Source organism: Nerophis ophidion, linkage group LG29 (genome assembly GCF_033978795.1).
Source record: "Nerophis ophidion isolate RoL-2023_Sa linkage group LG29, RoL_Noph_v1.0, whole genome shotgun sequence".
Lineage (NCBI taxonomy): Eukaryota > Metazoa > Chordata > Actinopteri > Syngnathiformes > Syngnathidae > Nerophis > Nerophis ophidion.
Genome location: NC_084639.1, coordinates 8,325,026 through 8,395,025, shown reverse-complemented (window position 1 = coordinate 8,395,025; position 70,000 = coordinate 8,325,026). Strand labels below are relative to the sequence as shown.

At 40.5% G+C, this 70,000-nt stretch overlaps 3 protein-coding genes, 1 long non-coding RNA gene and 4 other non-coding genes across 10 annotated transcripts in view; 3 read left to right on the top strand and 5 right to left on the bottom strand.

Annotated features, from left to right (window-relative positions):
- btk (Bruton agammaglobulinemia tyrosine kinase) overlaps positions 1–29,037 on the bottom strand; it is a 57,950-nt gene extending 28,913 nt beyond the window's left edge. The window contains exons 1-6 of one of the 2 annotated variants that reach the window (XM_061892129.1): positions 28,920–29,037; positions 22,764–22,812; positions 20,072–20,235; positions 12,806–12,910; positions 8,640–8,721; positions 8,399–8,524 (exon numbers count right to left, since the gene is read on the bottom strand). In XM_061892129.1, the coding sequence (XP_061748113.1) occupies positions 8,399–8,524; positions 8,640–8,721; positions 12,806–12,910; positions 20,072–20,221 (463 nt within the window). In that variant the 5' untranslated portion in view covers positions 20,222–20,235; positions 22,764–22,812; positions 28,920–29,037. The remainder of the gene's footprint in view (positions 1–8,398; positions 8,525–8,639; positions 8,722–12,805; positions 12,911–20,071; positions 20,236–22,763; positions 22,813–28,919) is intronic. The other variant, XM_061892130.1, reaches the window with a different exon arrangement.
- Positions 29,038–37,288: 8,251 nt separating this feature from the next.
- Positions 37,289–43,966, top strand: rpl36a (ribosomal protein L36A). The gene is made up of 5 exons (XM_061891986.1): positions 37,289–37,353; positions 37,829–37,934; positions 41,905–41,972; positions 42,047–42,169; positions 43,797–43,966. Exons 1-5 carry the CDS (start codon positions 37,351–37,353, stop codon positions 43,815–43,817), a joined length of 321 nt encoding a protein of 106 aa, XP_061747970.1. The 5' UTR covers positions 37,289–37,350; the 3' UTR covers positions 43,818–43,966.
- Positions 43,967–44,545: 579 nt separating this feature from the next.
- Positions 44,546–52,310, bottom strand: gla (galactosidase, alpha). Its single transcript, XM_061891985.1, has 6 exons — positions 52,062–52,310; positions 49,345–49,519; positions 47,978–48,152; positions 47,810–47,901; positions 47,593–47,754; positions 44,546–47,524 (listed from the first exon to the last, which is right to left on the bottom strand). The coding sequence occupies exons 1-6, from the start codon at positions 52,247–52,249 to the stop codon at positions 47,021–47,023; spliced, it is 1,296 nt and encodes a 431-aa protein (XP_061747969.1). The 5' UTR covers positions 52,250–52,310; the 3' UTR covers positions 44,546–47,020.
- Positions 49,597–49,669, bottom strand: trnav-cac (transfer RNA valine (anticodon CAC)). The gene has a single exon. It is a non-coding gene; the product is annotated as a tRNA-Val (tRNA).
- trnav-cac (transfer RNA valine (anticodon CAC)) lies at positions 51,152–51,224 on the bottom strand. Its single transcript has one exon. It is a non-coding gene; the product is annotated as a tRNA-Val (tRNA).
- On the bottom strand, positions 51,685–51,757 carry trnav-cac (transfer RNA valine (anticodon CAC)). The gene has a single exon. It is a non-coding gene; the product is annotated as a tRNA-Val (tRNA).
- On the top strand, positions 51,949–52,021 carry trnav-cac (transfer RNA valine (anticodon CAC)). The gene has a single exon. It is a non-coding gene; the product is annotated as a tRNA-Val (tRNA).
- LOC133546137 (uncharacterized) lies at positions 52,267–61,287 on the top strand. 2 transcript variants are annotated; one of them, XR_009804996.1, is made up of 5 exons: positions 52,267–52,565; positions 52,945–53,024; positions 56,222–56,493; positions 59,883–59,935; positions 60,039–61,287. It is a non-coding gene; the product is annotated as an uncharacterized LOC133546137 (long non-coding RNA). The 2 variants fall into 2 exon arrangements; XR_009804997.1 differs by lacking the exon at positions 59,883–59,935 and having other exon boundaries at positions 52,272–52,565.
- Positions 61,288–70,000: the final 8,713 nt, after the last annotated feature.

Below are 70,000 nucleotides of genomic sequence, written 5' to 3'. Positions count from 1 at the left end.
TTCCATGTGGAGCCCATTTTGTTTTTCTAGCTCCCATGCTAGCTCTTTTAGTTTTGTTTCCGGACGCACGCCTGTTTTTGTGATTACTGTCTTTAGTTAAGCCTGCCTTCTCCGTTCATTCGGCCTTGCTTCCTTATTTGTCTTTGCACAACAAGTGACGACTTTGGTTCCCGGTTCTGCTTATGCTAGCTTCCATATTGAGCCCATTTTGTTTTTCTAGCTCCCATGCTAGCTCTTTTAGTTTTGTTTCCGGACGCACACCTGTTTTTGTGATTACTGTCTTTAGTTGAGCCTGCCTTCTCCGTTCATTCGGCCTTGCTTCCTAATTTGTCTTTGCACTACAAGTGACGACTTTGGTTCCCGGTTCTGCTTATGCTAGCTTCCATGTGGAGCCCATTTTGTTTTTCTAGCTCCCATGCTAGCTCTTTTAGTTTTGTTTTCGGACGCACACCTGTTTTTGTGATTACTGTCTTTATTTAAGCCTGCCTTCTCCGTTCATTTGGCCTTGCTTCCTAATTTGTCTTTGCACAACAAGTGACGACTTTAGTTGCCGGTTTTGCTTATGCTAGCTTCCATGTTGAGCCCATTTTGTTTTTCTAGCTCCCATGCTAGCTCTTTTAGTTGTGTTTCCGGACGCACACCTGTTTTTGTGATTACTGTCTTTAGTTAAGCCTGCCTTCTCCGTTCATTCGGCCTTGCTTCCTAATTTGTCTTTGCACAACAAGTGACGACTTTGGTTCCCGGTTTTGCTTATGCTAACTTCCATGTTGAGCCCATTTTGTTTTTTCGAGCTCCCATGCTAGCTCTTTTAGTTTTGTTTCCGGACGCACACCTGTTTTTGTGACTACTGTCTTTAGTTAAGCCTGCCTTCTCCGTTCATTCGGCCTTGCTTCCTAATTTGTCTTTGCACAACAAGTGACGACTTTGGTTCCCGGTTCTGCTTATGCTAGCTTCCATGTTGAGCCCATTTTGTTTTTCTAGCTCCCATGCTAGCTCTTTTAGTTGTGTTTCCGGACGCACACCTGTTTTTGTGATTACTGTCTTTAGTTAAGCCTGCCTTCTCCATTCATTCGGCCTTGCTTCCTAATTTGTCTTTGCACAACAAGTGACGACTTTGGTTCCCGGTTTTGCTTATGCTAACTTCCATGTTGAGCCCATTTTGTTTTTTCGAGCTCCCATGCTAGCTCTTTTAGTTTTGTTTCCGGACGCACACCTGTTTTTGTGATTACTGTCTTTAGTTAAGCCTGCCTTCTCCGTTCATTCGGCCTTGCTTCCTAATTTGTCTTTGCACAACAAGTGACGACTTTGGTTCCCGGTTCTGCTTATGCTAGCTTCCATGTTGAGCCCATTTTGTTTTTCTTGCTCCCATGCTAGCTCTTTTAGTTTTGTTTCCGGACGCACACCTGTTTTTGTGATTACTGTCTTTAGTTAAGCCTGCCTTCTCCGTTCATTCGGCCTTGCTTCCTAATTTGTCTTTGCACTACAAGTGACGACTTTGGTTCCCGGTTCTGATTATGCTAGCTTCCATGTGGAGCCCATTTTGTTTTTCTAGCTCCCATGCTAGCTCTTTTAGTTTTGTTTCCGGACGCACACCTGTTTTTGTGACTACTGTCTTTAGTTAAGCCTGCCTTCTCCGTTCATTCGGCCTTGCTTCCTAATTTGTCTTTGCACAACAAGTGACGACTTTGGTTCCCGGTTCTGCTTATGCTAGCTTCCATGTTGAGCCCATTTTGTTTTTCTAGCTCCCATGCTAGCTCTTTTAGTTGTGTTTCCGGACGCACACCTGTTTTTGTGATTACTGTCTTTAGTTAAGCCTGCCTTCTCCATTCATTCGGCCTTGCTTCCTAATTTGTCTTTGCACAACAAGTGACGACTTTGGTTCCCGGTTTTGCTTATGCTAACTTCCATGTTGAGCCCATTTTGTTTTTTCGAGCTCCCATGCTAGCTCTTTTAGTTTTGTTTCCGGACGCACACCTGTTTTTGTGATTACTGTCTTTAGTTAAGCCTGCCTTCTCCGTTCATTCGGCCTTGCTTCCTAATTTGTCTTTGCACAACAAGTGACGACTTTGGTTCCCGGTTCTGCTTATGCTAGCTTCCATGTTGAGCCCAATTTGTTTTTCTTGCTCCCATGCTAGCTCTTTTAGTTTTGTTTCCGGACGCACACCTGTTTTTGTGATTACTGTCTTTAGTTAAGCCTGCCTTCTCCGTTCATTCGGCCTTGCTTCCTAATTTGTCTTTGCACTACAAGTGACGACTTTGGTTCCCGGTTCTGATTATGCTAGCTTCCATGTGGAGCCCATTTTGTTTTTCTAGCTCCCATGCTAGCTCTTTTAGTTTTGTTTCCGGACGCACACCTGTTTTTGTGATTACTGTCTTTAGTTAAGCCTGCCTTCTCCGTTCATTCGGCCTTGCTTCCTAATTTGTCTTTGCACAACAAGTGACGACTTTGGTTCCCGGTTCTGCTTATGCTGGCTTCCATGTTGAGCCCATTTTGTTTTTCTAGCTCCCATGCTAGCTCTTTTAGTTTTGTTTCCGGACGCACACCTGTTTTTGTGATTACTGTCTTTATTTAAGCCTGCCTTCTCCGTTCATTCGGCCTTGCTTCCTAATTCGTCTTTGCACTACAAGTGACGACTTTGGTTCCCGGTTCTGCTTATGCTAGCTTCCATGTGGAGCCCATTTTGTTTTTATAGCTCCCATGCTAGCTCTTTTAGTTTTGTTTCCGGACGCACACCTGTTTTTGTGATTACTGTCTTTATTTAAGCCTGCCTTCTCCGTTCATTTGGCCTTGCTTCCTAATTTGTCTTTGCACAACAAGTGACGACTTTAGTTGCCGGTTTTGCTTATGCTAGCTTCCATGTTGAGCCCATTTTGTTTTTCTAGCTCCCATGCTAGCTCTTTTAGTTTTGTTTCCGGACGCACACCTGTTTTTGTGATTTCTGTCTTTAGTTCAGCCTGCCTTCTCCGTTCATTCGGCCTTGCTTCCTTATTTGTCTTTGCACAACAAGTGACGACTTTGGTTCCCGGTTCTGCTTATGCTAGCTTCCATGTGGAGCCCATTTTGTTTTTCTAGCTCCCATGCTAGCTCTTTTAGTTTTGTTTCCGGACGCACACCTGTTTTTGTGACTACTGTCTTTAGTTAAGCCTGCCTTCTCCGTTCATTCGGCCTTGCTTCCTAATTTGTCTTTGCACAACAAGTGACGACTTTGGTTCCCGGTTCTGCTTATGCTAGCTTCCATGTTGAGCCCATTTTGTTTTTCTAGCTCCCATGCTAGCTCTTTTAGTTTTGTTTCCGGACGCACACCTGTTTTTGTGATTACTGTCTTTAGTTAAGCCTGCCTTCTCCGTTCATTCGGCCTTGCTTCCTAATTTGTCTTTGCACTACAAGTGACGACTTTGGTTCCCGGTTCTGCTTATGCTAGCTTCCATGTGGAGCCCATTTTGTTTTTCTAGCTCCCATGCTAGCTCTTTTAGTTTTGTTTCCGGACGCACACCTGTTTTTGTGATTACTGTCTTTATTTAAGCCTGCCTTCTCCGTTCATTTGGCCTTGCTTCCTAATTTGTCTTTGCACAACAAGTGACGACTTTAGTTGCCGGTTTTGCTTATGCTAGCTTCCATGTTGAGCCCATTTTGTTTTTCTAGCTCCCATGCTAGCTCTTTTAGTTTTGTTTCCGGACGCACACCTGTTTTTGTGATTTCTGTCTTTAGTTCAGCCTGCCTTCTCCGTTCATTCGGCCTTGCTTCCTTATTTGTCTTTGCACAACAAGTGACGACTTTGGTTCCCGGTTCTGCTTATGCTAGCTTCCATGTTGAGCCCATTTTGTTTTTCTAGCTCCCATGCTAGCTCTTTTAGTTTTGTCAAAGTCTGATTTATATTTTAAATAAATCATTTCCTACCTGCACGCTGTGTCCAAAGCCCGTCTGCATCCTTGGGAGAACAAAACCCACATCACCATGCGCCCAACCCATCACACCACCATTTAATTGCACATAGTGATATGCTAAAGGTCTTAAGTGTTGTACATGCATACAGGTGTTTCGAATTCGATTTTTCTTGTGTTTCGTTTTTCTTCGCAAAATGTTACGTTTCGTGAGGTGCTCCTCCATGCACACATTTGTACCCTTCATCTTCTTTTCCTGTTTCAGCAAAGCCATTTTGGATTTCCTGTTGGCAAGCTTCACAGTGACGATTGGCGTGGTATCGTTGTTTCTTCCATTCAGTGGAATGCGCGCGTCTGTGTTAACATTAGTGGCCAATCGTGGCCGTGCCAGCAACTTGAGGGTTCCAGGTTCGATCCCTGCTTCCGCCATCAAAGTCACTGCCGTTCTGTCCTTGGGCAAGACACTTTACCCACCTGCTCCCAGTGCCACCCACACTGGTTTAAATGTCACTTAGATATTGGGTTTCACTATGTAAAGTGCTTTGAGTCACTAGAGAAAAAGCGCTATATAAATATAATTCACTTCACATCAATTTCCTTTGATTGCAGACAGCTGACCGCTCCGTTGAAGCAGCGTCCATGTCGTTCGGTTTTCGTCTGTTGTGAACTGCTCAAGCATAGGATCGAGGATTGATGGGCAGCTTTGAATAGTGAGTGTTTGTGTAGTGTAGGATGTTGGGTTCGGGCGAGTAAATACAGTACATTCCAATACTTGGGGCACGGTGTGGCGCGGTTGGGAGAGTGGCTGTGCCAGCAACCTGAGGGTTCCTGGTTCAATCCCCACCTTCTACCATTCTAGTCACGTCCGTTGTGTCCTTGAGCAAGACACTTCACCCTTGCTCCTGATGGGTCCTGGTTAGCGCCTTGCATGGCAGCTCCCGCCATCAGTGTGTGAATGGGTGAACGCGGAAATAGTGTCAAAGCGCTTTGAGTTCCTTAAAAAAGGTAGAAAAGCTCTATACAAGTATAAAACATTTACTTGTCTACTCTAATTGTTCGTTCTTGTTCCTTAAATTGATCATAAATGTTATTCGGTTTGCGATTTAGTTCAGAAATCGCCACAATCTGAGAGCCAACAGCCCTGCTAATGCCATCAATCGTAACGGGCAGCTTCTGGGTACCTTGAACAGCTGCCCTTATCTTCCGAATTTGTTGGCAACGCTTAAACCGAGCAGATGCCCTGATCATAGTTCCAAATAGGTCGATACTCTCAACGGACCCTCCAGTTCTCCCAAGCTTTCGTCAAGAAAATCTTGTCAATTGCGTTGAGAGACCAATCGATCAATTCTATGTTGTAGATTTGGAGATTATTACGGGGAGTGGCTCCAAAAACGTTACGACAAGATGAGACGAGACGAGACGAAGAAGCTAGGCAGGGAAAGATGAGGGAGAGGGAAGGGAAGCGTTTGACTTTGTCGAGAGCAAACAAGAAATACTGTATATGTACACTGCAAAAAGTCAGTGTTCAAAAACTAGAAAAAAAAAATACAAAAATGAGGGGTATTTTATTTCAACTACGCAAAATTTTCTGCTAATAGAACAAGAAAATTTGGCCAGGCTGTAAAATATATATCAGGTCAGGAAAAAACACAGAGGCTATTTCATCCCGACAAGCCTGTTTCGCAGGTTTCCCTGCTCTTCAGGAGATTTTATAATAACATAGGCTCCAGCACTAACCGCGACCCCGAAAGGGATAAGCCGTAGAAAATAGATTCATATATAATAAAATCCCCTGAAAAGCAGGGAAACCTGCAAAACAGGCTTGTAGGGATAAAATAGCCTCTGTGTTTTTTCCTGACCTAACGTATAAACCACAGTAACCTTGAATATATATATATATATATGTATGTATGTATGTATGTATGTATGTATGTATGTATATATATATATATATATATATATATATATATCTCTTTGGGTGTCCCACGATTCGATTCAATATCGATTCGTGGGGTTGCGATTCGATAATATATCGATTTTTTTTTTTCATTCAACGCGATTCTCGATTCAAAAACGATATTTTTCCGATTCAAAACCTTTCTGTATTCATTCAATACGTAGGATTTCAGCAGGATTTACCCCAGTCTGCTGACATGCAAGCAGAGTAGTAGATTTTTGTAAAAAGCTTTTATAATTGTAAAGGACAATGTTTTATCAACTGATTGCAATAATGTAAATTTGTTTTAAGTATTAAACAAACCAAAAATATGACTTATTTTATCTTTGTGAAAACATTGGACACAGTGTGTTGTCAAGCTTATGAGATGTGATGCAAGTGTAAGCCACTGTCACACTAATGTTCTTTTTATTTTTTATTTTTACAAATGTCTAATGATAATGTAAATTAGGTATTTTTAATCACTGCTATGCTGGAATTATAACTAATATTGATACTGTTGTTGATAATCATTTTTGTTTCACTACTTTTGGTTTGTTCTGTGTCGTGTTTGTGTCTCCTCTCAATTGCTCTGTTTATTGCAGTTCTGAGTGTTGCTGGGTCAGGTTTGGTTTTGGAATTGGATTGCATTATTATGGTATTGCTACGTATTGTTATGTTGGATTGATTAAAATTTTTTTTTTTTTTAAATGAAGAGAATCGATTCTGAATCGCACAACGTGAGAATCGTGGTTCGTATTCGAATCGATTTTTTCCCACACCACTAATATATATATATATATATATATATATATATATATATATATATATATATATATATATATATATATATATATATATAATATATATAATATATATTCCGAGCGCAATGGGAAAATGCATTTTTAAACAATATGATTTGCCTAGGCGGCTCGGAGACACCGAGAGTAACAAGCGGTATAAAATGGATTAGAAAGGACAGATTTAAAAAAATTTTAGATACAAAAATAAAATTCTAATATTTTAACTTGCCTTCGGCTGCCGCCCAGCTCACAATGCACCCGACCTCTATGGCCCCTCCTATGAGTGGTGAGCCCATTGGAGGGATGACCCACGTTGCCTCTTCGGGCTGTGCCCGGCCGGGCCCCATGGGAACAGGCCCGACCACCAGGCGCTCGCCATCGTGCCCCAACTCCGGGCCTGGCTCCAGAGCGGGGCCCCGGTGACCCACGTCCGGGCGAGGGAAATCTGGGTTCATTTCGTTGTAATTCCATAGAAGTCTTTGAGCTGCTCTTTGTCTGATCACTCACCTAGGACCTGTTTGTCTTGGGAGACCCTACCAGGGGGCATGAAAACCCCCAGACAACATAGCTCCTAGGATCATTGGGACACGCAAACTCCTCTACCACGGTAAGGTAGTAGTTCAGAGAGGAGTTCACGAGTGGGGGAAGAGTGGATCGTGAGATCGACAGGCGGATCGGTGCGGCGTCTTCAGTAATGCGGACGTTGTATCGATCCGTTGTGGTGAAGAAGGAGCTGAGCCGGAAGGCAAAGCTCTCAATTTACCGGTCGATCTACGTTCCCATCCTCACCTATGGTCATGAGCTTTGGGTCATGACCGAAAGGATAAAATCACGGGTACAAGCGGCCGAAATGAGTTTCCTCCGCCGGGTGGCGGGGCTCTCCCTTAGAGATAGGGTGAGAAGCTCTGCCATCCGGGAGGAGCTCAACGTAAAGCCGCTGCTCCTCCACATCGAGAGGAGCCAGATGAGGTGGTTCGGGCATCTGGTCAGGATGCCACCCGAACGCCTCCCTAGGGATGTGTTTAGGGCACGTCCAGCTGGTAGGAGGCCACGGGGAAGACCCAGGACACGTTGGAAAGACTATGTCTCCCGGCTGGCCTGGGAACGCCTCGGGATCCCCCGGGAAGAGCTAGACGAAGTGGCTGGAGATAGGGAAGTCTGGCTTCCCTGCTTAGGCTGCTGCCCCCGCGACCCGACCTCGGATAAGCGGAAGATGATGGCTGGATGGATGGATGGATATTTTAACTTGGGCCGGATTTTATTCGGGCCGGATTTTGGTTGTTGGTGGGCCGGATCCGGCCCGCGGGCCATAGTTCGGGGACCCCTTTTTAGACCAACAAATCATGGCTTTTGATACTTGAAACCAGGTAAAGTAGCTAAGTGAAGTGAATTATATTTATATAGTTCTTTTTCTCTAGTGACTCAAAGTTTTTTACATAGTGAAACCCAACATCTAAGTTACATTTAAACCAGTGTGGGTGGCACTGGGAGCAGGTGGGTAAAGTGTCTTGCCCGAGGACACAACGGCAGTGGCTAGGATGGTGGAAGCGGGGATCGAACCGGGAACCCTCAAGTTGCTGGCACGGCCGCTCTACCAACCGAGCTATACCGCTACTTGTCCAGGGTGTACCCCGCCTTATGCCCAAATGCAGCTGAGATAGGCTCCAGCACCCCCCCGCGTCTCCAAAAGGGACAAGCGGTGGCAAAATGGATGGACGGATGGGTCTGAGCGCACCATTGTGGACTCTTCCAATAAATCAGAGCATCTTGTTCTTACCGTTCTTGCCATCCAGAACCTTGCAGCCCACCGCTTGTTTGACCTCCTGCTGGCAGCACAGCCACATGCCGTCTATCCAAAAGCAAGGGTGGTACTTCTGCATGAGATCCTTGTTGAACTGCACCACTACACACAATGCACACATTCACAGAGGCACATTTGCATGAGCACATTTCTTTCTTCTATCGCGTGTGGCGATTACAACGATGATATCACATGTAAAGCAGTTAGCGCCACTGACTTGCTTTCAGCTTCTTTATCCACTGAGCCCGGACTTCCTCGGTCTTCGCAAAGATGTACAGCGGCCCCTCGTCGTAAATTACCTACGAGATATAAAAAAAAATGAAACAAAAACATTATTACACACTGCAAAAACTGAAATCTAAGTAAGATTAAATATGTCAAGTAAGGGTGATATTTGCTTATTTTCTGTTTGATAAGATAATTCTTCTCACTAAGCATATTTTATGTTAGTGTTTTACTTGTTTTAAGGGTTTTGGTCCTAAATGATCTTAGTAAGATATTACAGCTTGTTGCTGAGATTTGATGACCTATATTGAGTAAAACATGCTTAAGACTGACAGAGTTCAATATTTATTAAAATGCTTGTTTAACCTATCAAGTCATTTACAGGCTGAATCTTAGGCTCTGTAGCTTGGTTCCTATCGACCATCCCCAGCATGCCCACAACACTCGTAACTTAGATTTGATAACAGGTAAACATTGTCTACTGCTTGGGTGTCAAACTCTGGCCCGCCGTGTAATTTAATTTGGCCCTTGAGGCAATATCAATTTAGCATCAGAGCTGGCCCGCCGGTGTTATACAGCGTCGGTGCCGCTGTAACACCACATTCACCGCTAATACTCAAACTTGCCAACCCTCCTAAGTTTCCCGGCAGACTCCCGAAGTTCAGTGCGCCTCCCGAAAATCTCCCGGGGCAACCATTCTCCTAAATTTCTACTGATTTCCACCTGGACAAATATATTGGGGGCGTGCATTTAAGGCACTGCCTTTAGCGTTCTCTACAACCTGTCGTCACGTCCGCTTTTCCTCCATACTAACAGCGTGTCACGTATTATTTGTGTCTTTTACACACACACACACACACACACACACACACACACACACACACACACACACACACAAGTGAATGCAATGCATACTTGGTCAACAGCCATATAGGTCACACTGAGGGTGGCCGTATAAACAACTTTAGCACTCTTAAAAATATGTTCCGCTCTCTGAACCCACACCAAACCAGAATGACAAACACATTTCGGGTTAACATCTGCACCAACAGAACAAATACCCAGAACCCCTTGCACCACTAACTCTTCCGGGAAACTTCCAGCAAACTGACCAATAATTAACGTTTTATTCATGCATTTTCTCGTGCTACTTCAAGGCTTGAACGTTTGGTTCATTCAACATTGTTATTTTATTTTCAAATGTATTATTAGCCTGTGGAAAAAAATGTATATTTACCTCAGAATATTGCAAATAGAAAAAAAGGCAAAACATTTTTATTTAAATCATTTTTTGATATGCCTTTGATATTTTTTTAATTATTATTATTATTATTTAAAACTGGATTTTGCATGTCACTAAAGTTATATAAGCCTTGCTTGTTCAATATTTAATGCAAAACTCGTTTGGGTCCCTATTAAAAGGTTAATTTGTTCAACCATGGCCCGCGGCTTTGTTCCGTTTAAAATTTTGGCCCACTCTGTATTTGAGTTTGACACCCCTGGTCTACTGGCTTGTACCGCTCACAGTGTCGTATGCAGGGGGACCAAAGATTTGGAACCAGCTTAATGAGAGCCTCAAGATGCTGTATCCATTCTCCAACTTCAAAAAGAAACTGAAAAATGACCTATTAACCACATATCTTTAATGCCTCATGTGGGGTAGACTACTGTTGGGTTTTGCATGGTTGAATGAATGTATGGATCTATGTGTATGCTTGCTTTAGTACTATTATCTTGTGTTTATCATATAGCGTTGTTTTTGTTTTTTGTTGTTGTGCTTGCTACCATGTTTCATCTTTCCATGTATATACTGTCCTTTGGACCCCCTGTCAAAAGCTTCTTCTAGCTTATTTGGGGGACCCTTTCACGTACCAACATCTTTAAATAATGACATTCACCACTATTGTAAATGTTATATGGTATTGTGAATAAACTTGTAAAACTAGAATATCAACTTTAGCAAAGCTGTGTCATCAACACTTACAAGTATAAAACTACTTTTTTAAAATAATAATTTCTTATTTCAAGCATGAAAAAAAAAAATCATGATTTTGACATAACTGTGTCTCATAATTAAACAGATGGCATCCAAATGGACTTTGCTGTTGTATTTTCAATGAAACAACAGACAATATGTACTCATATAGTAGTACAGTTGGCACAGTACAGTAAACTGACAGTTGATATTTAAACATTTAACATTTCTAACAATTTTGAGCAGAAAAGGTTCATGCTAGAGATGCGCGGATAGGCAATCATATCATCCGCAACCGCATCACCAAAGTCGTCATCCACCCGCCGTCCACCCGAACCAACATTTTAACAGTACCGTACCCGCCTTGCCAACCGCCCGCTGAAATACATCAGAGGTCGGCCGCCTGTACCACTCATAGAGCTATTTAAACCTGTTTCACAGAGTAATGAAGACAATTGGAGCCGCTAACATTCTCGCAACTATCCAATAGCGTTCATCCTGATGATAAGAATATGGGCGTGCTGTGAAGCCATTGCCTTAGACACCTTCAACAACATGTACACACCGATTGTTAGTCCGGCAACATGTTGTGTGCAACTTCCGCAATCACACGTACAAGATTGAAAGGCATACTGAATGATACAGAGTACACTGATGGTTGTGATATAAACAACTTTAACACTTTAATAATATGCGCCACGCTGTGAAGCCACACCAAACAAGATTGTCAAACACATTTCGGTAGAACATCCTCACAGTAACACAACATAAACGCAACACTATACCCAGAATCCTTTGTATCCGTGACAATTCCTGAATATATTTTACACCCCCGCACCCCCAACCTCGCCCAGCTTACCAACGCTCGGGGGCGTGGGGGTGGCGGGGTTTGCTGCTAGCAGGGTGTATAAAATAGTCAGGAAGTATCACGGATGCAAAGGATTCTAAGTATTTGTTGTGTTGCGTTTATGTTGTGTTACTGGGAGGATGTCCTCCTGAAATGTGTTTGTCAATCTTGTTTGGTGTGGCTTCACAGCGTGGCGCATATTACTAAGAGTGTTAAAATTGTTTATATCACAACCATTAGTGTACTCTGTGTCACCCAGTATGCCTTGCAGTTGTGTGCGTGTTGCCGCGGAAGCCACGCACACATGATGCTGGACTGACAAGCAGATCGTACATGCTGTAGAAGGCGACAAAGCCAATGGCTTCATAGCACGCCCTAATACTTATTAACTGGTGACTGCCGGCAGTCATTCTAGAGAATATTAGCTTTTCCTATTGTCTTCTTCGCTTTGTGACACGGGTCTTAAATGGCTCTTCGAATGGCAAAGGATACTGATCCCAGAACCATGTATATCAAATATTTCCGGATGGTTCAACCACCACCCGCCCGACTCTAATTAAAATCTATTTTTTCGTCATGTCACCCACCAGACCCGCGGATACCGCGGATGAGACCGCAAACCGCGCATCTCTAGTTCATGCACATTCAGATAAATTCTTCAAAATTACAATAAAAAAAATTTGGACTGTGGGCCAGGCTGTACATATGCGCACTAATTGAGTGAAAGAGCACGCACTTGGCACGATGATGTCATGTTATCCATGGAAAAATGCATTTTTAGACTGCTAGGAAACCCCAAGAGTAAAAAACGGTTGCTTTGTTGCCTTTCCATTAGGAACAATAAACTAGTTTTTAGTGTAAGTTTGCTGGTTTCAAGAAACACATATTATGTCAAGATAATGGCACTAGCATTTACTTCATTTAAGAATGTTTTTCAACATATTGAGCAAAAACGTCTCCTACCAAGAAAAGTGCACTTGTTATTAGTGAGAATATACTTATTTTAAGGTATTTTTGGGTTCATTGAGGTTTGCTAATTTTTAAATGTTTTGGAAAGTCTTGACAAGCTGAATTTTCTTGTTCTATTGGCAGATAATTTTGCTTCGTTCAAATAAAAATATCCCTCATTTTTATATCTTTTTTCCTTGCTTTTGAACACTGACTTTTTGCAGTGAGTCACTCTCGACTTCTTATACTTCCTGTGTGACCCACTAACACCTGCTACTACCCTGAAAGCCCCAATCTGCATCAGTGGTTTCACTTTATATCACACAGTAATCAGCTTTAAAGACTGATTTTTGTTTTTGTTTTGGAAAGTCCAAAAAAATGACGACACCTGGAATGCATGCGTGCGCTCCTGCGGGCAGTTGGACTCGGTCTGCACCGTCTCCACACACTTGATCCGGTCCAGGTCGATGTAGCCCCGCAAACCTTTACGCTTCTGCAATGAAAAGTACAAAATTAACAGGTGGCCGTGAGGTTGTGCAGTTCTGAATTTTTAAAAACAGCATCCCTCGAAGGTCGCACAAATCTCTGGATTAGCCCTGATGCAAAAAGTAAGAATAAATATCTCAAGTAAGGGTGATATTTGCTTATTTTCTGTCTGATAAGATAATTCTTCTCACTAAGCAGATTTTATGATAGTGTTTTACTTGTTTTAAAGGCCTACTGAAACCCACTACTACCCACCACGCAGTCTGATAGTTTATATATCAATGATGAAATATTAACATTGCAACACATGCCAATACGGCCTTTTTAGTTTACTAAATTGCAACTTTAAATTTCCTGCGGAGTTTCCTGTTGAAAACGTCGCGAAATGTTTGTGACATTATTGGTTGGAGGGACATATTAGCCCAGCACCACACACAGCTAAAAGTCGTCTCTTTTCATCGCATAATTACACAGTATTCTGGACATCTGTGTTGCTGAATCTTTAACAATTTGTTCAATTAATAATGGAGAAGTCAAAGTAGAAAGATGGAGGTGGGAAGCTTTTTAACCTTTAGCCACACAAACACACGGTGTTTCTTGTTTAAAATTCCCGGAGGTGAAGCTTTACTATGGATCAGAGCGGTCAAGCGAACATGGATCCCGACTACATGTCGACCGGCAGTTTTCGGTGAGAAAATTGTGGAAATAAGTCGCCTCTTACCGGAGATCAGCGTAGCTTCCGTCGTGCTGCAGCTTCGTGACTAATTCCCTCAGATACTGGCATCAAGACACCGTGGACACACCCCTTTGACTATCAGGTACTATTAACTCACTAAAACACTAGCAACCTGATAGAAAGATAAGGGATTTCCCAGAATTATCCTAGTAAATGTGTCTAAAAACATCTGAATCTGTCCCAATGCAATCGCCTTTTTTTTTTTTTACTTTTTTTTTTCTTCTGTAGACCGTCACTCTAAATTTCCTCATCCACGAATCTTTCATCCTTGTTCAAATTAATGGGAAAATTTTCGCTTTCTCGGTCCGAATAGCTCTTGCTGCTGGAGGCTCACATTATAAACAATGTGAGGATGTGAGGAGCCCTACAACCCGTGACGTCACGCGCACATCGTCTGCTACTTCCGGTGCAGGCAAGGCTTTTTTAATAGCGACCAAAAGTTGCGAACTTTATCGTCGATGTTCTCTACTAAATCCTTTCAGCAAAAATATGGCAATATCGCGAAATGATCAAGTATGACACATAGAATGGACCTGCTATCCCCGTTTAAATAAGAAAATATCATTTCAGTAGGCCTTTAAGGGTTTTGGTCCGAAATCAGTGGTTCTTGACCAGGGTTCGATCAAACCCTAGGGGTTGGGTGTGTCGGCCTCAAAGGTTCGGTTGAGGTCAAAACACACCTGACTCTTCGTGTACATACAAACTTCTCCCTGTTGGCATAATACGGACACGGCAACAGCTGATTAATTTGCAGGTGTGTATTTTGTTGTGAGTTTACGGACTGTCTTGGTTTTGTTGTTTGAACAAGGTGATGTTCATGCACCGTTCATTTTGTGCACCAGTATAAAAAACATGGTAACACTTTAGTATAGTATTTTGGAACGCTCGCGGCTGGGTTGGAGCCACTATTGATTGAACTTTCACAGTATCATGTTAGACCCACTCGACATCCATTGCTTTCGGTCCCCTATAGGGGGGAGTTGCCCACATTTGAGGTCCTCTCCAAGGCTTCTCATAGTCATCATTGTCACTGGCGCCCCACTGGGTGTGAGTTTTCCTTGCCCTTATGTGGGTTCTTCCGAGGATGTCGTAGTCGTAGTGGTTTGTACAGTCCTTTGAGACATTTGTGATTTAGGGCTATATAAATAAACATTGATTGATTGATTGATTGATTGGTTGGTTCTAAATGATCTCAGTAAGATATTACAGCTTGTTGCTGAGATTTGATGACCTATATCAGGGGTCGGCAACCCGCGGCTCTGGAGCCGCATACGACTCTTTAGCGCCGCCCTAGTGGCTCTCTGGAGCGTTTTTCAAAAATTTATGAAAAATGGAAATGATGAGGGGAAAAAAACATATTTTTTGTTTTAATTTGGTTCCTGTAGGAGCACGAACATGACACAAACCTCCCTAATTGCTGTAAAGCACACTGTTTATATTAAATATGCTTCACTGATTCTGACATCTGCACTGTAACACAACATAACAAATATCCAGAATCCCTTACAGCAGTGGTCCCTAACCACCGGGCCGTGGCCCAGTACCGGGCTGTGGCCCGATTGGTACCGGGCCGCAGAAGAATTTTTTATTTATTTTTATTAAAAAAAAGTATTTTTTTATTTTTTATTTTCTTTTTATTAAATCAACATAAAAACACAATATACACTTACAATTAGTGCACCAACCACAAAAACCTCCCTTTTTCATGACAAATACGTCCCTGTTTCATGACAAAGAAAAAAAAAAAAAAGGATTCCCCCACCCGGGCCGCGGGGAAAATTATTAAGCATTGACCGGTCCGCGGATACAAAAAGGTTGGGGACCACTGCCTTACAGCACTAACTCTTCTCGGACGCTATAGTACACACCCCCCGCTACCCCCTAACCCCCCCACCTCAACCTCCTCATGCTCTCTCAGGGAGAGCCTGTCCCAAATTCCAAGCTGCTGTTTTGAGGGACGTAAAAAAAAAAAATGCACTTTGTAACTTTAATAATAAATATGGCAGTGCCATGTTGGCATTTTTTTCCATAACTTGAGTTGATTTATTTTGGAAAACCTTGTTACATTGTTTAATGCATCTAGCGGGGCATCACAACAAAATTAGCCATAATAATGTGTTAATTCCACAACTGTATACCGTATTTCCTTGAATTGCCGCAGGGCATATAATATGCGCCTGCCTTGAATTACTGCCGGGTCAAACTCCATCCATCCATCCATCCATCCATTTTCTACCGCTTATTCCCTTTCGGGGTCGCGGGGGGCGCTGGCGCCTATCTCAGCTACAATCGGGCGGAAGGCGGGGTACACCCTGGACAAGTCGCCACCTCATCGCAGGGCCAACACAGATAGACGGACAACATTCACACTCACATTCACACACTAGGGCCAATTTAGTGTCAAACTCGCTTCGCAAAATAATTAGCTAATGCTTAGTATTACCGCCCTGTCAAACTTGTGACGTCACGAGTGACACTTCCTCTGTCATCATTTTCAGAATGGAAGAGGTTGATTTCAATGCAGGTAATTTGAAATCGCATAAAGGGAAGAAGATTAAGAGCTATTCAGTAGGATTTAAGGTCCAAGGTTACATCACACTCAACTTTTTACTGCATGCCTTTGGTAAGTGCCGGAGTGAGAAGAGGTTTTAAAACAATTAGCGCATGCTTACTTTTACCGCATGCCTTTGGTAAGCGCAGAAGTGAGAAGAGGTTTTAAATTAATTAGCGCCCCGGCGGCAATTCAAGGAAATACGGTATATCGGTATCGGTTGATATCGGAATCGGTACTTAAGAGTTGGACAATATCGGGTATCTGCAAAAAAGCCATTATCAAACATCTCCAGTCTGTATGATATAAAATGAGTAAAAAATCGAGTATTTGTATTGAAATTAGACAATTTTCTGTGCTTTTTGAGGTTAAGGTTACAAATAACAAATACAACATTGATTAAATAAATATTAAATCCCCATTTAGTTTAATGTTATTGGGGAAAAAAGAGCCTCTAAAAAAGCTGCAGCGAGTTCAGGCTTTATAGGCTGCATTGAGTGTCCGCCCTGAGATCGGTAGGTCGTGAGTTCAAACCCCAGCCGAGTCACACCAAAGACTACAAAAATGGGACCCATCACCTCCCTTCTTGGCACTTAGCACTAAGGGTTGGAATTGGGGGTTAAATCACCAAAATGATTCCTGAGCGCAACCACCGCTGACATGCCATCAGCATGCCACTGTGAATTGTTCCTGTTTGCGGATGACTCGGCCCTGCTGATATCCGGCATGGACAAGTCACAGGTGGAGCAAATCCTCAGTGCTGAACTCCTTAATATTTGCACCTGGCTCGCTGACAACAAGCTATCCATACACTTGTGTAAAACGGAATCCATCCTATTTGGGTCCAATATCAACCTTAAGAAAGTCAGTGACTTCACTATAAAAGTGGGTGACATTGTTATCACCAGGAAAGATGAAGTCCCCTTCCTAGGTTCCATTCTAGAGGCTAATCTTTCCTGTGATTAAAATGGCAACCAAGGTAATCAAAAAGGTCAACCAAAGAACGAGATTCGTCTACAGCAGGGGTGCCCATTACGTCGATCGCGAGCTACCAGTCGACCGCGGGGGGTGTGTCAGTCTATCTCAAGCCAGGCTTTTTAAAAAAAAAAGACCTAAAAATTAGTGATCATCAATCTTCACCAAGACGTCACTTAAATGACATTCACGGTACCGGAGGGTCTTGTGAGATGACGCTGGCTGCTGCAAGATCATTATTGTGAAAATATGACCGAGAGGAAGGCGAGAAACACTTTTTATTTCAACAGACTCTCGCGCCGTACCTTCCGTCAAAACTCTAAAGGCCGACTGCACATTTCCTATCTTCACAATAAAAGCCCTGCTTCATGCTGCCTGCGCTAACTAAATACAGAGTCTCGGAAAACTGGCGTGCACAAGCGATCCCTCAGAAAGCTGGCGTGCACATCACTTGTGCACGCCAGCTTTCCGAGACTCTTATTTTTTTAGCGCAGGCAGCATGAAGCAGGGCTTTTATTGTGAAGATAGGAAATGTGCAGTCGGCCTTTAGAGTTTTGACGGAAGGGACGGCGCGAAAGTCTGTTGAAATAAAAAGTGTTTCTCGCCTTCCTCTCTGTCATTTTTTCATAATAATGAACTGGCAGCAGCCAGCGTCATCTCACAAGACCCTCGGGTGCCGTGAATGTCAATCAAGCAAGCTACGGAATTTGCCGCCAATGTTTTTCTTGTAAAGTGTATGGAAGCTGGATGAATTAGATGCCAAAAAACAACCACTTTCATGTGGTATTGTACAGAAAGGACAACTTTTTTTCTCCTCCATTTGAAAATGTGGGCGTTATCATCATTACTGTCTGATTCCAATCAATGCAAGTTATCAGAATCAGGTAATACACCAACTTATATTCTTGTCTTCGTGAAAGAAAGACATCTATATGTGTTACACATGCTTGTATTATCTTTAAACACATTTAACTTGTTTACAAAAATGTCTCTTTCATAAATAAATAAATATAAATTATATATATAAATGAGGTAGATCCCCTCGAGTTGGTCAATTGAAAAGTAGCTCGCCTGCAGAAAAAGTGTGGGCACCCCTGCTCTACAGAATCTCCTCTCTGGTCAACAAAAGCACCTTGAAGATTCTAGCGCAGGGGTGTCAAACTCAAATACAGAGTGGGCCAAAATTTAAAACGGAACGAAGCCGCGGGCCGAGGTTGAACAAATTAATCTTTTAATAGGGACCCAAACAAGTTTTGCATTGAATATTGACCAAGCAAGGCTTATATAACTTTATAGTCACATGCAAAATCGAGTTTTAATAATAATAATTAAAAAATATCAATGGCATATCAAAAATAATAAAAATACAGATTGAATGCCTCTTTTCGGCGGCGGGTTTGAGTTGGGGCGGGGTTTGGGGGTGTATATTGTAGCATCCCTGAAGAGTTAGTTATGCAAGGGGTTCTGGGTATTTGTTCGGTTGTGTTTATGTTGTGTTACGGTGCGGATGTTCTCCCAAAATGTGTTTGTCATTCTTGTTTGCTGTGGGTTCACAGTGTGGCGTATATTTGTAACAGTGTTAAAGTTGTTTATACGGCCACCCTCAGTGTGACCTGTATGGCTGTTGACCAAGTATGCCTTGCATACACTTGTGTGTGTGTGTATGAGCCGCATATATTATGTGAGTGGGCCGGCACGCTGTTTGTATGGAGGAAAAGCGGACATGGCGACATGTAGAGAACACCTAAGGCAGTGCTTTTACGGCCCGCCCCCAATATTATTGTCCACGTGGAAGTCGGGAGAAATTCGGGAGGGGCCCTGAACTCCGGGAGTCTCCCGGGAAAATCAGGAGGGTTGACGAGTATGAGTATTAGTGGTGAATGCGGTGGTACAGCGGCGGGCCAGCTCTAATGTTAATTTGATATTGTCTCAAGGGCCAAATGAAATTACACGGCCGCGGGCCAGAGTTTGACACCCATGTTCTAGCAGGGACTCTCGTTCAACCCTTTTTCGATCACGCTTGCACCTCCTGGTACCCCAGCACCTCCAAAACTCTCAAATCTAGACTCCAAACATCCCAGAACAAGCTAGTCCGGTTACTTTTAGACCTCCACCCCAGATCACACCTCACTCCAACCCACTTCTCCAAAGTGGGCTGGCTCAGGGTGGAGGACAGAGTAAAACAACTTGCACTGAGCCTGGTCTATAAAATCCGCTACACCTCCCTGATACCGAAGTACATGTCAAACTACTTCCTTAGCGTAAATGACCGCTATAACCACAACAACAGGGGGAGCTCTACAAACCACGTTAAACCCAGATTCCGATCTAACAAAGGTCTTAACTCATTCTCTTTCTATGCCACAACAATGTGGAATGCACTCCCAACAGGTATAAAAGTAAGTGCATCTCTACATTCCTTCAAAACCGCTCTAAAAAAAACACCTCCAGGCAACTTCAACCCTTTACTTATACCCTCCTCCATTCACATCCCATGTAAATAACCAAATGTAAATAATCAAATGTATTTCTAATGTACATACTTGTTATCATGCTATCTGAACTCACTATGTTCTCTGCTGGCTGTACATATCCTACTAAGTAAGACCTACACTGTTTCATTTAGTGGTCAATTGTACGGAATATGTACTGAACTGTGCAAACTACTACTAAAAGTTTCAATCAATCAATGCTCACTGTTCCTCCCCCCTCCCAGGGGATGAAACAAGGGGATGGGTCAAATGCAGAGAGTAATTTCCCCACACCTCGTGTGATAATTTAAGTTATTATTCACAAAACAAAGCTGGCAAAATCCTGGAGGGCCTGCCCTGAATATTTCCAGGGACAAATTCCGCTGTGTAATTTGCAGTTTTGATGAATCATAAAGTAACTATTCAAAGCGTTACCCCTTTGTCGGGATCGTAGTCGTAGTAGGAGAGTTTGTCCCGCGTGAGAATGAACCATCTCTCCTTGTAGTTTAAGGGCGAGGTCTTCTTCCTCTGCTGGGAGCGTTTGATGAAGATGGCTTCCAGAATGTTCTCAGACATGGTCCACATGAGGCGGGGTTGATCTGAAATCGATTAAAAAAAATCCATATCAGACCTTAAAATGTTCTGTGTTGTTTGATCAACTGATCTATTTAGTCCACTCATAGGCTCTAATGGGTTCATTCCAGGAGTGTCCAAACTTTTTCCACAAAGGTCCGCACACGGAAAAATGTAAACATGCGGGGGCCATTTTGATATTATTTATTTTCAAACCATAACAAAATATATGGATTTTTTTTTTTATCCTTATGGCTCCTGGGGAGCATAGAGGGTCTTAGTCACTAAAATGTTAAAAATAGGTCAAATTATTATTATTATTTAATGCTTACAGTAAATCTCTATATCAACTTGAGGTTGATATAAAGTAAAACAAAAAAGGTTTTATGCCTTTTCTGTCAAAGACAACTTAAACTGAAATATGCAGTATTTAGATAGATAGATAGTACTTTATTGATTCCTTCAGGAGAGTTCCTTTATTTAGAAATTAAAGCCCTCAAAGATCAATAATGCAGGACACCACTGATTTTAATTATTTAATATTTTTGAGTAATCGCAGTGAAAAGTTAAATAAAATCCTACAAAATATATTTGCGATCCGAAAGGTTCCCCACTCATAAAGTGATGCAGTTTTATTCGTTTTTTTTTTTACTTTTAACACTTAACTTTCAAGATCATATTCCGATATATCTGTCGATTTGAAGTTTGAACTATTATTTTATTTGTTTTATGCTCTTTTGTCAAAACTTTGATGTTTTTCTATGGCAACCACACAACATATGCAATATTTTTTCTACATAAAACATTTTAAAGTGATAATTCTTACGTAATAATTCATTATAACATTGATTTTTTTGTCCCTTTTTTTTTTGAGCAATGGAAAAAAAAAGAAAATAGACAAAAGGAAAAAAAAACTGCCTGCATGGCAGCTTTGTGTCCACATTGCCACTTTTTCTCATTAGATTTCACCTCATTCAACTTTTTATAAATTTTTTATTTGTATTTTTGCAATACTATCATTTTGCAATTTTTGCAGAATGTGCGGCGGGCCGGTAAACGATTAGCTGCGGGCCGCAAATGGCCCACGGGACGCACTTTGGACACCCCTGCTCTAGAAAACTCGCACAATGTAAAAAAAGAAATAAAAAAAAAACATATTTGGCATATTTTCCTGTCACTACTTTTTTCCTCACGCTTAGAACCCTGTGGTTTATACAACGGTGCGGCTAATCTGTGGATTTTTCTTTGCTAACTGTTAAATTATGGAATGGATTGAGCAAATAAATCAATATACTAAATCCATCCACTAATTAATAATGAATTATTAATTAATAATTCATTATAACATAGATTTTTTTATCCTTTTTTTGAGCAATGGAAAAAAGAGAAAATAAAGACAAAAGGGGAAAAAAACTGCCTGCATGGCAGCTTTGTGTCAACATTGCCACTTTTTCTCATTAGATTTCACCTCATTCCACTTTTTTAAAAATGTTTTTAATTTATTTTTGCAATACAATCAATTTTGCAATTTTTGCAGAATGTGTGGCGGGCCGGTAAACGATTAGCTGCGGGCCGCAAATGGCCCCCGGGCCGCACTTTAGACATCCCTGCTCCTAGAAAACTTGCACAATGTAAAAAAACAAAACAAAAAAAAACCATATTTGGCATATTTTCCTGTCACTACTTTTTTCCTCACGCTTAGAACCCTGTGGTTTATACAACGGTGCGGCTAATCTGTGGATTTGTCTTTGCTAACTGTTAAATTATGGAATGGATTGAGCAAATAAATCAATATACTAAATCCATCCACTAATTAATAATGAATTATTAATTAATAATTCATTATAACATAGATTTTTTCATCCTTTTTTTGAGCAATGGAAAAAAGAGAAAATAAAGACAAAAGGGAAAAAAACTGCCTGCATGGCAGCTTTGTGTCAACATTGCCACTTTTTCTCATTAGATTTCACCTCATTCCACTATTTTAAAAATGTTTTTAATTTATTTTTGCAATACTATCAATTTTGCAATTTTTTTTGCAGAATGTGTGGCGGGCCGGTAAACGATTAGCTGCGGGCCGCAAATGGCCCCCGGGCCATACTGGAAATGGCCTTTATCACGCTGCTTTTATGCATTTGAGCTTATTTCCTGATGGGTGCTGGTTGGCGCCTTGCATGGCAGCTCCCTCCATCAGTGTGTGAATGTGTGTGTGAATGGGTAAATGTGGAAGTAGTGTCAAAGCGCTTTGAGTACCTTGAAGGTAGAAAAGCGCTATACAAGTACAACCCATTTATTTATTTTATTTATTTATTTGTAGGCAATGTGAGCACTTCCTTGTATCGTCAGTATCATCTGTGCGGTCAAGCTGTATCAGAAACATCCATGCCAACAATGTTTTTGTATAATGCAACAAAATCTGATCATTTTGTTGGTCCAAACAGTAACGCCTGTAATAAGAACCTCTGTAATGTAATTCACTGGATGTTCGTGTCTCAGTTTTAAACACCACAATGACTTTTCTATTGTTTTGTTGTTAAATGTGTGGTTGACTCACAGTGACTCCAAAGTGCAGACAGACCTATGGGGAAGTTGCGTCAGTCAGGCTTGCAGAGAGAGAGAGAGCACTGTTAACCTACAGATCTAATCTGTCACAAATGGAGTTCACAATATCTGCAGCATTATCTCCAACACGATCATGAGCATAACTACTTTCATACTCGCACGCAAGGTTTCCCCCCTTCATCGCAACGCCTTCTGAGCGCTTTCTCCTCTCTTTCTCGTGGTGGTTGTGACCAATATTCAAGAGTAGAAATACAAAAAAGGAATGTATCAAAAATGCATTAATAATAATAAATGGATAATCGTAATAATAATAATGATTATTATTATTTCATATTATTATTATCTATTTGTTATTAATGCATTTGTATTCCTTTATTTTGTGTTTTTACTTATAATAATAATAATAATAATAATGATAATAATTAATCACACCCGCAACCCCGAACAGGACAAGCGGTAGGAAATGCATGGATGGATGGATTATTATTTCATAATATTAATGATGATATTATTATTATTATCTATTTGTTATTAATGCATTTTATTCCTTTATTTTGTGTTTTTACTACTACTAATAATTATTTCCTATAATTATGATTGATGATATTATTATTATTATGATTATCTATTTGTTATTAATGCATTTGTATTCCTTTATTTTGTGTTTTACTAATAATAATTATGATTATCATTTCACAGTATTATTATTGATGATGATAATACTAATAATAATTATTATTAGTAGTATAACCCAAAATAAAGGAATACATAAAAGTGGATGAATAATAGATAATATAATTATTATTATCTATTATTTATCCATTTTTATGTATTCCTTTATTTTGTTTTGCTACTACTACTACTAATAATTATTATTTCCTATTATTATTATTGATATTATTATTATTATTATTATGATTATCTATTTGTTATTAAAGCATTTGTATTCCTTTATTTTGTGTTTTACTAATAATAATTATGATTATTATTTCATAATATATTGATGATGATGATAATAATAATATAATAATAATTATTAATAGTAATACACAAAATAAAGGAATACATAAAAGTGGATAAAAAATTGATAATATAATTATTATTATCTATTATTTATCCATTTTTATGTATTTCTTTATTTTGTGTTTGACATAAAAGTGGATAAAAAATAGATAATATAATTATTATTATCTATTATTTATCCATTTTTATGTATTCCTTTATTTTGTGTTTTACTACTACTACTAATAATTATTTCCTATTATTATTATTTATATTATCTATTTGTTATTAATGCATTTGTAATCCTTTATTTTGTGTTTTACTAATAGTAATAACGATTATTATTTCATAATAGTATTATTGATGATGATAATAACAATATAATAATAATTATTATTATTAAAACACAAAATAAAGGAATACATAAAAGTGGATAAATTATAATAATATAATTATTATTATTATCTATTATTCATCCATTTTTTTTATTCCTTTATTTTGTGTTTTACTAAATATTTATTTTTGCAAAATAAAGGAATATATCAAAATGCAATAGATGGAATAGAATAGAAAGTACTTTATTGATCCCTGGGGGAAATTCAGCACCACAGTTCGCTCACAATAGACAATAATAATAATAAACAATATATAACATATTATGTATAAAATATATGAATAATATAAATATATTCTACATATATTCTACATTTAAGTGCAGTCAAGAAGGAACAAATGCATAGTAATAATAATTATGATTGTAATAATAACGATATCATCACCATAATATGAAATAATATTACTTGTATTATTAGTAAAACAAAAAATAAAGGAATACATAAAAATGGATAAATGATAGATAATATAATTATTATTATCTATTATTTATCAATTTTTTGTGTTTTACTAAATATTTATTTTTGCAAAATAAAGGAATATATCAAAATGCAATAGATAGAATAGAATAAAAAAGTACTTTATTGATCCCTGGGGGAAATTCAGCACCACAGTTCGCTCACAATAGACAATAATAATAATAAATAATATATAACATATTATATATATAATATATGAATTATATAAATATATTCTACATTAAAGTGCAGTCAAGAAGGAACATATGCATAATAATAATAATAATGATTGTAATAACTATATAATTATCATCACCATAATATGAAATATTACTTTTACTATTAGTAAAACAAAAAATAAAAGGATACATAAAAATGGCTAAATAATAGATAATATAATTATTATCATTATCTGTTATTTATCCATTTTTATGTACACATAAAATGGATGGACAATAGATAATATAATTATGTACACATAAAAATGGATGGAGAATAGATAATATAATTAATATTGTTATTGGTAGCTGGGTGTACAATGTAGCCCGGAAGAGTCAGGGATACATGGGATTCTGGGTATTTGTTCTGTCGTGTTTATGTCGTGTTATAGTGAGGATGTTCTCCTGAAATGTGTTTGTCATTCTTGTTTGGTGTGGGTTCACAGTGTGGCACATATTTGTAAGAGTGCTAAAGTTGTTTAAACGGCCACTCTGTGTGAGCTTTACTGCTGTTGAATAAGGATGCCTTGCAGTCTCTTACATGTGTCTGTAAACGCCTCGTCAATCGATTCTTTCGGCTGGCAAGTTATTTGTACAAGCTGTAGAGGGCGCTAGCGGTAGTGCCATCATTGTACGCCCTTATTATTGTTGATTGGGTGAACACCAGCGTACATTTGAAAGAATAATTACTCTGAAATTCGGGAGTCTACCGGGAAAATTGGGAGGGTTGGCAGGTGTGACGCTGTCAAGCGGCATTCATATAAAACTCGCGGGCCGCAGTAACATAAAATGTTCATATTAAGGTGCGGGCTGCGTGTCTGAGACCCCTGGTTTATAATCAGCACGAAACAAAAAAAAACTCTGTATGCAGTATTATTTCATTATAAATTTCCAAAGAGTTATGTGGCTCCCGTTGTTTTCTTTACTTTGTGAAATGGGTCAAAATGGCTCTTTGAGTGGTAAAGCTTGCCGACCCCTGATATGAGATAAGAACACATATTTTTTTCCTTTTTTTGTGTATTCTTTTGCAAATATATTTTTTCGAGTTTTAAAGTTAAAATCACATTTGACAGTCATACTTTGCTCACGCAAACCCTTCATGCAGGCACACACTTACTCATACACACTCACATGCACACTTGAGGCGAGAGGTGCACTTGAACTTTAACAACTCAGGGTTTACAGTATAGACATTATTAGAAAAAAATACCCAGATATTGTATATATATATCCATCCATCCCACTCTGGCTCAGGATCAGCAGGCTATCCAGACCATAGCAAGATCGATGAATATTCCTCGGCATCAAGGATCATCAGGAAGTGATCACAGGTCTTTTTTGTGCATTCTAATTTGTTATTTACAGCTCATAGTAGAAGGCTAACAATGCAGGTAAAAGGGATTCGATCTATTCCGCCTATAAAGCGCTCAAAAAACATCCAAAATCGATATTCAATGTTGTGTATATACATGCTGTAAGTATATATGTAACATTCGCTATTTCCTTCAACAACAAGACTACTAATCATGGCAGACTTCCCTAGAGACATCAAAGACTACTTTGGGACAGATGATGATGCATAACATTATATTTTAGAGCCTGAGTTTACGGAGGATGAGCTATAAGTTTTGTGCTAAACCAGACCTGGGCTACATATGGCCCGGCGGACATTTAAAGAAAACATTTTCGGACCTTTAACATTGAAACTATAGCCGCCATTATGATGTGCAGCGCTGTTTTCAAATGACCGTTAAACTATGGGAAGTATTTCAATGGTTGGAATCTGCACTTCTGAATAATGTACGGGTTATCACGGTAATCTACGTCACAGACGTTTTAGGCAGACGAGGTACCAAGCAGAGTGGGCGGGGTTTGTTTACACTGTAGCCAGCTCGGAAAGCGGGTGTCAGGGACGGACTTGGAAGCAGAATTTTACAACAATGTTCTGCAGAAAAGTGATATTGTATCAGATTGGAGGGGTTTTTTACCCTTTGTGTTCATATTTCGCTGTGTGCGTTGCATTTTGCTTGCGTTTTGCTTGATTGTAAAAGTTGTCGATCAAGGAGGCAAAAGAGGAGCTACATTCTTATGTTGATAATACTCAGTACTTTATTGTCCATAGTTAATATTGTGAATCCTACATTCTTTATTTTCATGTACTTTCTTGTTGAATTCCATTCCCGTTTTTTTCAGTGGTCTGACATATATATAGTTATTATTTATATACATGCATACATACATACATACATGTATGTATGTATGTATGTATATAGTATATACATACTGTATATAATGTATGTGTATATATGTATGTATGTATATATAGTGTGTGTGTGTATATATATGTATATATACTGTATATAATGTATGTGTGTGTATATATATATATATATATATATATATATATATATATACATCATCCATCCATTTTCTACCGCTTATTCCCTTTCGGGGTCGCGGGGGGCGCTGGCGCCTATCTCAGCTACAATCGGGCGGAAGGCGTGGTACACCCTGGACAAGTCGCCACCTCATCGCAGGGCAATATATATGTAAAATACCTAGCTACAAGTGCCAAAAGTGCCTTGTACATTGCGATTAAGTCATTAAACAATTGATACAATACACACATATATATATATATATATGTATATATATATATATATATAGTGTGTGTGTATATATATGTATATATGTATGTGTATATATATATATATATATATATATATTTAGTGTGAAAAGATGTATTTATGTGTATATATTGGTATGTGTATATATGTTCTTATGTGTTATGTATGTATATACAGTATTTATGCGTATGTATATGCATGAGTGCATATGTAAATATGTATATATATACTTATGTATATATGGTTCAGTTGTGAGTCGTGACATTCTGTGTGGTTCTTGTCACACAAGTACATATTCAAGAATAAAAATTATAAATAAAGGTATAGATAAATACATTAAAAATAAATAAGTAATCAGAACAATTATTATTACCTAATTTTATATATCTTCTTTTTTTGCATCAGTAGATGTATCTTTACAACTATAATCATTATTATTATTATTATGTAGTACACTCGCACCAACAACAATAATCATAATAATAATAATATTAAATTATACATTTCTATTGATAAAAATGCCATTATCATCCATCATTATCAATTATTTAATAGTTATTATTATATTGTATATAATAACTTATATCATTAATTATTTGTTTGTTAATGATATCAATATATTTTAGCAATACAGTTGCACTGATTGTTTATTTTTCAGCTTGTGTTATGAATATTTTATATACCTAGCTCTATAGCGAGCTTTTATATATCTGTTTTAATACTGCTGCTGTGTTGGCTCAATTTCCCACTGTTTGTTTTGGATCTTAATATAAAACTATGTTGTATAAATATTCAATACATTGCCACAACGTCTAAATTTCGATGGATAATTTTTTTTATTTTTTTTTTGCCGTCCGTGTTTTTTTTGTGACACTTAGTTTTAACAGGAACCTGTGAAGATGCTGTTTCTCCTGATGCTTCCTGACAGATAAGTCTGTGGCAAGTGAAAAAAAAAACATGCACGTGTTTGCTCGCACGCAGGATAAACGAGACAGTAAAAGAGCGAAACAGGTGGATTATTGTATTTCTCCTCAGGTATGTCAATATAGAAGTCTAAGTAATAATACGGAGTACTTCAATTTTATTATTTTTTTATTTCAATGTAATAAATATATGAATACATATAGTATTACATTTTGCTTGTTAATACAAGCAAATGTAATTTGTAACTTTACTTAAAATATTTTAAAGTTTAGTCAAGTATTTATTTACTTTACATTTTTTTCACAGTGTTAGGAAGATGAATTGTGTTATACATTATACACGATTAAGCTTGGTCCCAACTACTGTCCTTATTATATGGATTATATTGGTGCAATAACAAAACTTGACTATTTTAACTGGTTTAAAAATATAATATACGGTATATAATGTTCTTTAATAAATCATTATTGAATTTCCACTGATTATTTAACTGAATATATTTTAATCAAAGCTGCTTGCTACTTACCCGTGCATCAGACAGCCAACTTCCAACGTTGAGGTTTATAGTGTGGCGCTTCAACCTCCATAAAGTGTGCGCTCTAACTTTGTGTGTGTGTGTGTGTGACATGGAACTTAAAACCAACCCACAGAGGAACTCACGGCTTACTTCCCTCTTTTTTTTTTTTTTTAACTCCCTCGCTGCTCATTTTCACACCAGCCTCATGGACAGTTTTGGTGACAAGCAGTAGAGAGCTAAACATTAACGCAACATTCCTTTCTCGAGTGGTTACACTACAGTAGGATTGTTATGTGTATTTTATGGGGTTATAATAATGTTATTTTTTTTTGTATACATGGTATATCATTACATATTTGCTGCTAGCGGGGTGTATAAAATAGTCAGGACCTATCGTGGATACAAAGGATTCTGGGTATTTGTCAGAGGTGTGGACTCGAGTCACATGACTTGGACTCGAGTCATGAATTTGATGACTTTAGACTCGACTTGACAAAATGTAAAGACACTTGCAACTCGACTTAGACTTTAACATCAATGACTTGTAACTTAACTTGGACTTGAGCCTTTTGACTTGACATGACTTGCTACTTGCCCCGAAACCCAAAGATTAAAAAGTTATTCAGGAGCGCTCCGTATCGTTCATTTTGTACTTGTCTGTCTGCGTGTTGTTCCCGTCAGCTTGTATGCTCTCAGTACAACAGCCAATCAAATTAGTACTGTTGTTTTGGTCCCACAGCACTCATCCAATCAAATTGCAGGAAAACCAAGGAAGAATAATTCTCAAACAACGCGCCATTGAAAAAAAATATGCCAACGTTGGTTTCGTTCGGGTATAAAAACTACGACTTGGTCAACAAAAAACGAATTGCCGTATGCAAAACATGCAGTTCGAATATGTAGACGCAACAACTTCCAATTTCGTTCGACATTTGAAGATGCACAAAGAAGGGTAAGTTTTGATTGTAAGCTAAAGTTTATTGACTTAGTAATGTGACTTTTATTTGCTGTGTAGTTAGATGAGTGAGGCTATAAACTCACTGCTAACGTTATAACCATAAACATCTTATAAGTAGACGCAGCATAGAGCGCTTCTGCTACTGGCGCTGAGGAGACGAGACACGCGGCCGCCATCTTGGAGTGGTGATCCGCTCCACTCTGTGCAATTAATTTGGCAGGAGAAATGAACAGTCGGCGCATTTCATTCATCTTACCTGACTAAAAACCACTGATTTTCACCCGCTTTTTTGTCATACGTGTAACTATGATAAAAGGACACATTTTTTGGTGTGTTTTATTATTCATAGTTTGCTTAACAGTAATAGAATATTTCTATATGCTATAAGTGACCAGACGTCCCAGATGAATACTGGGAATATAATCCCAAAGAAGGGGGAAAAAACGGTCAGCTATTTTTTAAATTCAAGAAACAATATGATTAGGTTATATATACATGCATATATTCTACATAAACAATGTATGAATACATTAGATATCTATGTATTTTAGGGACCTATAGACTATCTCTGTTGTTGCAGCAGCAGGGAGTTTATTCTGTCTTGACACTTTGTATTGATATGTTGTATTACATTCTTCCCTTAAATGATCATGTTTTCAGTGATTGTTTTATATGTATTTTTTATGTATGTCACTTTGGATAAATGCGTCTGCCAAATACTGAAACATAAACATATATTAACACGCCGAGTCATACCAAAGACTATAAAAATGGGACTCATTACCTCGCTGCTTGGCACTCAGCATCAAGGGTTGGAATGGGGGTTAAATCACCCAAAATGATTCCCGGGCGCCCACTGCTACCCTCCCCTCCCAGGGGGTGAACAAGGCGATGGGTCAAATGCAGAAGACATATTTCACTATACCTAGTGTGTGTGTGTGTGTGTGTGTGTGTGTGTGTGTGACAATCATTGGTACTTTAAGTTTAACCTGTAAGTTGTTATATCAGCTAAAACCACCAATCTGTTTGACTGGATTCAGAATAAAGCTAAATTCTGTTTTACCCAACAATGTTAGTATTTGAATATTGTTACTTGAAGACTTCTTCCTGGTTACATACATACTGTTAAGAAAGTATTGTCTTATAGTTTGCCTAAAATGAGAATGCATCATAATCAGTGGCGACTGGTGAATTTTGTTTTAGGTGGGGCTGAAAGTTTGTAAAGGAAATACCTGTAGGGGCGTCATCCTCCCCCAGAAGATTTCTATGTGATTTTCACATACAAATATTCAAGATCTTTGCTCCTTCACAACTCTGTGGTAATATTATTTTCACAAAATACAACCATCCATCCATCCATTTTCTACCGCTTATTCCCTTTGGGGTCGTGGGGGGCACTGGCGCCTATCTCAGCTACAATCAGGTGGAAGGCAATAGTACGTTAATGTTAAATCTTACTTGTGAAAAGTAATCCCCCAATTCCTATTTTCAACAGTCCGCTTATTCTAACAGGAAAACGCTGAACACCGCCCGGCATCTTTGTTTTCTACCTGTCAACTGTCAGTTTAGGCTGCTCGCCGGCTCCTCATCACCACTTCAAGATGGCGGCCAAATTGCTCGCGTCACAGCAGCCAATGCGGCGTCTACTTATAAGATGTCTATGGTTATAACGTCATTGCAAACACGGCAATCTGTTGCTTCCACTGCAGTTTGGTACCTTATTCATTATTTTTGTCAAGTGATTTTTTTTTTTCAAGCAGGGTTGCATGAGGTACCGACACATAACGTTACGTTAGTGAATGTATCACACACAGTAACATAACGTTAGACGGCGGTCAGCAGCACCGTGTATTTTGGCCACCTACAAAAAGACAAACATAGTCAAATAAAGGTCAGTTAAAATGTACACTATATTAAGAATATGTGTACATATTGCATAGGTTCTGACATCTAAAAAGTACGACTCTGTTCATTATTATTTTCATGTATTTGTTATGTTATTCATGTGTACGCAGACATAGACACACAAACAGTATGAGATGAGATCAATGAGATAAGGTAAGAACAGGATAGAAACTGCTGTGGAACTAGCTACAATGTAATATGACATGGAAATACAATGTTAACACGTTTGTGCAAATAAGTACAGTTGTACTTGTTTTTTTAAAATGTGTTTATTCTGTAAAGGAATGAGTTCAATGTTTAAAATGACGGGTTAATAGTGCTATTATGAACTACAATGTCAGCACCGTTTTTTTTGCTGCAATTTCAAATGCACTTGGTTTTAATAAATAAATACAGCATTTTAAAAACATACACAATCTGTGTAAATTTATTAGTCTGTGATTAAAATGACTTGAAAGCACTCAAAATGCAGGACTTGGGACTTGACTTGAGACTTTCTAGTCTTGACTTTGGACTTGACTCGGGACTTGCCTGTCTTGACTCGGGACTTGACTTGAGAGCAAAGACTTGAAACTTACTTGTGACTTGCAAAACAATGACTTGGTCCCACCTCTGGTATTTGTTGTGTTGCGTTTATTGTGTTTCTGGGAGGATGTTCTCCCGAAATGTGTTTGTCAATCTTGTTTGGTGTGACTTCACAGCGTGGCACATATTACTAAGAGTGTTAAAATTGTTTATATCACAACCATTAGTGTACTCTGTGTCACCCAGTATGCCTTGCAGTCGTGTGCGTGTTGCTGCGGAAGCCACACACAGCATGTTGCTGGACTGACAAGCAGATTGTACATGCTGTAGAAGGCGACAAAGCCAAAGGCTTCATCATCATCATCATCATCATCATCATCTTCCGCTTATCCGAGGTCGGGTCGCGGGGGCAACAGCCTAAGCAGGGAAACCCAGACTTCCCTCTCCCCAGCCACTTCGTCTAGCTCTTCCCGGGGGATCCCGAGGCGTTCCCAGGCCAGCCGGGAGACATAGTCTTCCCAACGTGTCCTGGGTCTTCCCCGTGGCCTCCTACCGGTTGGACGTGCCCTAAACACCTCCCTAGGGAGGCGTTCGGGTGGCATCCTGACCAGATGCCCGAACCACCTCATCTGGCTCCTCTCCATGTGAAGGAGCAGCGGCTTTACTTTGAGTTCCTCCCGGATGGCAGAGCTTCTCACCCTATCTCTAAGGGAGAGCCCCGCCACACGGCGGAGGAAACTCATTTCGGCCGCTTGTACCCGTGATCTTATCCTTTCGGTCATGACCCAAAGCTCATGACCATAGGTGAGGATGGGAACGTAGATCGACCGGTAAATTGAGAGCTTTGCCTTCCGGCTCAGCTCCTTCTTCACCACAACGGACCGGTACAACGTCCGCATTACTGAAGACGCCGCACCGATCCGCCTGTTAATCTCACGATCCACTCTTCCCTCACTCGTGAACAAGACTCCTAGGTACTTGAACTCCTCTACTTGGGGCAGGGTCTCCTCCCCAACCCGGAGATGGCACTCCACCCTTTTCCGGGCGAGAACCATGGACTCGGACTTGGAGGTGCTGATTCTCATTCCGGTCGCTTCACACTCGGCTGCGAACCGATCCAGCGAGAGCTGAAGACCCCGGTCAGATGAAGCCATCAGGACCACATCATCTGCAAAAAGCAGAGACCTAATCCTGCAGTTACCAAACCGGAACCCCTCAACGCCTTGACTGCGCCTAGAAATTCTGTCCATAAAAGTTATGAACAGAATCGGTGACAAAGGACAGCCTTGGCGGAGTCCAACCCTCACTGGAAATGTGTTCGACTTACTGCCGGCAATGCGGACCAAGCTCTGGCACTGATCGTACAGGGAACGGACCGCCACAATAAGACAGTCCGATACCCGATACTCTCTGAGCACTCCCCACAGGACTTCCCGAGGGACACGGTCGAATGCCTTCTCCAAGTCCACAAAGCACATGTAGACTGGTTGGGCAAACTCCCATGCACCCTCAAGAACCCTGCCGAGAGTATAGAGCTGGTCCACAGTTCCACGACCAGGACGAAAACCACACTGTTCCTCCTGAATCCGAGGTTCGACTATCCGACGTAGCCTCCTCTCCAGTACACCTGAATAAACCTTACCGGGAAGGCTGAGGAGTGTGATCCCACGATAGTTGGAACACACCCTCCGGTCCCCCTTTTTGAAGAGAGGAACCACCACCCCGGTCTGCCAATCCAGAGGTACCGCCCCCGATGTCCACGCGATGCTGCAAAGTCTTGTCAACCAAGACAGCCCCACAGCATCCAGAGCCTTAAGGAACTCCGGGCGGATCTCGTCCACCCCTGGGGCCTTGCCACCGAGGAGCTTTTTAACTACCTCAGCGACCTCAGCCCCAGAAATAGGAGAGTCCACCACAGATTCCCCAGGCACTGCTTCCTCATAGGAAGACGTGTTGGTGGGATTGAGGAGGTCTTCGAAGTATTCCTTCCACCTGTCCACAACATCCGCAGTCGAGGTCAGCAGAACACCATCCGCACCATACACGGTGTTGATAGTGCACTGCTTCCCCTTCCTGAGGCGGCGGACGGTGGTCCAGAATCGCTTCGAAGCCGTCCGGAAGTCATTTTCCATAGCTTCCCCGAACTCTTCCCATGTCCGAGTTTTTGCCTCCGCGACCGCTGAAGCTGCACACCGCTTGGCCTGTCGGTACCTGTCCACTGCCTCCGGAGTCCTATGAGTCAAAAGGACCCGATAGGACTCCTTCTTCAGCTTGACGGCATCCCTCACCGCTGGTGTCCACCAGGGGGTTTTAGGATTTCCGCCCCGACAGGCACCAACTACCTTGCGGCCACAGCTCCGATCTGCCGCCTCGACAATAGAGGTGCGGAACATGGTCCACTCGGACTCAATGTCCAGCACCTCCCTCGTGACATGTTCAAAGTTCTTCCGGAGGTGGGAATTGAAACTTTGTCTGACAGGAGACTCTGCCAGACGTTCCCAGCAGACCCTCACAATGCGTTTGGGCCTCCCAGGTCTGTCCGGCATCCTCCCCCACCATCGCAGCCAACTCACCACCAGGTGGTGATCGGTAGAAAGCTCCGCCCCTCTCTTCACCCGAGTGTCCATAACATGAGGCCGCAAATCCGATGACACAACTACAAAGTCGATCATGGAACTGCGGCCTAGGGTGTCCTGGTGCCAAGTGCACATATGGACACCCTTATGTTTGAACATGGTGTTCGTTATGGACAAACTGTGACGAGCACAAAAGTCCAATAACAAAACACCACTCGGGTTCAGATCCGGGCGGCCATTCTTCCCAATCACGCCTCTCCAGGTTTCACTGTCGTTGTCAACGTGAGCGTTGAAGTCTCCCAGTAGGACAAGGGAATCACCCGGGGGAGCACTTTCCAGTACTCCCTCGAGCGTTCCCAAAAAGGGTGGGTACTCTGAACTGCTGTTTGGTGCATAAGCACAAACAACAGTCAGGACCCGTCCCCCCACCCGAAGGCGGAGGGAGGCTACCCTTTCGTCCACCGGGTTGAACTCCAACGTACAGGCTTTGAGTCGGGGGGAAACAAGAATTGCCACCCCAGCCCGTCGCCTCTCACTGCCGGCAACGCCAGAGTGGAAGAGGGTCCAATCCCTCTCGAGAGAAGTGGTTCCAGAGCCCTTGCTGTGCGTCGAAGTGAGTCCGACTATATCCAGCCGGAATTTCTCGACTTCGCGCACTAGCTCAGGCTCTTTCCCCCCCAGTGACGTGACGTTCCACGTCCCAAGAGCTAGCTTCTGTAGCCGAGGATCGGACCGCCAAGTGCCCTGCCTTCGGCTGTCGCCCAGCTCACAATGCACCCGACCTCTATGGCCCCTGCTATGGGTGGTGAGCCCATTGGAGGGGTGACCCACGTTGCCTCTTCGGGCTGTGCCCGGCCGGGCCCCATGGGAACAGGCCCGGCCACCAGGCGCTCGCCATCGTGCCCCACCTCCGGGCCTGGCTCCAGAGGGGAGCCCCGGTGACCCGCGTCCGGGCGAGGGAAATCTGGGTCCATGATGTTTCTTCTTCATATAGGTCTTCGAGCTGCTCTTTGTCTGATCCCTCACCTAGAACCTGTTTGCCTTGGGAGACCCTACCAGGGGGCTTTATGCCCCCGGACAACATAGCTCCTAGGATCATTGGGACACGCAAACTCCTCTACCACGATAAGGTTGCAGCTCATAGAACGCCCTAATACTTATTAACTGGGTGACTGCCGGCAGTCATTCTAGAGAATATTAGCGTCTCCTATTGTATTCTTTGCTTTGTGACACGGGTCTTAAATGGCTATTTGAATGGTAAAGGTTACCGATCCCAGAACCATGTATATCAATTGTCTCCGGATGGTTCAACTGCCACCCGTTTGTATATGTGTGTGTGTATGTATGTATGTATGTATGTATATATATATATATATATATATATATATATATATATATATATATATATTTATATATATATATGTGTATATATATATGTGTATGTATATATGTTTGTATACATACCGGATTTCCTTGAATTGCCGCCGGGGCGCTAATTCATTTAAAACCTCTTCTCACTCCTGCGCTTACCAAATGCATGCGGTAAGAGTAAGCATGCGCTAATTATTTTAAAACCTCTTCGTACTCCGGCACTTACCAAAGGTATGCAGTAAAAAAATTAGTGTGATGTAAGCTTGTACCTTAAATCCTCCTGATTAGCTCTTAATCTTCTTCCCTTTATGCGATTTCAAATTACCGGTATTGAAATCAGCCTCCTCCATTTTGAAAATGATGACAGGGGAAGTGTCACTCGTGACGTCACGAGTTTGACCAGGCGGTAATACTAAGCATGTGCTAATTATTTTGGGAAGCGAGTTTGACCCGGCAGTAATTCAAGGCAGGCGCATACTATATACCCTGCGGCAATTCAAGGAAATACGGTATATATATATATATATATATATATATATATATATATATATATTGTGTGTGTGTATTTATATATATATATGCCTATAAATCTATGTATGTATATATATGTGTTTGTGTATATCCTTTGTTATAGTACAAGGGACAATGCACATTCCCGGGCGCGGCCACCGCTGCTGCCCACTGCTCCCCTCAACTCCCAGGGGGTGAGCAAGGGTGATGGGTCAATTGCAGAGAATAATTTCGCCACACCTAGTGTGTGTGTGTGTGACAATCATTGGTACTTTAACTTTAACTTAATTAATGGACATATAAAATGTTAATGTGCCAGGATGTAGCCAAAGGCAAATTGTTTCGCTGTTTTTATCTACCACACGTAAAAAGCCGGTTCGTGAAAATAATGCATACATTAAACCGGTCCCTGGTGGGAAAAAGGTTGGGAAACCCTGGTTTAAAGTACATTTGTACTATAATAAGAATGTTTTGGTCCTCCATTAAAAGTCCTAACCACTAGGGGGCGAAAAATCCCTCAAAACTCTCGTTCAGCACTTTAAAGAAGTGTTTCCGGGTCTGGACTTCCTCTTTTTGGCTGCATCGGGTCGCCAACATGGTATGTTGTCGCTACACAAATCCACTTTGTTCAATCAGCCTCTATCCCAGAGTTTAATACATCATCCGTGCGTTTTGATCGCTGACATACGCGTGTAATGTTTCAATAGTCGTAACGATGCCACTATTTTTCTGCTATTGTGTCATTTTGGGAGTGAAATCTCCTTCTGCCGATACAGCCTTGGCTTGCTAGCCTTGTTGCTAGCCGGCCTAAAATGCTGCAATTTTAGGAATGTTTTAACCTCAAAGTAATGTTGGGGCAGAAATTAGACACTCGTTCACTAGGTTTACCTGTGTGACAAATATCAATGCTTTAATGTTAACAAAACGGACGCTAGTCCCGCAGGCATTCTCATCTCTTTTAAATGGCGGCTTGATATAACTGACGCTTTTGCACATTTGCATGATCACATTGGGTGGGTTGGAATAATGTCACGTCGTACATGCTGACTGTTTTCTGTCGTTGATGTGCTCAGGTGAACGTCCCGAAGACGCGCAGGACTTACTGCAAAAAGTGCAAAAAGCACCAACCCCACAAGGTTACCCAGTACAAGAAGGGAAAGGATTCCCTCTATGCACAGGGTGAGTAGCTTAATTAATGTAATTAGGGCTAGGCGATATGGCCTTTTTTTAATATCTCGATATATTTAGGCCATATCAAGATGTATATCTCGATATTTGCCCTTAACCTTGAATTAACAATTGCCACATATAATCACAGCAGTGTGATGATTCTATGTGTCTACGCTAAAACATTTTCCATACTGCATTAATATATGCTGCTTTTAAAGGCCTACTGAAATTAGATTTTTTTTTATTTAAAAGGGGATAGCTAGCAGGTCCATTCAATGTGTCATACTTGATCATTTCGCAATATTGCCATATTTTTGCTGATAGGATTTAGTAGAGAACATCGTCGAAAAAGTTCACAACTTTTGGTTGCTAATAAAAAAGCCTTGCCTGTACCGGAAGTAGCAGATGATGTGCGTGTGACATCTAGGGTTGTAGGGCTCCTCACATCCTCACATTGTTTACAATCATAGCCAGCAGCAGCTAGAGCTATTCGGACCAAGAAAGCGACAATTTCCCCATTAATTTGAGTGAGGATGAAAGATTCGTGGATGAAGAAATGTAGAGTGAAGGACTAGAAAAATAAGTTTAAAAAAAAAAGGTGATTGCAATGGGAGCAATTCAGATTTTTTTAGACACATTTACTTGGATAATTCTGGAAAATCCCTTATCTGCTATTGTGTTGCTAGTGTTTTAGTGAGATGAAATAGTACCTGAAAGTCGGAGGGGTGTGGCCACGGGTGTGTTGACGCCAGAGTCGTTAAGGGAAGTACGGCAGCTGCAGCAGGACGGAAGCTCCGTTGATGTCTCTGGTAAGAGGTGACTTATTACCACAATTTTCTCACCGAAAACTGCCGGTTGACATGTAGCCGGGATCCATGTTCGCTTGACCGCTGTGATCCATAGTAGAGCTTCATCTTCGGGAATTTTAAACAAGGAATCACCGGCTGTGTTTTTGTGGCTAAAAGCTTCCCACCTCCATCTTTCTAGTTTGACCTCTCCATCATTAATTAAACAAATTGCAAAAGATTCAGCAACACAGATGTCCAGAATACTGTGCAATAATGTGATTAAAGCATACTACTTATAGCTTTATTCGGTCTGGAAAACACACGCGTCATCATACCGCAACGTTTTCAACACGACACTTGGCGAGAAATTTAAAATTGCAATTTAGTAAACTTAAAAGGCCGTATTGGCATGTGTTGCAATGTTAATATTTCATCATTGATATATAAACTATCAGACTGCGTGGTCGGTAGTAGTGGGTTTCAGTAGGCCTTTAATGAATGGAGTCTAGTGGGTTTTATTTAAATACACTTCAAGTTATTAGGTTTTTCACCACTGATTTGTATGTTATAACTTAGTACAAATGTCATGTTGAGTCTAATTTAGGCCTGGATCATGTGGATCTGTCAGTGTGACTGAAGTGTAAACAAATTGAACATACACTGTGATTTGAATGTACAACGATTGAAAAAATATACAACTTAAAGGCCTACTGAAACCCACTACTACCGACCACGCAGTCTGATAGTTTATATATCAATGATGAAATATTAACATTGCAACACATGCTAATACGGCCGGTGTAGTTCACTAAATTACAATTTTAAATCTCCCGCGGAGTTTATTGAAAACGTCGCGGAATGATGACGCGTGTTTGTGACGTCTCGGGTTGTAGCGGACATATTAGTCCAGCACCACACATGGGTAAAAGTCGTCTCTTTTCATCGCATACTTACACAATAAATTGGACATCTGTGTTGCTGAATCTTTTGCAATTTGTTCAATTAATAATGGAGACTATAAAGAATAATGCTGTTTGTGGAAAGCGGTGGATTGCAGCTGCCTTAAGCACCGAAACACAGCCGGTGTTTGTTGGTTGTGAACCTTTAACACAGCGGTCAAGCGAACATGTTTCTCTACGTCAACCAGCAAGTTTTTGGATGGGAAAATTCTGATGATAAGTCGCCTCTTACCGGAGACTTCAGTGGATTACACGACCTCCTCCTGCAGCTCAAAAAGGCAGCTGTGATCTTGGCTCCTCGGCTTCTCTCAGAGACACTGGCGTTCACCGCAGCCATCCGACTTTCAGGTATAACTTTACAATCTCACTAAAACATTGTTAAAACAATAAGCAGATAAGGGATCTTCCAGAATTATCCTAGTAAATGTGTCTAATTACATCTGAAACGGTCCCACTGCCGCCGCCTTTTTTTATGCTTCACTCTAACTTTCATCCACGAATCTTTCATCTTCGCTCAAATTAATGGGGAAATTGTCGCTTTCTCGGTCCGAATAGCTCTTGCTGCTGGGGGCTATGATTAAAAACAATGTGAGGATGTGAGGAACCCTACAACTAGTGACGTCACGCGCACACCGTCTGCTACTTCCGGTAAAGGCAAGGCTTTTTTATTAGTGACCAAAAGTTGCGAACTTTATCTTCTATGTTCTCTACTAAATCCTTTCAGCAAAAATATGGCAATATCAGAATCAGAAAGTTTTTTATTGCCATTGTTTTGAGAACGGGTTCACATTTCTCAAAATGATCAAGAAGGGACCTGCTATCTCCATTTAAATAAGAAAATCTCATTTCAGTAGGCCTTTAAAGTAGCAAGAATCATGTCAATAATGAATAAAGCAAAACGTGTTTTGGACCGGGCAGCACGACAGAAGAGGGGTTAGTGCATCTGCCTCACAATACGAACTTCCTGAGTAGTCTGGAGTTCAATCACAGGCTTGGGATCTTTCTGTGTGGAGTTTTCATGTTGTCCCTGTGACTGCATGGCTTCCCTCCGGGTACTCCGACTTGCTCCCACCTCCAAAGACATGCACCTGGGGATAGGTTGATTGGCAACACTAAATTGGCCCTAGTGTGTGAATATGAGTGTGAATGTTGTCTATCTGTGTTGGTCCTACGATGAGATAGCGACTTGTCCAGGATGTACCCCGCCTTCCGCCCAAATGCAGTTGAGATAGGCTCCATCGACTCCAAAAGGGGACAAGTGGTAGAAAATGAATGAAGGGATGGACGGATGGACCAAAAATCACTTCATATTCTCTACTGCTCACTAGTATTACCGTGTACGAGTTATTGTGTAGAAATATGGGGTAACAACTACAAATGTGCGCTTCATTCACTAAATGTTACAAAAAAGATCAATTAAAATAATACAAAATGTTGGACATAGAGAACATACAAATCCTTTAGTTATTAAATCACAGTTATTGAAATTCAACATTTGGTGCATTTGCAAACGGTTAAAGTGATGTACAAAGCAAACTAAAAGCTGCTACCTAAGAATGTACAACAATTCCTCTCATCAAAAGAGGAGAAATAAAACCTTAGAGGAATATCTAATTTAAAACATTTGTGTGCACGTACTACTCTTTAAACCTTTAGCATATTAGTATGTGGAATGAAATTATGGAATGGACTTGCCAAATAAATAAAAACAAAGCACCAATATGATTCCGTTTAAGAGACTATTCAAACTACAAGTGCTCACAAAGTACACAGAACAAGAATTGGGAACATCTTGAACCCTTTTTATTATTTTATTGAAAAAAAATGATGTATTTAATATTTGTATGCCCACTAGTCATATAACAATACCCATATTTTGGTACCGGTACTAAAATTATTTTGGTACTTTTCTAAATAAAGGGGACCACAAAAAAATTACATTATTGGCTTTAGTTTAACAAAGAATCTTATGGTACATTAAACATGTTTCTTATTGGAGTTAAGTCCTTAAAAATGGTGAACATACTAGACAACCTGTCTTTTAGTAGTAAGTAAACAGACAAAGGCTCCTAATTAGTATGCTGATGTATGCATTGACATATTGTATCTATCATTCTATTATTTTGTCAAAATTATTAAGGACAAATGGTAGTAAATTAATTATCTATCAATTATACTTATGGTGGTTATCAATGTTTAGACCTTTGTTGTTGATCTGAAACTATCCTCTAGGTAAGAGAAGATACGACCGCAAGCAGAGCGGCTACGGCGGCCAAACTAAGCCCATCTTCCGTAAAAAGGTACCTTCCTTTGTGCTCATGCGCATTTTCACATGCAAAGTTCTGCTTTATTAAAACGTACTTTCTGTTTCAAGGCTAAAACAACCAAGAAGATCGTGTTGAGGCTTGAGTGCGTGGAGCCCAACTGCAGATCAAAGAGAATGCTGGCCATCAAAAGATGCAAGCACTTTGAGTTGGGTGGTGACAAGAAGAGAAAGGCAAGTGTTTCGACCAATGTTTTATGGGCAGTTGGAATGACTGTATTGAATAGGAAGATAAGAAGCCATTAGTCTGCTGTGAAAAACACCTGTGGCACTAGCGTTATATAATCCTACACGTTAGCTCTAGGAATGTGCCAATTGATCAGCCACAGCTTAGCATCGGGTGATTTTCGTGAGGTCCTAAATTGGCCATCGGCAATAACCTTTCAAAAGCTGATCCTCTCTAGCTGACACTTTATTATTGTTCCCCCGATTTAACAGGCGGCTAGCAGCTTCATACACAGTGTGGAGCTGCTCCCATTGTGACAAGCTGCCTTTTTTGTTACAAATATGACTGAAGCATGAGGCTAGACCTGTTACACACCAGTAATGGCAAGCTTGAAACCACAAAAGAAAAAAAGTGCTTAGGAAGCGAAGTGTAAATAAAACTGTGGTACATCAGAAAGTAATTTGTTACCAAGATTACCTTACCAAGTAAATTAATAAGAGTCAAGTTCAGAGAGGATAATATAATAGAAAGTGTTCTTTTGTTGTGTCTCTACCAGAAGTATACGTTTCTGAATCAATGGACAAAAATGTAAATACTGATTTATTTTTGTACGCTAAAGTAGTTGACTTGTCTAAAATGCAGACCTTGTGTACACACACATGAAGTAGGAGAGGACACGCTATGCTAATTGCGGTGCCAAGCAAGTTGAAATGTAAAGTAATGAAACAAAAGAATACTTTGTACACCTTAACAGAAGTTTATTTGGAACCACTTTAACACAGAGTACTCAGCTAAGAGGAAACGGCGAGTAGATAATTCTAAGTTTATTTGTGTAGCACCTTCCAACATCACAATGGTGCACAAGGTGCTATACAGGACAAATAAGTTGAAAACAAGTCAAAGCAATAGCAGTTAAAAAAAATCTTCATATCTAAAACTTACGGCGATTGTTAGATTAATAAGTCAGGAGAGAGAGCATCAACACAGTGCGACTATGTCAGCCATGGATATGAAAAGGTAGAATTTAGATACGATACAGCTCTTTGAGCAGCAAGTTACCGTGACATGAGACAAAGTGTCTGAGCATTCTGTGTTTTTTTTAAAGGCACAAACATGAAAATAAGTATGCCTGCTCCTTAAGTATGTAATGTTGTTTTTAGCAAGCTCTTACGGTGCTCACGTATCTAGTCTTCCATCTATGCTTTGTGCCAACACATCTGAAAACCAGGAATTACTATTCCGCGGATGTCAGCAGCCAAAAAAGGAGCCTTAAATACATAATAAAAGTATAATATATATTTATATTTAATAATGATATACAACTGAATCATAAACAAATTGCGAGTTCCCCAGATATTCACAGCCATTAACATGCATTTCTAAAAAGCCTTTAATCACTTCTTTGCACAGTGACACATTTGAAATACAGAGGTTACAAGAAAGGTGGAAGTGAAAGTTGAATTATCCAGAGTTTTAAAAATAAACGTGTAAATAAAGCACATTTTAAGTGTCCAGATGTCAACAAGACTTGTCCACATATTTTTCTTTTTTCTGCATCTGATTGCAGAGACTTGTGTGTAACTTGTTTTATTGCTTTTGCTGCCTTTTCAACAAATGTTTTTTTTCTTTTAACAGGGCCAGGTCATCCAGTTCTAAGCTGTGGTTCTTCGTCGTTTTCAATAAACGTGTTCAAGTTACAATACAATGTCTCTTCACTGATACACCTGCAAAGAAAACCACTCTTTGGTAATCTTAATAACCCAATGTGTACGCTTATGTGAAATAAAAAGTACCTACGGACTATACAGGCACGTGATCTTTCCGTCTAGTCAGAAATCTGTCTTTTTTTTATCTTTGTAAAAATATGAAAAAATATTTTCCGTTTTTCTTTTTTTTCCCGTCCTACAATGTGTTAAAATCTTGATCCGTCTCTTTGCCATACCTGCCAACAATACCGTTTTCCTGTAATAGTATGGTTTTTGATAATTCAGTGTTAAAAACTACGGTTTTCCATAAAAAATTAACTCAAAAATCAAAACTTATGTAGCGAAGCAACTCCACGGACAGGGGACAAAATATAAGGGAAACGATGATTGGTTGCTTTACATATAAGACAATCCATAATTGGTTGGTGGGTTTACTATGAGTCATGATCGGTTAAGATAAGGGCAAATACATTAAGGACAAGCTAATCCGAGGCAAAATGTGTATATTTACATATATGTGTGTATATATATGTACATGTGTATGTATATATATATGTAGATATATTATGTAAATATATATGTATATATATAATGTATAAAAAACTAGAAGACTGCCGAGGTATTCTCTTCCTTAGATTTTTTACACAATGCATCTACTTGACCACACTAGAACAAATGTAAGTGTCCGCATAAAACATTTATTTGAGTTGTTTACCATCTAAACCGAAATCAAAACTGCTCTCGACATCTAAGAAATGGAATACACATTTAAGAACTCACATGATTTGGGCAGACAATGTGATGACTTTAGCTACAGTATAGCCTGTCTAAATGCTACATTTAATTTTCATTGGTGTTTTACAACAAGAGATTAGCTGATGTTTCTACTGTTTATAGTTTTACATTGAATAGTTGAATCAATTTGAAACAAACACCATGCTATAAATCACAAATGGCTAATTAGATAAAGGAAGTTAACCAATAGAATAAATGGTTAAAGTTTCAGTGCTGATGATTTCCACACACTAGGTGTGGTGAAATTATTCCCTGCATTTGACCCTTGATCTTGTACTCTTTGCTCTAGACCAGGGGTCTCAAACTCAATATACCTGGGAGCAACTGGATGCAGAAACTGGGTGAGGCTGGGCTGCAAGAAAAATTTCTTAAAAAAATGTAACGTGCACTTTTTAATGAATTAACCTTTGAATGGCTTTCCCGCCCTAGCAACATACTTGCCAACTCTCGCGATCTTTCCGGGAAACACCCGAATATCAGTGCCCTTCCCGACAATCTCCCGGGGCAATCCTCCCGGTTTTCACCCGGACAACAACATTAAGGGCGTGCCGTAATAGCACTGCCTTTAGCGCCCTCTACACCCTGCCGTCTCGTCCGCTTTTCCACCGTTCAATGAGCTTGCCGGCCCTGTCACATATTGTATGTGGCTTCTGCAGACTCACGGAAGTGAGTCTGTGGGTTGGGGAGGGCGGGGGTGTATATTGTAGCCCAGAAGAGTTAGGGTTGCATGGGATTCTGGGTATTTGTTCTGTTGTGTTATGGTGCGGATCCATCCATCCATCCATCCATCATCTTCCGCTTATCCGAGGTCGGGTCGCGGGGGCAACAGCCTAAGCAGGGAAACCCAGACTTCCCTCTCCCCAGCCACTTCGTCTAGCTCTTCCCGGGGGATCCCGAGCCGTTCCCAGGCCAGCCGGGAGACATAGTCTTCCCAACGTGTCCTGGGTCTTTCCCGTGGCCTCCTACCGGTTGGACGTGCCCTAAACACCTCCCTAGGGAGGCGTTCGGGTGGCATCCTGACCAGATGCCCGAACCACCTCATCTGGCTCCTCTCGATGTGAAGGAGCAGCGGCTTTACTTTGAGTTCCTCCCCGATGGCAGAGCTTCTCACCCTATCTCTAAGGGAGAGCCCCGCCACCCGGCGGAGGAAACTCATTTCGGCCGCTTGTACCCGTGATCTTATCCTTTCGGTCATGACCCAAAGCTCATGACCATAGGTGAGGATGGGAACGTAGATCGACCGGTAAATTGAGAGCTTTGCCTTCCGGCTCAGCTCCTTCACCACATCGGACCGGTACAACGTCCGCATTACTGAAGACGCCGCACCGATCCGCCTGTCGATCTCACGATCCACTCTTCCTCCACTCGTGAACAAGACTCCTAGGTACTTGAACTCCTCCACTTGGGGCAGGGTCTCCTCCCCAACCCGGAGATGGCACTCCACCCTTTTCCGGGCGAGAACCATGGACTCGGACTTGGAGGTGCTGATTCTCATTCCGGTCGCTTCACACTCGGCTGCGAACCGATCCAGCGAGAGCTGAAGATCCCGGTCAGATGAAGCCATCAGGACCACATCATCTGCAAAAAGCAGAGACCTAATCCTGCGGTTACCAAACCGGAACCCCTCAACGCCTTGACTGCGCCTAGAAATTCTGTCCATAAAAGTTATGAACAGAATCGGTGACAAAGGACAGCCTTGGCGGAGTCCAACCCTCACTGGAAATGTGTTCGACTTACTGCCGGCAATGCGGACCAAGCTCTGACACTGATCATACAGGGAACGGACCGCCACAATAAGACAGTCCGATACCCCATACTCTCTGAGCACTCCCCACAGGACTTCCCGAGGGACACGGTCGAATGCCTTCTCCAAGTCCACAAAGCACATGTAGATGGTGCGGATGTTCTCCCAAAATGTGTTTTTCATTCTTGTTTTGTGTGGGTTCACAGTGTGGCGTTAATTTGTAACAGTGTTAAAATTGTTTATATGGCCACCCTCAGTGTTTCCTGTATGGCTGTTGACCAAGTATGCCTTGCAGTCTCTTACTGCGTCTACAGAAGCCAAATACAAAATGTGGCTGGGCTGTCACGCTGATTGTACAGATTGTAGGGGACGCTTAAGGCAGTGCCCCCCTAATATTGTTGTTTGGGTGAAATTCGGGAGAATGACTACCCCTGGAGGGGCACTGAAAATTGGAAGTCTCCCAGAAAAATCTCGGGTATACTAATATGACGCTATAAAGCGCCATTCATTTAAAACTCGCGGGCCGCACCAACATAAAATTTTCACATCAAGGTGTGGGCCGCATGTTTGAGACCCCTGCTCTAGACCATGCATTAAGTTAATAACATGCCTGGCTAAAGAACGTCCACGTTTTCCAACAAATGCATCTCATCAATTCTAAACTTTGCATGGCTGCTGGGTGTGATAATCAGGAGAGCAGTCCCTGAAGGATTAACACTGACTTTGTGTTCAGTCTTAAAGCCCATCTCCTCATACCAAGGCAGGATCTGGGTGACCTCACACTGCGGCCTGCACATCTTCCAGGCGGCGGCTGCTTGCAAAGAGAATGTTCGTGGACCTCCGATCTCCTTTCTGTTAAGTACAGCCATGGCCAACCTGCCATTGGACAGAGGCCTCTCCCACACTTCAATTCCCTCCGCCTTGTCTGCGCGGTACCCCTGTTTGCCCAGTGCGTCCTGGCTGATGTCGATGATGTGGCGGTTCTGCAACAGCCGCTTGGAGCGCGGACAGATGGCTCGCAGGTCGTTGGACATGAGGAGCGGCGCCGCCATGACGGCCCAGAGTGCCATCTGAGACTCCTGCTGGTCCAGGCTCAGGCCAAAGTTCCCTATCACCAGCTAGAGACAACAGACTGCATGTCATTAGCGGGTCTTCACTTCATTCACCCACAAAAAGACGGCGATACCATATCTGGGTCATTCCAGCCCCCAGGACCGGCTGAGGGGACGAGCTCAGCCTGATTAGTAGCCGTCCAGTCCAAGATGGCCTTGATGCTGCTCCATGAGTCATAAACATCTGGATGGTTGCGCCACTGGTTACACGTCTCTCTAATGGCAGTGTAGTTGGGCTGCACGCACAAAGACCACTTTAATCATGCTCAGTCATACAATCGTTGATCTCACCTTTTGGAATTGCCTTTCATGTACAGGCCACTCGCAAGAGTAGAGAATGGGTCGTCCGGTTCTGTTCAGGGCTCTGGACATATTCACATAGCCTGAACCCGAAGAAACAGTACAACATGTAGCACTCATATTACTACTATACTGCATTATTATTATTATTACACATGCCTTGTCCAAGCAAAGTCCAGTCCATGTAGCAGGCGTCAAATTTCAGCAGGTCCACTTCCCATTCTGCAAAAGTCTGAGCGTCGGTGTCATAGTGACCCAGACTGCCTGGGTATCCTTCACAGGTACTTTTGCCAACATCTGCATAAATGCCCAACTTCAGACCCCTGGAGTGCACCTGGAAACAAAAAAAGCTCTTATTTGCAAGTCCTCCAGGAGAGGGCAGTGTTGCACTACCAGAAAGTACAGCAGGGGTCACCAACCTTTTTGAAACCAAGAGCTACTTCTTGGATACTGATTAATGCGAAGGGCTACCAGTTTGATACACACTTAAATAAATTGCCAGAAATAGCCAATTTACTCAATTTATCTTTAGTAAATAAATCTCTATAGGTATTTCTGTCGAACATTCCGTCTTAAATTTATTTCCTTTTAGGGAAGGATTTTTGTAGACAAATGATGAAAAAAACACTTAATTGAACGGTTTAAAAGAGGAGAAAACACAAAAAATTAAATTTTAAAACATAGTTTATCTTCAATTTCGACTCTTTAAAACTCAAAATTCAACCGAAAAAAAATAAAGAGAAAAACTAGCTAATTTGAATCTTTTAGAAAAAATGTATGTTTTAAATAGGTTAAAATCCAATCTGCACTTTGTTAGAATATATAACAAATTGCACCAAGCTATATTTCCAACCAAGAAAAAATCATTATTTCTTCTAGATTTTCCAGAATATTTTTTTAAATTTTAATCATAAGTTTGAGCAAATATTTCACAAATATTCTTTGTCGAAAAAACAGAAGCTAAAATGAAGAATTAAATTAAAATGTATTTATTATTCTTTATAATAAAAAAAAAAAATACTCGAACATTGATTTAAATCTTCAGGAAAAAAGAGGAAGGAATTTAAAAGGTAAAAAGGTATATGTGTTTAAAATTCCTAAAAATCATTTTTAAGGTTGTATTTTTTCTGTAAAATTGTCTTTCTGAAAGTTATAATAAGCAAAGTAAAAAAATGAATGAATTTATTTAACCAAGTGAAGACCAAGTTTTTAAAATATATTTTGGGATTTTCAAATTCTATTTGAGTTTTGTCTCTCTTAGAATTAAAAATGTCGAGCAAAGCGAGACCAGCTTGCTAGTTAAAAAAAAAAGAAAAAAAGAGGCAGCTCACTGGTAAGTGCTGCTATTTGAGCTATTTTTAGAACAGGCCAGCGGGCGACTCATCTAGTCCTTACGGGCGACCGCGTTGGTGACCCATGAAGTACATCAACTACCCACCCAAATGTGATCCAAACACAACTAAATGTGTCATGCAAAAAAAAGCCCCTTTTACAGTATAGTCACTTTTTGAAAGCAAAGTACTTACGTAGTCGGCCAGTTTCTTGATGCCACCAGGGAATCGGGCGGGATCTGCTTGCAGGCGGCCCTGTGCGTCCCGGCTGGGATGCATCCAGCAGTCGTCGATGCAAACGTACTGATATCCGGCCTCTCTCCAACCCTCTTCCACCATCACATCCGCCATCCGCATGAAAAGTCGTTCACTAAGCCGGCACAATATTTCATTCCATGTGTATAATTCTAACGGTTTACCGATTTATAAACTATGATATCAAAAAAGTGTTTCCGCCCGGTCTCGAACCGGGGACCTTTCGCGTGTGAGGCGAACGTGATAACCACTACACTACAGAAACCATGTATTGCTTGGAAGGCATATTAACGTACAATGAATGTCAACGTTTTTTTTGTATCTTCATCCACAAATCTTTTATCCTCGTTCAAATTAATGGGGAAATTGTCGCTTTCTCGGTCCTAATCGCTCTAGCTGCTGGTGGCCATGATTGTAAACAATGTTCAGATGTGAGGAGCTCCACAACCCGTGACGTCACGCGCACATCGTCTGCTACTTCCGGTACAGGCAAGGCTTTTTTATTAGCGACCAAAAGTTGGGAACTTTATCGTCAATGTTCTCTACTAAATCCTTTCAGCAAAAATATGGCAATATCGCAAAATGATCAAGTATGACACATAGAATGGACCTGCTATCCCCGTTTGAATAAGAAAATCTCATTTCAGTACGCCTTTAAATGGCAAGGGACAAGCGGTAGAAAAATGGATGGATGCTTATTGTTTGGGTTGCATCAGAGAGGATATGTTTTAAAGTTGTAACAGAACGAAGTCGGGAAAAGTGCATCAAGTAAACACACGCGAATGAAAATGACGAACGTTAGAATGTATCTCATTTTAGATTTACTTATTACAAACATAAGAGGTGTTTCCGCCTGGTCTCGAACCGGGGAGCTTTCACGTGTGAGGCGAACGTGATAACCACTACACTCCGGAAACCATGTATCATTTAAATATGTGGTCCCCAACCACCGGGCCGCGGCTCGATTGGTACTGGGCCCGTTCACCGCAGCCCTCCGACTTTCAAGTATTACTTAATAATCTCACTAAAACACTATTAACACAATAAGCAGATAAGGGATTCTCCAGAATTATCCTAGTAAATTTGTCTAATATCATCTTTTTTTTTCTTCTAGTCCTTCAATCTCATCCTCATCCACGAATCTTTCATCCTCGCTCAAATTAATGGGGAAATCGTCGCTTTCTCGGTCTGAATCGCTATAGCTGCTGGTGGCCATGATTGTAAACAATGTAGGGTGTGAGGAGCTCCACAACCCGTGACGTCACGCGCACATCGTCTGCTACTTCCGGTAAAGGGAAGGCTTTTTTATTCGCGACCAAAAGTTGCCAACTTTATCGTGGATGTTCTCTACTAAATCCTTTCAGCAAAAATATGGCAATATCGCGAAATGATCAAGTATGACACATAGAATGGACCTGCTATCCCCGTTTAAATAAGAAAATCTCGTTTCAGTAGGCCTTTAAATGACACATTAAAAGAGAATCAAGGTCAGCGTGTTTTGTTTGTCTTTAGGAGTGTATTTTTAAATAATATGGGACGAGCGGTAGTAGAAAATGGATGGATGCTTATTGTTTGGGTTGCATCAGAGAGGATGTTTTAACTTTGTAACAGAACGAAACCGGGAAAAGTGCATCAAGTAAACACACGCAAATGAAAATGACTAACTTATGATTAGAATGTATTGTGGAAAATGCAAGAAACGCAATATCTAATTTTAGATGTACTTATTTATCACAAACATAAGAGGTGTTTCCGCCCGGTTTCGAACCGGGGACCTTTCGCGTGTGAGGCGAACGTGATAACCACTACACTACGGAAACCATGTGTCGAGAATTCAGTGGTCCCGAACCAACGGGAACTGGGCCGCAGAAGAACATTTTATTAGTTTTTAAAAAGGTTTTTAACTTTTTATTTTTTTGTATTATATCCAACATAAAAAACACAAGATACACTTACAATTTTCGGGACAAATTATCAATCGTTGACCGGTCCGCAGCTACAAAAAGGTTGGGGACCACTGAATCAAATGGCACATTAAAAGAGAATCAAGGTTAACGTATTTTGTTTGTCTTTAAGAGTGTAGTTTTAAATAATATGGGACAAGCGGTAGGAAATGGATGGATGCTTATTGTTTGGGTTGCATTGGAGAGGATATGTTTTGAAGTCGTAACAGAACGAAACCGGGAAAAGTGCATCAAGTAAAGACACACAAATGAGAATGAGGAAAATTAGAATCTATTAATTTAATTTTGGATTTATTTATTCTAAATAAAAAAACAGTGTTTCCGCCCGGTTTCGAACCGGGGACCTTTCGCGTGTGAGGCGAACGTGATAACCACTACACTACGGAAACTGTTGGTGGGTATTGAGAATTTTGGATATATAACTAAACGTAAACTATGACTATGATCTGAAATCATCTGGTCATTCTTCTTTATGTGGCATACAAACAGAAAATTACTTATCAAAAGTCTCAAGTAACCAGAATATGACTTCCGCTCACCTTCATGTGAAGATTGACAAATATTAAGTAAGAAGCAGAAGGTTTCCGCAGTGTAGTGGTTATCACGTTCGCCTCACACGCGAAAGGTCCCCGGTTCGAGACCGGGCGGAAACACATTTTGCCCGTAGTCCGACACTCTTCCGGGTGTCCTTACCTAATGCAGTCATCCGGTTCTTTTTCACAGTCGATGTTGCACATGAACCTTTCCCAGTGTAGCCAGCCCATCGTCGGCGTCCTCGCCAAACCGTTTTCTAACGCTGCGCCGTGGCTCCACAAACCCGCGATAACCAAAATACACAACATATGTCCACAAAGCAGTTTACGCCATAAAATGATAACCATCTTTTATTGCGTTTGTCGAAGGTGTACTTCCGGGTTTAGGAATATGTTCCCGCCTCCTCCGGGTGATCGACCAATCAAGTCCGAGCGCGGCATTAAACGCCTGAAGCAGGAAATGAATGTTCACTTGTCAGTTGGGAACGTTCACGTATTAAAATAATACTTTTCAGGCACATTTAAAAAACAACAAAGACAAAAGAGTTGACTTAAAATGCTGCAGGAAGCAAAAAAAACCACCAAACGAGTCTGACAGACTTTAAAACGAGACGGAAACACGGAGTAACCGAAGAATTGTCACATGGACATCTCGAAAAACAAGGTAACACAAATGGTTTTCTGTTTTATTAGAAAACACGATTAATGTCATGAAAATAAAGGTTTTACCTGAATTATGTATTTAAATGTTCTGTAGTTATTGAAACGATCAAATAAAATGAACTACAAGTTCAAGTTGAAGTATTTATCAATCAATCAATCAATTGGGGCTGGGCGGTATTGGCTTTGATTAATATTACCATATTTTTATGCCATATTGCAATATACAATATATATTACGATACATATTACGATATTTTTCCTTGGCCTTGAATGAACACTTGATGCATATAATCACAGCAGTATGATGATTCTATGTGTCTACATTAAAATATTCTTCTTCATACTGCATTAATGTATGCTCATTTTAAACTTTCATGCAGAGAGGAGAAGCCGAGGAGCCAAGATCACAGCTGCCTTTTTGAGTTGCAGTAGGAGGAGGTATAATCCACTGATGTCTCCGGTAAGAGCCCACTTAATATCACAATTTATCACAAAAACTTGCTGGTTGACGTAGAGAAACATTTTCACTTGACCGCTCTGTGTTAAAGCTTCACAACAAACAAAGAAACACCGGCTGTGTTTGTGTTGCTAAAGGCAGCTGCAATCCACCGCTTTCCACCAACAGCATTATTCTTTATAGTCTCCATTGTTAATTGAACAAATTGCAAAAGATTCAGATACACAGTTGTCCAAATTACTGTGTAATTATGCGACAAAAAGAGACAACTTTTAGCCGTGTGTGGTGCTGGGCTAATATGTTCGCTACAACCCCAGACGTCACAAACACGCGTCATCATTCCGCGACGTTTTCAACAAGAAACTTCGCGGGAAATTTAAAATTGTAATTTAGTAAACTAAACCGGCCGTATTGGCATGTGTTGCAATGTTAATATTTCATCATTGATATATAAACTATCAGACTGCGTGGTCGGTAGTAGTGGGTTTCAGTAGGCCTTTAAATATAGGTCGTAAAAAAAATACTTTTCTTTTTTTAAAAGTTCTCCCCCTCTGGCCACCATATGTAACAAAAGGGTGTGTGTAAAAATTTGAAGTGCTCCCCCTCTGGCCAACATATGGAACAACAAGTGTGTGTAAGAAATTGAAATGCGCCCCCTTTGGCTAAAAAAAATTAAATAAATACATTTGTATTTAAAGACATACTGTAATAACTTGGAGTAAATAATATTAAAGATTAAAAAACAATTACAAACAAATAATTTCCCCTCCCTCCCCCAAAAAATGAACTAAAAGCAGTCTTTTTCACACAATGTGTCGACTTTTTCCTTATAAAATTGGGAACAATTTCTCCTTTCTGTTTTTGTAATATTGCAATAGTTTCTCATTTCTGTTTTTGAACAAATGTTTTCGATAAAATGTCATAAGGAGGAATCCTTACAAAAAAACCCCAAAAAAACAACGGACTTGCTTCAGCAGCACAATACCGGTGCTGTAGTTGTAGGAGATGTCTCAAAACGTCACCAGGAGTCCTGACAAAACCTGAAAATGGCAGAAAATGCATATTTAAAAAAAAAAAGTTTTTGTTTAAATGTCGTAAGGGGTTGGTTACCCTTACATGGGGAAAAAAATAAACGACTTGCTTCAGCAGCACATTACAGGTACTGTAGTTGTAGGAGATGTCTCAAAACCTCATCAGGAGTCACGACAAAACCCGAAAACAGCAGAAAATGCATATTTTTTAACCTTTTTTTGGGTAAAATGTTGAAAGAGGGATCCTTACACAAAATTAAAAAGAACGGACTTGCTTCAGCAGCACAATACTGGTGCTGTAGTTGTAGGATATGTCTCAAAATGTCACCAGGACTCTCGACAAAACCTGAAATGGCAGAAAAGGCATATTTTTGGAAAAATGTTCTCCGTTAAAATGTCGTAAGGGGGAATCCTTACACAAAATAAAAAAAAACGGACTTGCTTCAGCAGCACAATACTGGTTCTGTAGTTGTAGGAGATGTCTCAAAAGGTCACCAGAAGTCTAGACAAAACCCGAAAATGGCAGAAAATGCATATTTTTGGAAAACTTTTCTCCGCTAAAATATCCTTAGGAGGGATCCTTACACAAAATAAAAAAAACGGACTTGCTTCACCAGCACAATACTGGTGCTGTAGTTGTAGGAGATGTCTTCAAACGTCATCAGGAGTCCCGACAAAACCCGAAAATGGCAGAAAATGCAAATTTTTTTGAAAAAAATGTTTCACTAAAATGTCGTAAGGGGGAATCCTTACAAAAAATACAATAGACTTGCTTCAGCAGCAGAATACTGGTGTTGTAGTTGTAGTAGATGTCTCAAAACTTCATCGGGAGTCTTGACAAAACCCCAAAATGGCAGAAAATGCGTATTTAAAAAAAAATGTTTTTCCCTAAAATGTCGTAGTGAGGAGCCTTACACACAATTAAAAAAAACAAAACACTTGCTTCAGCAGCACTATAAGGGTGCTGGTGTTGTAGGAGATGTCTCAAAATGTCAGCAGGAGACTCGACAAAACCTGAAAATGGCAGAAAATGCCTACTTTTGGAAACATTTTATTCGCTAAAAATTCAAAAATACAGACTTACTTCAGCAGCACAATACTGATGCTGTATTTGTAGGAGATGTCTCAAAACCTCATTAGTAGTCCCGACAAAACCCAAAAATGGCAGAAAATGCATATTTTTAGAAAATGTTTCTCCGCTAAAATGTCATAAGGGGGGACCCTTACACAAAATGAAAAAAAAAACTGACTTGCTTCAGCAGCACAATACCGGTGCTGTAGTTGTAGGAGATGTCTCAAAACGTCATCAGGAGTCCCGACAAAACCCGAAAACGGCAGAAAAGGCCAATTTAAAAAAAAAATGTTTTCGCTAAAATGTCGTAACGGGGAATCCTTACAAAAAATATAAAAAAAATGGACTTGCTTCAGCACCTAGTGTGTGTATGACAATCATTACAAGAGAAAAAGAAGCACAATACTGGTGCTGTAGTTGTAGATGTCTCAAAACATCATCAGGAGTCCCGACAAAAACCAAAAATGGTACAAAATGCATATTTTTGGAAAACTTGTTTTTGCAAAAATGTCGTAAGGACGGGCCCACAAAAAAAATAAAAAAACAAACTTGCTTCAGCAGCACAATACGGGTGCTGTAGTTGTAGGAGATGTCTCAAAACCTCATCAGGAGTCCTGACAAAACCCGAAAATGGCAGAAAATGCACATTTTTTAAAAGCTTTCACTAAAATGTATAGTCATATACCAGGATTACGGTCTGCTAAAAAAAGCAGTTATAATGGGAGTCGAAGAGAGTTCCCTAAGAGAAAGTATGTATACTTTGTATGTATCCAATTTCAACAAATAAAAGAAAATACAAATTTGTAAAAAAACAAAATACAAACCCTTGAGCACAATTTTAGCCCTCTAACTTTCAAATAACATTCATGTCAAATAAAGAACACATGTCATGTTCATTTTGGACCCGAGGATGCACAAGTGTAACCACAAGTGCATTTTTGGTAAACAACAATATGAAATTTGGTCCTTGATGGACTAAATTATTTTTCCTGTTCCATATTGTCAGTGTTTTTATTCTTAGTAGCATGTGTGGAAATCTTTCACTCATTTGCGGATTTTGCTGTTTTTCTTTCTTCCCTTCCCACGCTGATTTGCAGCCAAACTTTAGAGAATTCACCTGGGAGACAGAAACAAGAGCCAGCCTCTCTGCAGGAAGATGTTTTCGCTCCGACAGGATGGAGTCTTTGCTCCCCACGTTTGCATGCATGCATGCATGTATGTGTGTGTGTTGTGTGTGCCGCTATTGTCTCCCCAGGGAGGAAACCACAATACCACCCCTGAGCTCATCTCCCAGCCGACGTGCAGCATCGAGGCGAGCAGACAGCTCTCGTGGGCATCAGGCTCACTGCGACGCCAGCCTGATGGACAGGTGAGACAGGCAGGTAGAGAAAAGGCCCGTGTTTACCGAAATAGACGCGAGGAGAACAGTGTCAGGGACGTCAGCAAGGAGGTACTAGAATAGAAATTAATTCATCCGCAGGCTCCTTAATTGGAATTGTCTTGAAAAACAACTTTAAAACACATCAATAACAACAGATTCAGTTCAGGTGTAGATCTCTTGTTTCCATGGTAATCAAAGATCACTGCCTCTCTTCCTTGCAGTTCTTCAAAATGCTAGTCAAAGATCTTCTATATTACAAAAGTGCTCTGCTGTTTTTCAAAATGCCAGTCAAAGATCCTCTATATTACAAAAATGTTCAGCTGTTTTTCAAAATGCTAATCAGATATCCTCTATATCAGTGGTTCTCAACCTCCGTTCAGTGATGTACCTCCTGTGAACATTTTTTTAATTCAAGTACCCCCTAATCAGAGCAAAGCATTTTTGTTTGAAAAAAAAGAGATAAAGAAGTAAAATAAAGCACTATGTCATCAGTTTCTGATTTATTAAATTGTATAACGGTGCAAAATATTGCTAATTTGTAGTGGTCTTTCTTGAACTATTTGGAAAAAAGATACAACAATAACTAAAAACTTGTTGAAAAATAAACAAGTGATTCAATTATAAATAAAGATTTCTACACATAGAAGTAATCATCAACTTAAAGTGCCCTCTTTGGGGATTGTAATAGAGATCCATCTGGATTCATGAACTTAATTCTAAATATTTCTTCACAAAAAAAGAAATTTTTAACATCAATATTTATGGAACATGTCCAAAAAAAATCGAGCTGTCAACACTGAATATTGCATTGTTGCATTTCTTTTCACAGTTTATGAACTTACATCCATATTTTCTTGAAGTATTATTCAATAAATATATTTATAAAGGATTTTTGAATTGTTGCTATTTTTAGAATATTAAAAAAAAATCTCACATACCCCTTGGCATACCTTCAAGTACGCGTACCCCCATTTGAAAACCACTGCTCTATATGACAAAACTGCTGTGCTGTTTTTCAAAATGCCAGTCAAAGATATTCATACTAAAGGTGAGGCCTTTAATCCCCAAACAAATGTCAAAAGTGGTAAAGGAATGGCTAAATCAGACTAGAATTAAGGTTTTCCCAAAGTCCTGACTTACATGTGGACAATGCTGAAAAAACAAGTCCATGTCAGAAAACCAACAAATTTAGCTGAAATGCACCAATTTTGTCAAGAGGTTGCCAGAAGCTTGTGTATGTATGTATGTATATATATATATATATATATATATATATATATATGTATGTGTGTATGTATATATATTTATATATGTATATTTATATATATATTTTTATATATATATATATATATATATATAGATATATAGATATATATTAGGGCTGGGCAACGATTAAAACTTTTAATCGAAGTTAATCGCACTATTTCTCCGATTAATCGCGATTAACTGCATTGTATACGCAAAGCCCAATAATGAATTCAAAAGTAGTGTGTAGTGCACCCTTATTGGAATATTCTCCCACATGAACAAAAGCGCCAAAACATTTGTTGTGCAAACACAATTTAAATCAGTCCTTGTTAAACAGTAGCAGTTAAATAGCATATTTTATGAAAATCAACTCAAAAAATGTAAATACAAACATTTAAGCTTATTGCCACTGCCAGGGTATTTAAGTTATCCTATTTGTTATGGAAAATAAATACAATCTACATACAAATCTCTGAGCCACAATCATAACATCTGAACAGGCAATTTCTAAATTAACAGCAGAACCATTTTTTTTTATCAGGGATCTTATGTTTAAAAAAACTATATTATAGGTAGTGGGCTGTTTTAGGGAATTTTTGATCAAATTATCCGTAGTAGCAATATTAATAATGTTGTGTTTATTCTGCGTAGTGCACTTAAAATAATTATGACCATATCTAGGAATTGATATGATGGGAATTTTCCGATTTTTTGCTTGGTGCTTTGATAAACTGAACGCATCATATACATGGTAGTATATTGAGATGTTATGAGCCAGGGAAAAAAGAACTACCCTACCCAGCATGCAACAGGAGTGACGCGGTAGCCCGGTAAAGGTTGTGTCGCCATGACAGCATCTTGTATGTTGTGATATGCACGCTCTGAAAGTAAACGTTAAGAACTCAGCCAACACTCCTCGTCTGCAATATTCATAAATAGAAAGACAATACATATACTCCGCTGCTTCACAGGCCGCTGGATGTAGCCGGCAAAGTATTCCCCTGCTAGCTAGCCGGTCTAGCAAGCACGCGTCATTCAGTCCAAAACGGCCCGATCTATCCACATTCAGAATTGTCTGGCGGTCGTAAGTGATCCCGGAGTGACCACGCTGTAAGCCAGCCATGAAATTTGCAGAATTGTCCGGTATTTTTGCCAAATGTTCCATCTTTACCAAGAGCCCCTTGTCCGGGCTAAGAAAAGGCGTTAACAAAATAAAAGCATATAAACAACATATGCAAATGTGCGATAAAATAATTGTCGGCGTTAATAGATTGATGAGTTAACTCGTAATTAACACATTAATTTGCCCACCCCTAATATATATATATTATATAAATATATGTATGTGTGTATAATTATATACGTATATATGTGTGTGGGCTTCACGGTGGAAGAGGAGTTAGTGCGTCTGCCTCACAATACGAAGGTCCTGCAGTCCTGGGTTCAATCCCAGGCTCGGGATCTTTCTGTGTGGAGTTTGCATGTTCTCCCCGTGAATGCGTGGGTTCCCTCCGGGTACTCCGGCTTCCTCCCACTTCCAAAGACATGCACCTGGGGATAGGTTGATTGGCAACACTAAAATTGGCCCTAGTGTGTGAATGTTGTCTGTCTATCTGGGTTGGCCCTGCGTTGAGGTGGCGACTTGTCCAGGGTGTACCCTGCCTTCCGCCCGATTGTAGCTGAGATAGGCGCCAGCGCCCCCCGCGACCCCAAAAGGGAATAAGCGGTAGTAAATGGATGGATGGATATATGTGTGTGTGTGTATATATTTATGTATGTGTGTATATATATATATATATATGTATATGTATGTGTGTATATATATGTATGTGTGTATGTAACAGAGTCAATTACGTCTTGTAAATAATGTATTTTCTAATGTTTTATTATTGTTATAATTACACAAAATACGTAAGTTACATGTAAATACCTGAATATTGTTTGTCTCGTTGTCCCTCCTACTGCAATAATTACTATGACACCTGTCTTTTTATATGCGTTGGACACGCCTTTCAACTTCCCTTTTTGTCTACGACAACGGGAGAGGTAGGCGTCCATGCGACGACAGAAAATATTTTGTCTTGTTAAGAACTTTAATTCATTTCTTGTTCATTATTATATTTGTGTAGGGGCTCGACGATGGCACAACGTTTTTAAAGACAATTGTATTCTGTGTTATCAGGTATGTTTTTATTTTACTGTGTATGTAACTATGCCCGCCCTTTTTGTCTACGATAACGGGATGTGTGTGTGTTTTTTGCTTTTTCTTTGCATTTTCACTGCAGGATAAGAACTCCCAAGATGAAGATTGAAAAAAAACAACACATTTTAATAGTAATACTAGTAATAATAGTAGTAATACTACGCAAATGGGGAAAGGAATAGCGCTTCTCGGGCAGTGGAGCAACTCGAGGGTTCCAGGTTCCATCCCCGCTTCTGCCATCCGAGTCACTGCCGATGTGTCATTGGGCAAGGTACCTGCTTTCCCTTCACCTATTAACAGTAATCAGTAATCATAGTAATAAGCACTTAAAGGTAAAAATTGACTGCTGTGTACAATAAAAACAATGTAACACTTATATTGCATGTTGAGAATGATACATGAATGAATGCTTCATTTCAAATAATAAATAACAAAAAAAGTAATAACAGAATGTGTGACCATTAAATATCAGACTGTAAATAAATGTCGATGTTATGAAGTAAAAAGAGAATGTTATAACTAAATGTATGTTTAATTTACATTTTGTACTTTAATGTTACGTAACAAATATGTGAATATACTGCAATATAATAATAAGTGTTATTTTTACAAGGTACCTGTGTTGTACTTGATGTACTTCCAAGTGACTTTGTCAAGTACTAGTAAAGGAAGAGATGATGAAGTACTTTAAGTGTGTTTTGGAGAAGTACACTTTTGGAGTGTTTATTTTGTCCTGAGATGAAGATAAACGTCTGTCGTTCTTCATGAAGACTCGTTATGAGTGTGAACATGACCAAAGTAGGCGTGTCCACAAAGAAAGAAGGAAGGGGTGCGGAGCCTCTTTCATTTCGTAACAGAAAGGTCGTAAAGTGGATGTGCTGAGGAATATATTAACTGACTAAATTCTATAGCTAAAGAAATGTATGAAAAATAGAAGTTTTATGAAATACTGTAATAATTTACAGTATGTACTTCAACTCTGCTTCTCCGTCAAACACACCATCAGCAGCTTCACCAGAGTTTCATTGAGAAATGTTAAAAGGTTATCATATTATATAAACATGGACACTAGCGGACATGAAGGATGTCCAGATCAGTAGGTTTGGTATTGACTGTATGACTTTACAATGTAAAAATAGGCCATTTGATATATTTTACAGTCAGAATAAAAGTTATAGTGTTATGCTCTGTTTGATGTGTTGGATTCTGTCTTCTGATTTGTACTTTCATTGTGTACTTTTCTTATATTCTATGTACATCAAACACACCTTTTATGTATGTGTTCTCTTGTCAGCTTGTTGATTTATTGTCATCAATCCACAGTTATATGTCTGTATCAGTACATCTATATATGTACATGTATACATATTTATGCCTATCAGTACATCTATATATGTATATCGGTACATTTGTATATATGTATATCTATATATATGTATTAGTATGTATGTATATCAGTACATCTATATATTTATATATGTACTGTATATTAGTACTTGTATATATGTTTATCAATACATTTATATATCTATATCAGTACATCTATACATCTATATACCTTAATATGTACATCAGCACATCTATATATCTATAGCTCTATCAGTACATCAATATATTTATATATCTATATCAGTACATCTATATATGGATATCAGTAAATCTATATATTTATATCAGTACATCTGTACTTCCATATATATATACATATATACATACATGTATATATGTATGTATATACATACGTGCAAGTATGTATGTATATATACACACACATATAGTCTGTGTATATAAATATACACATATATAAGTATATATGAGTACTTCTATATATACACAGTATGTATATACATGGTAGGAGGCCAAGGGGAAGACCCAGGACAGGTTGGAAAGTCTATGTCCCCCGGCTGGCCTGGGAACGCTTTGAGATCCCCAGGGAAGAGCTGGACGAAGTAGCTGGGGAACGGAGAGTGTGGACTTCCCTGCTTAGGCTGCTGCCCCCGTGACCCGACCTTGGATAAGCGGAAGAGGATGGATGTAGATGTATACGAGTACATCTACATTCATACAGTATGTATATATATGTATATAAGTACATCTATACATATACAGTGTGTATTTATATGTATATGTGTTTATATATATACAGTATGTATATGAGTATATCTATATATACACGATGTATATGAGTATATATATTTATATTTATGTATGTATACAGTTTTTATATATAGATGTGTCAGAAGTGCTACGGACAGTTTGGTTATGATCTGGTTTTCCTGTGTTTGAAATCACTTCCTGTCCTGGTGCTCTTGTTTTGTCGCTGTTTCCTGTTTGGTCTCTGCCTTTTGCGGCACATTTACTTTCTGCTCCATGTCCCCTCAGCACACCTGTTCCCAATTTAATTAACTCTATTTAGGTCCACCTGAGTCCCGCCTTTGGCGCTTCATCATTATTCTTTTGAGACTGACATGGATCGGACGGGTTTTGTACGCAGTGAGTCATACTTTTGTCTTTTTCTCTTGCCTTCTGCTGCTTTCAATGGTTTGTGTTGCTGCTTTCAATTGTGTGCTTAATTGGCTGCTTTATAATGTTTGTGTCCGCCGTGACACTTTGACCCCCGCACTGCACAACATGAACACAACAACACAACACACATTTAATCACAAACATGCAGTTACACAAACAAATGACAAGCTGTCACTCACCTGGGCTCTCAATTGCTGCTAAGAGAGTCAAGGTTGGGCTGAGTGTTTGAGACAGGTGATGAACACACCTGTCCTGTTTATTGGTCCCAAGTTGGGCCAAAATATGGTTGTCAAAAGCTGGGTGTTTGATGGACATTTCCAAGTTGTGATCTCCAAGCCTCAGTAACCGATCTACAAGCTCAAAAGTACTTTGTGAGTACTTTTTAAACTTGTGATGGGTTATTGAAGGTGTGTTTATAAAAAGATCTGTGACCTGGAGCTCAGGTCTCCATGCATCACCAAACATCTGCTGAGATGTTTGTGCTTGGTTTCTTGTTGTTCTTTTGACCGTTTGGGGTTCAAATACATGTATAAAGTGTGTGCAAATGTGTGCTTTGCCATCCTTGGTTGTCAATGTTTGGCGTTGGTTGTCAAGGTCAATGTTTGGTTTTGGCTTTTGGTTTTCAAGGTCCGTGTTTGGTGTGGCTTTGGTCGTCGACGAGGTCCATGTTTGGTGTGGCTTTGGTCGTCGACGAGGTCCATGTTTGGTGTGGCTTTGGTCGTCGACGAGGTCCATGTTTGGCGTGGCTTTGGTCGTCGACGAGGTCCATATTTGGCGTGGCTTTGGTCGTCGACGAGGTCCATGTTTGGCGTGGCTTTGGTCGTCGACGAGGTCCATGTTTGGCGTGGCTTTGGTCCTCGACGAGGTCCATGTTGGGTGTGGCTTTGGTCGTCGACGAGGTTCATGTTGGGGTGTGGCTTTGGTCGTCGACGAGGCCCATGTTGGGTGTGGCTTTGGTCGTCGACGAGGTCCGTGGTGGGTGTGGCTTTGGTCGTCGACGAGGTCCGTGTTGGGGTGTGGCTTTGGTCGTCGACGAGGCCCATGTTTGGGTGTGGCTTTGGTCGTCGACGAGGCCCATGTTGGGGTGTGGCTTTGGTCGTCGACGAGGCCCATGTTGGGGTGTGGCTTTGGTCGTCGGCGAGGCCCATGTTGGGGTGTGGCATTGGTCGTCGACGAGGCCCATGTTGGGGTGTGGCATTGGTCGTCGGCGAGGCCCATGTTGGGGTGTGGCATTGGTCGTCGGCGAGGTCCGCGTTGGGTGGGGTTTTGGCTGTTGGTTGTCAAGGTCCATGTTGGGTGTGGCTTTGGTCGTCGACGAGGTCCATGTTGGGTGTGGCTTTGGTCGTCGACGAGGTCCGTGTTGGGGTGTGGCTTTGGTCGTCGACGAGGCCCATGTTGGGGTGTGGCTTTGGTCGTCGACGAGGCCCATGTTGGGGTGTGGCTTTGGTCGTCGACGAGGCCCATGTTGGGGTGTGGCTTTGGTCGTCGACGAGGCCCATGTTGGGGTGTGGCTTTGGTCGTCGGCGAGGCCCATGTTGGGTGTGGCATTGGTCGTCGGCAATGTCCGCGGCTTTGGTTGTTGGTTGTCTAGGTCCGCGTTGGGTGGGGTTTTGGCTGTTGGTTGTCTAGGTCCGCGTTGGGTGGGGTTTTGGCTGTTGGTTGTCAAGGTCCACGTTGGGTGTGGCTTTGGTCGTCGACGAGGTCTGTGGCTTTGGTTGTTGGTTGTCTAAGTCCACGTTGGGTGGGGTTTTGGCTGTTGGTTGTCAATGTCCTAGTTGGGTGTGGCTTTTGGTTGTCGACGAGGTCTGCGTTGGGGTGTGGCTTTGGTCGTCGACAAGGTCTGTGTTGGGGTGTGGCTTTGGTCGTCGACAAGGTCTGTGTTGGGGTGTGGCTTTGGTCGTCGACAAGGTCTGTGTTGGGGTGTGGCTTTGGTCGTCAACGAGTTATGCGTTGGGATGGGGCTTTGGTCGTCGACGAGTTATGCGTTGGGATGGGGCTTTGGTCGTGTGTTAAATGGTAAATGTGTGTTGGGTTTTGGCCGCCTTAACAAAACGCTGCGCGAATCCCTGATATGTATTTGGGGTCAGGTCAACTACAAGGTCAATATGTATTTTGTGTCATGTTTTTTATTGGGTCAGGTCATCAACAAGGTCAACATGTATTTAATTTGTGTCCTCATGGTGTTATTTGGGTTTAGGTTAAACATGTTGGCCTTGTAGATCTGACCAAAATAAAACCATTACACATTAAATACATGTTTACATTGTTTTTATTTGGAGTCAGGTCAACTACAAGGTCAAAATATATTTAATTTGTGTCGTGGTTTTATTTGGGGTCATGTCAACATGAATTTAATTTGTCAAGGTTTTATTTGGGGTCAGGCTAACTACAAGACAAATTTGTTGACCTGGCCAGATCCCAAATAAAACCATGACACAAATTTAAATACATGTTGACCTAGGTTTTATTTTGGGTCAGGTCAACTACAAGGTCAATATGTATTTGGGGTCTGATCAACTACAATGTTAATACTTAAATAATTTGTGTTCTCATGGTTTTAGTTGGTCAGGTCAACTACAAGGTCATCATGTATTTATTTTGTGTCCTAGTGGTTTTATTTGGGGTCAGGTCAACTACAAGGTTAATATGTTTTTTAGTTTGTGTCCTCGTTTCATTTGGGGTAAGGTCACTATGTATTTTGTGGGCCCATTGTGTTATGTGGGGTCAGGTCAACATGTATTTTATGCCCCCATGGTATTTGGTGACTGGTCAGGTCAACTACAAGATCAAAATCTAATTAATTTTGGGGTCAGGTCAACTACAAAGTCAACATGTATTTGATTTTTTGATGGTTTTATTTGGGGTTAGGACAATATGTATTTCATTTGTGACCTCCATGGTCTTGGTCAACATGTATTTAATTTGTGTCCTCCTGGTGTTATTTGGGGTCAGGTCAAGTACAAGGTCAGTATGTATTTGATTTGTGTCCTCGTAGGGTCTTGGTCAACATGTATTTGATTTGTCTTCCATGGTCTTGGTCAACTACAAGGTCAACATGTATTTATTTTGTATCATGGTTTTATTTGGGATTTGGTCAACTACAAGGTCCGTCTGTATTTGATTTGTGTCCTCCCATGGTCTTGGTCAAAATGAATTTGATTTATGTCCTCCATGGTCTTGGTCAAAATGTATTTGATTTGTGTCTTCCATGGTCTTGAGCAACATGTATTTGATTTGTGTCGTCCTTGGTCAATTACAAGATCAACATGAATTTAATTTGTGTCAAAGTTTAATTTGGGGTCAGGTCAACTACAAGTTCAGTCTATTTGATTTGTGTGTTCCATGGTCTTGGTCAATCACAAGGTCAACATGTATATTAATCTGTGTCTTCATGGTTTTATTTGGTGTCAGGTCAACTATGAGGTCAGTATGTATTTGATTTGTCTTCCATCTTCTTGGGCAATATGTCTTTGATATGTGTCCTCCATGGTCTTGGTCAACTACAAGGTCAACGTGTATTTAATTTGTGTCCTCATGGTTTTATTTGGGATCTGGTCAGGTTAACTACAAGGTCAGTCTGTATTTAATTTGTGTCCTCCCATGGTCTTGATCAACATGTATTTGATTTATGTCCTCTGGTGTTGGTCAATTAAAAGTTCAACATGTATTTTGTGTCCTCGTGGTTTTATTTGCGGTCAGGTCAACTACAAGGTCAGTATGTATTTGTCTTCCATGGTCTTGGGCAACATGTCTTTGATTTGTGTCCTCCATGGTCTTGGTCAACTTTTTTTTTTAATTTGTCCACATGGTTTTGGTGAATTACAAGATGAGTATGTATTTGATTTGTGTCCTCCATTGTTTTATTTGGGGTTAGGTCAACATGTATTTAATTTGTGTCCTTATGGTTTTATTTAGAGTCAGGTCAACTATTTGATTTGTGTTCTTTCATGGTCTTGGTCAACATGTATTTGATATGTGTCCTCCATGGTCTTGGTCAACCACAAGATCAACGTGTATATGTGTCCTCCATGGTCTTTGTGAATTTTTTTTAAAATTTGTCATTGTTTTGGTCAATTACAAGGTCAGTATGTATTTGATTTGTGTCTTCAATGGTTTTATTTGGTCAGGTAAATTACAAGGTCTAAATGTATTTTAATTTGTCATTGTTATGGTGAACTTACAAGGCCAGTATGTATTTGTGTCCATGGTCTTGGTCAACATGTATTTGATTTTTCATCCTTGGTGATGATCAACATGTATTTAATTTGTGTCCTCATGGTTTTATTTGGGACCTGGTCAGGTTAACTACAAGGTCAGTCTGTATTTTATTTGTGTCCACCCATGGTCTTGATCAACATGTATTTGATTTATGTCCTCTGGTGTTGGTCAATTACAAGGTCCTATATTTTGTGTCCTCATGGTTTTATTTGCGGTCAGGTCAACTACAAGGTCAGTATGTATTTGTTTTACATGGTCTTGGTCATTATGTATTTGATTTGTGTCCTCATGGTCTTGGTCAACTACAAGGTCAACATGTATTTTAATTTGTCATTGATATGGTGAACTACAAGGCCAGTATGTATTTGTGGCCATGGTCTTGGTCAATATGAAGTTGATTTTTCCTGCTTGGTGTTGGTCAACATATATTTGATTTGTGTCCTCCATGGTTTATTTTGGTCAACATACAGTATATGTATTTGTCCTTATTGTTTTAGGTCAACTACACGGTCAGTATGTATGTATTTGTCTCCTCCATGGTGTTTGACTACAAGGTCTAAATCTATTTTGGGTCTGGTCAACCACACGGTTTAGTACTTAATTTGTGTCCTCATGGTTAAGTCAACTACAAAGTCAATATGTATTTTAATTTGTGTAATTTTATCTGGGGTCAGGTCAATATGTATTTTGTTATTTGGGTTATGGTCAGGTCAACTACAAGGTCAACATGTATTTAATTTATGTCCTCATGGTATTTAGTTTCTGGGCAAGTCAAATACAAGGTCAACATTTATTTGGAACCTGGTCAAATAAACGGTGAATATGTATTGAATATGTGTCCTCATCGTTTTATTTGGGGTTAAGTCAACTACAAGGTTAGACTGTATTTTATTTGTGTCCTCATCGTTTTATTTGGGGGTTAAGTCAACTACAAGGTTGGACTGTATTTTATTTGTGTCGTTTTATTTGGGGTTAAGTCAACTACAAGGTTAGACTGTATTTTATTTGTGTCCTCCCATGGTCTTGGTCAACTACAAGTTCAACATGTATTTGATTTGTGTCCACCATGGTGTTGGTCAATATGTATTTGATTTGTGTCCTCCATGGTCTTAGTCAACTACAAGGTCAACATGAATGCATCTGTCTACCGCGAAATGGACTCCAAGATTTTTAAGGAGAGCAAGATTACAACTCAATTTCAAAATTATTGTTGATATGGGGTTTTGAATGTGAATTATGGACCTGAGACTCTTTTGGTCTCACCCAACAGTTGTCCGTCCCAACTCAGCTCAATTTGTCAGCAACTGAATATTATACTGTAGTATTTCAAACTGGTCTCCCCCCTCCACTATCTCACAATATCCTGCATGCGTCACGTTTTTATCAACCTGCTACCACCTACTCATTGTCCACCCTGAGATCGGTAGGTTGTGAGTTCGAATTCCAGCTTAGTCATACCAAAGACTAAAACAAATGGGACTCAGTACCTCCCTGCTTGGCCCTTGGCATCAATGGTTGGAATTGGGTTAAATCACCAAAAATGATTCCCCGGCGTGGTCATTGCTGCTGCTCACTGCCCCCTCTCATCTCCCAGGGGGTCAACCAGGGAAAAATGGGTGGGGTTGTGCGAATGACCCTGTCCTTGCCCTTCAAGATTTGTGATACAGTAGTTCCCCACATCCTGTCCAACTGCTCCCTGACCCTAGGTGTAGTCCCATCATGCCTAAAAGAAGCAGTGGTCCAATCCCATCTGTAGAAAGCCAACCTGGATCCTATTCAACCCAGCACCTGCAGAACCATCTCAAAATGACCATTTCTGTCTAAAGTGTTAATGCTCCAGCTGGCTGAGGACGGCCTTTTATCTCCAACACAACATACTGGAGAAATTTCTGTCTGGATTTAGGGTTGGTCACAGCACTATGTCCACACTCTTGAAAATGCGAAAAGACCTACTCCTCGTCACTGACTCTGGGGAAATGTGCTGCACTGGTTGTCTTGGACCTCAGTGCAGCGTTTGATACTAAAGACCAAACTATTTTCCTGGACCGCCTCCAACAGGGAGTTGGCATCACTTACACATCCCTGTCCTGGTTCATGTCCTACCTCAACAACAGAACCTTCTCTGAACAGAGCCAACCATTCCTGCCACTGTGTCAACCTCCCCTGTGGGGTCCCTCAGGCTCAATGCTGGGTCCCATCCTGTTCTCCATCTACATGCTCCCCCTCAACCAAATCATTCATCGCCATAAAATTTCCTTCAACTGCTATCCTATCGTCCACTCAAGATGGATGATTCTTCTGGGCTGGACCGCTTGCGGGACAAAGGACGGAATGTCAAACGTCCTGCAGCTCAATGACACCAAGAGTGAAATTATTCTGTTTGGGTTCTTCATCTTGGTCAGTCAGATCAGAAATAATTTGGGAGTTTTGGTCACCCTTGAAAAACCCCACGTCACCCGCCTGTGCATCTGTCGGGGACATCTCTGCGCTGACCCGTTTCCGCTTGGGATGGTCTCCTGCTGGCCCCACTATTGTTAGATCCACTATGGACTGGACTTTCATTTGACATTCATTGCATCCGGAGTCCCTTAGAGGGGTGGTGTTACCCACATTTGCGACCCATCAAGGTTTTTCAGTCATTCTCATCGGCGTCCCACAGGTGTGTGAGTTTTTCCTTGCCCTTTATGTGGGCGCTGAACCGCGGATGTCGTTGTGGCTCGTGCAGCCCTTTTGAGACACTTGTGATTTAGGACTATATAAATATTTGGTCATATTTGACCCATATGTCCAAGTTTGACCAGCAAGTGAAATCTGTGGTCAAATTCTGTTTTTCCAACTGAGCACATTACCCAAGATCAAGTGTTTTTCCCTCCCCCCCCAGTGACCTACAGAGGGTTGTTAATGCTCATCTTCTCCAGACTGGAATATTGCAATGCCCTCTATGCTGAGGTCACTGACAAGACCATCCGTAGCATGCTGGTGATGTTTACAAGAATGAGGTAACACATTTCTCCCATCCTCTCCTCCCTTCATTGGCTCCCAGTGAAGCGCGGAGTAAAATTTCAGATCCTCACGTACTGAATGTCTTCAAAACGCTCAATGGTTTCGCCCCAGCTTACGTCAAAGATCTCCCGGACCAACCTACCAGCTCCAGGCTTAGATCTGACAACCAGATAACCTTAAAGGTCCCACGGTTAAACCTAGTGACAAAGGGAGACTGTGCTTTCTCAGTGATGGTACCTGGGCTATGGATAAGCTCCCTCCTGAATGTCAAGTCCACCACCACTCTGGACCCTTTTT

Bases quoted from the DNA above. Each gene is read 5' to 3' on its own strand.
- gla (XM_061891985.1), bottom strand. From the start codon at position 52,249: ATGGTTATCATTTTATGGCGTAAACTGCTTTGTGGACATATGTTGTGT. The intron at 48,153-49,344 runs GTAAGTACTTTG...TTTTGTTTCCAG, and splicing joins TCAAGAAACTGGCCGACTAC to GTGCACTCCAGGGGTCTGAA. The intron at 47,525-47,592 runs GTATCGCCGTCT...TGTTGTCTCTAG, and splicing joins GCTGGAATGACCCAGATATG to CTGGTGATAGGGAACTTTGG.
- rpl36a (XM_061891986.1), top strand. The intron at 41,973-42,046 runs GTACCTTCCTTT...TTCTGTTTCAAG, and splicing joins AGCCCATCTTCCGTAAAAAG to GCTAAAACAACCAAGAAGAT. The intron at 42,170-43,796 runs GCAAGTGTTTCG...TTCTTTTAACAG, and splicing joins GTGGTGACAAGAAGAGAAAG to GGCCAGGTCATCCAGTTCTA.